The sequence below is a fragment of the Musa acuminata genome, chromosome BXJ3-10 (assembly GCF_036884655.1).
Source record: "Musa acuminata AAA Group cultivar baxijiao chromosome BXJ3-10, Cavendish_Baxijiao_AAA, whole genome shotgun sequence".
Taxonomy (NCBI): Eukaryota; Viridiplantae; Streptophyta; class Magnoliopsida; order Zingiberales; family Musaceae; genus Musa; species Musa acuminata.
The window spans coordinates 3335048-3407136 of record NC_088358.1 but is presented as its reverse complement, the minus strand read 5'-3'; the positions used below and the strand labels follow the sequence as shown (position 1 = coordinate 3407136).

General features: G+C 37.3%; 1 protein-coding gene across 1 annotated transcript; it reads left to right on the top strand.

Moving 5' to 3' along the window:
- Positions 1-27770: 27770 nt before the first annotated feature.
- On the top strand, positions 27771-51944 carry LOC103999780 (DNA-directed RNA polymerases II, IV and V subunit 9A). Its single transcript, XM_009421627.3, has 4 exons — positions 27771-27907; positions 27989-28064; positions 31550-31708; positions 51606-51944. Exons 1-4 carry the CDS (start codon positions 27879-27881, stop codon positions 51684-51686), a joined length of 345 nt encoding a protein of 114 aa, XP_009419902.1. The 5' UTR covers positions 27771-27878; the 3' UTR covers positions 51687-51944.
- The last annotated feature ends 20145 nt before the right edge of the window (positions 51945-72089 follow it).

Here is a 72089-nt window from a genome sequence, read left to right as displayed (position 1 = left end):
ACCAAGTCCTTTTAGACCATTGACGACATCCGTAAATTGGGTGTACATGTCTCAAATGGTCTCACTCAGTTTCATTCGAAATAACTCATAAGAATGAACCAAAAGATTAATTTTTGACTCCTTCACTCTACTAGTGCCTTCATGAGTCACTTCGAGTGTGTGTCAAATAACAAAAGTCGTTTCACAAATCGATACTCGATTAAACTCATTTTTATCTAATGCACAAAACAAGACATTCATAGCCTTGGCATTTAAAGTGAAAGTCTTCTTCTCCAACTCATTCCAAGAGTTCAGTGGAAGAGAAGACTTTTGAAAACCGTTTTTGACAACGTTCTAAAGCTCAAAATCCATTGAAATTAGGAAGATCCTCATTCTAGTCTTCCAATATACGTAATCTGTCCTATTAAACATGGGCAGACGTGTAATTGAATGACCCTCTTGGTTACCAACAAATACCATCTCTCTTGGGTTTTAAACCAAACGAGAGTGAACCTCGCTCTGATACCAATTGTTAGGATCAAAAGCGGCACTGAGAGGGGGGGTGAATTAGTGCAGTAGAAAACTTTCGCTATTTTAAAAAACATATTTCGATCAAAACCAATTCCAACAAGAATGGTTTCAACCCAATCCGTTTCGGAAGGAATTTGAACTTGAAACCTTTCGTGCAAGAGAAGACTAAGGTGATTTGTAGCAATGTAAATTGCACAAATGAAAAGCGTCGGTTTCGTAAAATCTTCGTACGATTAAAGCCGATATCAAAAGATGTTTACATGAAAGCGTATGTAGACGTAGTTAAAGCACAGTAAGGAGGAGAGGTAGTTTGCTATAAAAGAAAATTGCTCAAAGTAAATGCAAACTGAGTTTTAGAGTGGTTCGGTCAATGTGACCTACATATACTTTCGGCTTCCTCCTCCAACAAGGTCACCGACGTCCACTAGAGGCATTCCTTCAATAGGCGAAGGCTAACCATCTTTTATAGCTTTTCTCCTTTTGTCAGGTTTAGGAGACAGCCCTTACAAGTTTCACTCCTCTTTCTTGGATGGTAACAAGGCTTAGAGATGAAAGATGAGTCTAACTTTTACAACACTTTAAGGCTTAAGAACTCAAGATTATGCCAATAGGTTTCGTTCCCTTTTATGTAGAAAAGGGTGAGATTTTTATAGGCCCCAATGGCTTCAAAAAAGGAGCCAAAAAGTGTCTAATCTCGGATTTCCGGGGTCTTGGCGGTACCACCGCCATTACTGGGTGGTACCACCGCTTAGTCTGGGCGGTACCATCGCTTAATAGAGCTCGAAGACCGAGCTCTGGCGGTACCACCGCCTGATGAGGGTGGTACCACCTGACAGGGGCGGTACCACCGCCCAGAATTCTTGGGAGATCGAGTCTCCCTAACGGTGCCACCACCGGCCAGGAAGTCAAGATCCTGGTTGGGCCTAGAATCTGGCCCTACCCAGCCCAACTTAGGGCCTAATTGGCCCATAATTAAGTTAGTAGGATTACCTCCCAATCCTAACTTAATTTACACTCTAACTACGATAATTAAGACATGATCACAGCTCTTTTTGTTCCGGTGTGTCAATTGCTCTTCCGACGAGCTTCCGGTGTACTTCCGACGAACATCCGATGAACTCTCGGTAATGCTCCGGCGGACTCCCAACAAGCTCCTGGACTTTGCGACGATCTTCTTGGTGAGTTCCGATAAGCTTCTATAGCAAGCTCTTGGACTTCTCGGTTGGTTCCCATAGAACTTCCGACGAACGTCCGGACTTTCGTTGAACTCTCAAACTCCCAACGTGATCTCGATCTTGACTCCGGCACAACACCAGCTTTATGTCTTACTGCCATCATAGTTAATCCTGCATACTTTTCTCAACATATAGATTAGATCAAACAAATTACAATTGACTTCATCATCAAAATCCAAGATTCAACACTTCCTTTAATAGGCGAAGATCAATCTCTTTCTTACACCCCTCTTCTCCTTTTCATAGGTTTAGGAGATAACCTTTACAAGCACCCACTCCTCCTAAATAGAATTCTAAACTTAGACTAGAGGAGGGGATCTCTCAAGTGATCTCAACAATATTTTTCCACTTTTAAGTTCTCTATGCTTGTGTATGTTAACTAGGGATGAGAAGGGTATTTATTGCTAGTCATAAGTGCCCAGCAAGCCAATCACGTGAGTGATGGCACGTGTGACTTGATACAGAATCTTTTTGCTTATTATATTTTGGCGTATATCACTTTATAACTATTGCATAAATGCATATATATTGTGATGTCCTTGGATTTGTGCAATGGGAATCGGATCGTGATGAGATCACGATAATGAGATCGATTCACCTTTAAACACATATCCTAAATAATCCCGGTCATAGGTTACTCGAGAGGGACATCGTGATAACCGGATAGACTGGTGTGCTGTATACCCGTCCATATGATGGATGCAGCTGGTCTCATAGCTGCTCGTGTAGGGACACTAGGGATACAGTACAGGTGCTCATTGGAGAATGAGTTCACTGATTGATCCGCTTACGGAATGCTGGATGGTTGATGATGCCTTATTGTCAGACAACGATTCCGTAGTCCTAGTGGTGTATCTGGTTCTTAGACTTGAGACACCAAGGATGTCCTGTATGAGTGCTCCACTCTTTGATACCAGACTTATAGGTTTGGCTGTTCCCAGATCTAGTACAGCTGGTCATTGGGAGTGGTAGTCGACCTTACGAGGGCTATTGAGTGTCGATAGAGGATCATCCACTCTCGGTATCATGAGAGGAATATCCCATGTGTTCTTGCTCAGACAAATCCCTGGCCAGGGTCATTCGGGTTGAGAGAGAAAGAGTTCTCCGGGAGAATCCGATTAGAGCGAGACTCGAGTAGAAACCGTATGGGTCTGACAGCACCATGCTCGATATACGGTCTCTGGGATATTAGATGGATGAGGGACTATAGGTACATGGTAACTGAGGACAGACAGGTCCAATGGATTGGATTCCCCTGTATCGTCTGGGGACTACGGCGTAGTGGCCTAGTACTTCTGTAGTCGATGAGTCGAGTGAATTATTACAGAGATAATAATTCACTTAGTTAGAAGGAGTTCTGACAGGTATGACTCACGGCCAGCTCGATATTGGGCCTAGAGGGTCACACACATATGGTAGGCATTGCGATGAGTAGAGGTTCGGATATGAGACATCCGACGGAGCCCTTGTCTTATTGGATGCAGATCCAATACCCACTAGGGAAAGGACCCATTAGGGTTTTGACACGGGATCTCTATAAATAGGAGGGATTCACAGCCTCATAGGCTAGAGTCTTTGCTTGCCCTTCCTATTCTCCTCTCCCTCTCCACCTCAGAGTAGGCCTGGAGTTTTGAGGAGCGTCGTCGCAACCCTGCTGTGTGGATCACCGCTAGAGAGGAGGACGCTTGACCTCCTTCACCCTCTCCTAAGGATCTGCAAGGAAACAGGGATATACGATCTCCCTAGGTAACACAATCTCTATACGCAGTTTTTGTGTTTTTGCAGATTTTGCGCACCAATCTTCGCACGACGATGAACATCTTTTTGGGAATCGGGGATTTTTGTTTTCTTGTTCTTCCGCTGCGCATATGATGTCGCCCCCCCCTATGATTTCCCAACAGTGGTATCAGAGCCAGGTTGTTCGTGCGAATGATTGGTTTTTGAACTGCGTGTGTTGTGTTTAGGAAGAATATTGACGTCAAAATCGTTGACGCAAAAGCAAGGAAGGGCAGCAACAGTTGCTGCCCTCGATCTGCATGCCTGCAGCCAGCCGCAGCCGCAGCCAGGCAGCACAGCGCCGGTGCATGCGCAAGCGCTGTGCCTGCAGCAACCGGCCGGCGGTCTGCTTGCAGCAGGCTTGCGGCCGGCGGGGCTGGGAGCCCGCTCGGTAGAAGCGCCTGCGGCCACTGAGCCCGCGGGCAGAGGCGCCGCGGGGCAGCAGCGCGGGCTGAGGCACCACAGGGCAGCGGCGCCTGTGGCCGCTGCTCCCACGGGCAAAAACCCCGCAGGGGCGGCCGCCAGCGAGACAACACCACCTGCGGGCGCTGACTCGCGGGCAGAACCGCCCGCGAAGGCGGCGGCGCCCGCGGGGGCGCCCACCTGCAGCGGCAGCGACCCCAGCGGGCGTGCCACCTGCAGGCGAGGGCAGTGCCCTCGGCCTCGCCGCACAGGCCGCCGCCAGCAGGGTGGCGGCGGCGGCGGCGCAGCAGCGAAAAGGGGAAAGGGTATTAGGGTTTTCTGCGCAAAAGACAGTTTTGCCCCTCGGAATTTGAGAAATTCCAGTTTCTGTCTTTTGTCCAAATTACGAAAATACCCTTAGGAATTGAGAAATTCCTATATATCCCTGATTTCAGAAAATATTAATTAATTAAAAGGTTTAGTTGATTATTATTTTTATTATTATCTAGTAGTCTTACATGATGATGATTATTTATACATGTGATGTATGATGAGTGGACGGATGATCATGGACCGTGTGATGTGTGTACTTGTGATTATTATTATTGAGGTCTGCGAACCTCCATTATATTTCTCGTTTATTGTCGGGCCTGCGTGCCTATGATTAAGTTGTAATCACATGAGGAGGCGCAGCGGGAGCGTGGAAGCCATAGCGGGACCCACGAGACGGACGATCGTGATGCATGGAGATGCATCAAGATGTCGACGGAACCAACGAGGACGAGATGGACGATCACAAGGCATGGAGATGCACCGTTGCACACATAGATCTTGATGTGAGTGATTAGGCCTACTGGCTCGGGCCTAATCATATTAGGTTGTGGTCCATGATCATCTGGTGTGATTGCTTATACACATACTAGATATGTATATATATTTGCATGCGATGTAGATATATATTAAATATGTATATGTGTGACATGTCATATTAGGAGACCAAATCATAGAAACATCTCTCGATAATATTAAGTCGGTAAACGTGAGGCAATTAGATTGACCCACGTGGCCTTCCATCGTTATGAGTAGGAACCGAATCCCGGTGTAGGTTGAGTTGGTCGAGTCCCTCGAGACTCACCTATATCGCGATTCGCTATCTTGCTTACGACATAGAGATGTCACCGGTGACCTGAGGGCATGATATGCTTGGTCGAGTCCCTCGAGGGTATATCATCAAATCAGACTCATCTTGTAACGAAGGTGTTGACTTAACCGAGTATCATGGTTGGTCGAGTCCCTCGAGGCCATGGTGATTCGGAGGCCGAACAGGACGGGAATCACAAGGAGTTGTGATCGGCAAGAGTTGTCTACCTTTTAGGCTTAGTGTGATTGGTCGAGTCTCTCGAGGTTACACTAAGACGCTGATTGGATCCTGATCCCCACTAGAAGTCTGCCGGAGACTTCCGTTTCACGTGCTGAGGGTGTCGCGTGACTCGTTAGTAAAATAGTGGGAGCATATTAAGATAGAAGTCCATATCTTGATAGTTTATTTCTTGCAAAATTTGCATGTTATTCATTTTTGCTACATCTTTATTTTCAGAAAATGTCGCTTTCAAATCCCTTACGTGGCATACTTGATGTCAACCGCCTCACTGGTCCAAATTATACGGATTGGCTCCGTAACTTGAGAATTGTTCTCACAGTGGAGAAAATCGTGTACGTCCTTGATACAGTGATGCCTACGCCCGAAGAAGGGGCAAGCGAGGATGAGATCGCTCGCTACGTGAAGTACATTGATGACTCCACTCTTGCTCAGTGCTATATGTTGGGCTCTATGACTCCAGAGTTACAGAGACAACATGAAAAGATGGATGCCAGATCCATTCTCCTACATGTCCGCAAATTGTTTGAGGAACAGGGAAGGACTCAACGATATGAGATATCCAAGAGCCTTTTCCGCGCTAGGATGACTGAGGGGACATCGGTTCAGAACCATGTCCTAAAGATGATTGAGTGGATAGAGAAACTCACAGGTCTAGGAATGGTCCTAGAGGATAACTTGTGTGTAGACATTGTGCTTCAGTCCCTACCAGATTCCTTTTCACAGTTCATAATGAACTTTAATATGAACAAGCTTGAGGTGACTCTCCCAGAGCTCCTCAATATGTTGAGGGAGGCAGAGAGTACTATTAAGAAAGAGAAGCCAGTTCTCTACACTGGTGAGACCAGAAAGAAAAGGAAAGCAGAAAGGTCCCTTAAGAAGGGAAAGGGCAAGGGCAAACAAGGTAAAGCAAAGGTTGCTAAGAAAGACCCAACAAAGGACAAAGGCCAGTGCTTCCACTGTGGTAAAGATGGGCACTGGAAGAGAAACTGCAAAGAGTACCTTGCAGAAAGGGTGAAACAAAAGCTTGATGAAGCTTCAGGTACATTCATGATCAGTCTCCATTTGTCAGACTCTTATGATAACACATGGGTATTAGATACCGGTAGTGCTTATCATATATGTAATTCGTTGCAGGTTCTGGCAAGGCCTAGGAGACTAGAGAGAGGCGAGATGGACCTCAAGATGGGTAATGGAGCAAAAGTTGCTGTATTAGCTGTTGGCGAGGTCGCCCTACATCTGCCTAGTGGAGCTTTTATTGCATTAGATGCATGTTATTTTGTTCCTTCTATTATCAAAAACATTATCTCCATTTCATGTTTAACAGTTAGTGGATATAAATTTGTTTTTGAGAACAATGGTTGTTCGATATTATTAGATGATAAGATCATCACGAAAGGAACATTGCATAATGGTTTATTTATGTTAGACACCACTCCACATATCATGAATATAAATGTGTCCAAAAAGAAACGAGATGAGTTGAACAGTGCATACCTGTGGCATTGTAGGCTAGGTCACATCCATGAAAGAAGGATTCAAAAGTTGCTAAATGATGGATATCTAGATCCATTCGACTATGTGTCATATGCAACTTGTGAGCCTTGCATTCGTGGAAAACTGACCAACTCTCCATTTAGTGGAACTGGAGAGAGAGCCACTGAGTTGTTGGAACTCATACATAGTGATGTATGTGGACCCATGTCAACTCATGCCATTGGAGGTTACTCCTACTTCATTACATTTACTGATGATTTCTCAAGGTATGGATATGTGTACTTAATGAAGTACAAGTCCGAGGCCTTTGAGAAATTCAGAGAGTATAAGAATGAGGTGGAGAACCAGACTGGAAAGAGTATCAAAACTCTTCGATCAGATCGAGGAGGTGAGTACTTAAGTACAGAGTTTACTCACTTCCTCAAGGACCATGGGATATTATCCCAATGGACACCTCCTTATACACCTCAGCTCAATGGTGTCTTTGAAAGGAGAAATCGTACATTATTAGATATGGTACGGTCCATGATGAGTTTCGCTGACCTACCCATCTCATTCTGGGGATATGCCCTAGAAACCGCAGCTTACCTTCTGAACAGAGTTCCAACTAAGTCGGTGGTGTCTACACCATATGAGATATGGAAAGGGAAGAAGCCTGATCTTAAAGTAGTTAAGATTTGGGGCTGCTCTGCCCATGTTAAAAGACACAACCCCGATAAGTTAGAATCAAGGACAGGGCGATGTAAATTTGTGGGATACCCCAAGGAAACTTGTGGGTATTACTTCTATCATCTCGAGGACCAAAAGGTCTTTGTAGCTAAGAGAGCAGTGTTCCTTGAGAAGGAACACATTCTTGACGGAGACAGTGGGAGAATGATAGAATTGAGCGAGGTTGGAGAACCAAGCTCAAGCACCACTCTACAGCCCGAGTCTGTTCAGGTATCTAATACACAAGTTTCAACTTTACGCAGGTCTGATAGAGTATCCCATCCTCCTGAGAGATATGTGGGACATATTAGAGCAGAGGATGTAGAGGATATTGATCCTCAGACCTACGAGGAGGCTATTATGAGTATAGACTCCGGGAAGTGGAAAGAAGCCATGAATTCTGAGATGGATTCTATGTACTCCAATAAGGTTTGGAACCTAGTTGATGCACCCGAAGGTATTGTACCCATCGGTTGCAAGTGGATCTTTAAGAAAAAGATCGGAGTAGATGGAAAGGTAGAGACCTATAAAGCAAGGCTAGTGGCTAAGGGGTATCGTCAAAGGCAAGGTGTTGACTACGACGAAACTTTCTCACCCGTAGCAATGCTAAAATCCATCAGAATTCTATTGGCTATTGCAGCACACTATGATTATGAGATCTGGCAGATGGATGTGAAAACCGCATTCCTCAACGGGAACCTGGAGGAGGAGGTGTATATGATGCAACCTGAGGGATTCGTGTCCAAGAACTGCCCAGATAAGGTGTGTAGGTTGCTTAGATCCATTTATGGACTAAAGCAAGCTTCCCGAAGTTGGAACATAAGATTTGATGAGGCAATCAGATCTTATAACTTCGTTAAGAACGAAGATGAGCCTTGTGTATACAGAAAGGTAAGTGGGAGCGCTATTAGCTTTTTGGTGTTATATGTGGATGACATCCTCATCATTGGGAATGACATAGGAATGCTATCCACAATAAAGGCTTAGTTATCTAGACACTTCTCCATGAAGGACTTAGGAAAAGCATCTTATATCTTGGGGATTAGAATCTATAGAGATAGATCCAAAAGGATGCTTGGCTTGTCCCAGTCCAGGTACATAGAAACTATTGTCAAAAGGTTTGGCATGGAAAATTCCAAAAGAGGTCTCATACCGATGAGACATGGGATATCGCTTTCTACGAGTATGTCCCCAAAGACTCCAGAAGAAAGGGCGAACATGGATATGATACCTTATGCCTCAGCAATAGGGTCTATCATGTATGCCATGCTATGTACTAGGCCTGATATAGCGCATGCTCTGAGTGTCACGAGCAGGTATCAGGCGGATCCAGGCTTGGAGCACTGGAAAGCAGTAAAGTGTATCCTTAAGTACTTGAGAAGGACTAAGGATCTTTTACTAGTATATGGAGGTAATAGCCTTAAGGTTGAAGGCTACACTGACTCAAGTTTTCAGTCTGATGTCGATGATAGCAAGTCGAATTCAGGGTATGTGTACACCTTGAATGGAGGAGCAGTGTGCTGGAAGAGTTCCAAGCAAGATACCACTGCTGACTCGACCATAGAGGCGGAGTACATTGCTGCATCAGATGCAGCAAAGGAGGGAGTCTGGTTGAAGAAGTTCATCACAGATTTGGGAGTCGTGCCGGATAGTGAGGAGCCGATTTCCCTATATTGCGACAACAACGGGGCAATTGCTCAAGCGAAGGAACCTAGGTCTCATCAGAAATCTAAGCATGTTCTGAGGAGGTTCCATCTTATCAGAGAGATCGTGACCCGAGGAGATGTAGCAGTGGAAAGAGTTCCATCCGAAGATAACATTGCAGATCCACTAACAAAGCCATTGTCTCAGATTGTCTTTGAGCGTCACAGGGGTCTGATGGGGATCAGACACATAGGTGATTGGCTTTAGGTCAAGTGGGAGATTGCTAGTCATAAGTGCCCAGCAAGCCAATCACGTGAGTGATGGCACGTGTGACTTGATACAGAATCTTTTTGCTTATTATATTTTGGCGTATATCACTTTATAACTATTGCATAAATGCATATATATTGTGATGTCCTTGGATTTGTGCAATGGGAATCGGATCGTGATGAGATCACGATAATGAGATCGATTCACCTTTAAACACATATCCTAAATAATCCCGGTCATAGGTTACTCGAGAGGGACATCGTGATAACCGGATAGACTGGTGTGCTGTATACCCGTCCATATGATGGATGCAGCTGGTCTCATAGCTGCTCGTGTAGGGACACTAGGGATACAGTACAGGTGCTCATTGGAGAATGAGTTCACTGATTGATCCGCTTACGGAATGCTGGATGGTTGATGATGCCTTATTGTCAGACAACGATTCCGTAGTCCTAGTGGTGTATCTGGTTCTTAGACTTGAGACACCAAGGATGTCCTGTATGAGTGCTCCACTCTTTGATACCAGACTTATAGGTTTGGCTGTTCCCAGATCTAGTACAGCTGGTCATTGGGAGTGGTAGTCGACCTTACGAGGGCTATTGAGTGTCGATAGAGGATCATCCACTCTCGGTATCATGAGAGGAATATCCCATGTGTTCTTGCTCAGACAAATCCCTGGCCAGGGTCATTCGGGTTGAGAGAGAAAGAGTTCTCCGGGAGAATCCGATTAGAGCGAGACTCGAGTAGAAACCGTATGGGTCTGACAGCACCATGCTCGATATACGGTCTCTGGGATATTAGATGGATGAGGGACTATAGGTACATGGTAACTGAGGACAGACAGGTCCAATGGATTGGATTCCCCTGTATCGTCTGGGGACTACGGCGTAGTGGCCTAGTACTTCCGTAGTCGATGAGTCGAGTGAATTATTACAGAGATAATAATTCACTTAGTTAGAAGGAGTTCTGACAGGTATGACTCACGGCCAGCTCGATATTGGGCCTAGAGGGTCACACACATATGGTAGGCATTGCGATGAGTAGAGGTTCGGATATGAGATATCCGACGGAGCCCTTGTCTTATTGGATGCAGATCCAATACCCACTAGGGAAAGGACCCATTGGGGTTTTGACACGGGATCTCTATAAATAGGAGGGATTTACAGCCTCATAGGCTAGAGTCTTTGCTTGCCCTTCCTATTCTCCTCTCCCTCTCCACCTCAGAGTAGGCCTGGAGTTTTGAGGAGCGTCGTCGCAACCCTGCTGTGTGGATCACCGCTAGAGAGGAGGACGCTTGACCTCCTTCACCCTCTCCTAAGGATCTGCAAGGAAACAGGGATATACGATCTCCCTAGGTAACACAATCTCTATACGCAGTTTTTGTGTTTTTGCGGATTTTGCGCACCAATCTTCGCACGACGATGAACATCTTTTTGGGAATCGGGGATTTTTGTTTTCTTGTTCTTCCGCTGCGCATATGATGTCGCCCCCCCCTATGATTTCCCAACATTTATAAGCCTCAAGTTGATTCAAACTTGGAGCCTAAAAACATCTCATCTCGGGTTTCCTAGGTCCGGGCGGTACCACCGCCAGTGTTAGTCTGACACTAACACTACATTAGGCAGTACCACCACCCAATCTGGTGGTATCATTGCTTGGGAGGCTATGCTGGGTGGTACCACCCCTTGCAACGGTTGTGTCTGGGCGGTACCATCGCCCACACCGACGATACCACAACCTGACATAGTCTCGGGTCATTGTTTGGTCCTTTCATTAGGCCCAACTGGCCCCTAATTGGGTTGGCCCAAATTCAATCCCAATTACATGCTAACTACAAAATCTAAGGCATACTTAAGCTAAACAAGTCCCTAGGTCTTGGTTTCTTCCAACGAGCTTCCGGTGATCTTCCGGCAAACTTCTGACAATCTCCCGGTAATGTTCCAATGGACTTCCAGCAAGCTCTTAGACTTCACGATGATCTTCTTGGCAAGTTCCAATGAGCTTCTTCCGGCAAGCTCTTGGACTTCACGATGATCTTTTTGGCAAGTTTCGACGAGCTTCTCTGGCAAGCTCCGAGACTTCTTGACCAATTCCGATAGAACTTCCGACGAACGTCTAGACTTCCGATGAACTCTCAAACTCCCAACAAAATCGCGTCCTTGACTCCGGGACTTTATTTTACTTTATGCCTTGCTATCATAGTTAATCCTACACATGTAAAAACACACTTTGATCTAGACAATTAATACTAAGTATTAATCATGTTGTCCGGTATGTCATTGGTCCCTCGATGCTTTGTCCGATTCTTCGGCGCATCGTCCTCTCTTGGGGCCTATTGCCCAATCGGCCATTTGACTTCGTAACTCCGATATCCTTGGCTCAATATCCGCTCTTCTTGGCCCACTGCCCGAATCCATGGCTCGAAGCCTTCTGTTGATACGTTGATTGATCTTTAATTGTCTCATCTTGATTAAAGCATCCTGCGTCACTCAAAATGCAGATTAAATCATAAAAACTTATCAATTGGTTTCATCATCAAAATATGAGATTCAACAATCTCCCCCGTTTTTTATGATGATAACCAATTGATGACGGAGTTAACCTTAACTCCCAGAGTTTAAACAAACTCCCCCTATCAATATACCATATTGATAAAATCTTGAATTCAGGCCGAATTCAAGTCATTACAAATTTCATCATGAATATTTGCAACACATCATCATGCATAACACGATCATACTTCTCCCCCTTTGTTATCAACAAAAAGGAGAAGTGCAACTTTTAAGTGTTTGAGATGTAAGTTAAAATCGTTATATAATAAATATAATTTCTAGTTTTATCATTATGCAAGCTAGCAAATTTAGCAAGTGCTACATTATATTAGAACGTGCAAGCTATCAATATATAGCAAGTTCTATAACATACAAGCTAGCAAATTTGAGATATTCAAGAATACAACTCTTCCTTCTTGAAATATGCAAGTTTGTAAATTTTGCTAGATGTGTAAGTTAGCATATTTTGCTTCTTGAGATAGGCAAGATAACACTCCTTTCTTTTGAGATGAGCAAACTAATAAGTTTTGCCTCTTTTTGCGATATGTATGTTTGTAATTTTTGCTTCTCTTTAGATGTGCAAGCAAACAAGTTTTTGCATCTTCTTGAATTGTGCAAGCTAGTTATCTCCCCATTTGTCATTGTTAAAAAGAAGGGAAGAATACAATGTTGTAATTCTTTTTCCCTTTACGTCAATTTCTAAATCATGACAAAGGTAAGTAATCATTCTTATTTCAAAATACCATAATTGAGATAAACCTTGAATTCAAATCAAAGCAATCATGATTCACATTATATGCAATACATCACATTCATCATCATAATTAAAAAGTATAAGTATTGCATGCATAATACCAAATCATCATATATATTTTCAAAATATAAAATCATCATTCTAAATCATCATTCATAATTACATCAATATTAGCAACAAATCATAGTATTTCAAATCATGATAGTATTAATTTGTCAAATTGCATCCTACCATGCATGATCATAACTTTTCCCTCTTTTATCATTGTAAACAAGAAAGAATAATGGAAGAACAAAATAGTGTAAAATATTTCAATCATTTCAAAGCATACATGCCATAAATACAAAGACATCATGTCATGAAAGATAAGACCTCTTGAATTCCAAATGATATGATTCATTTCATCAAATCTCTTCTTTTTATAAATAGCAAAAATAAATATAAGAGATTAAATGATACAATATCTTGATTTATGCATAAGAAATCTCAAGTTATAAATCTCGAAAAATCGAGATAAAGCTCATTCAAATTCAAATCATCAACTCAAAATCATTTTTAAGAGATTCAAAAAAATAACAAAGATACATTCATTGATATCCCCTTTTTGAAAGATGATAAAGTAGAGATTGAGAAATTCTTTAAGAAAAATGTTTTCCTTCCCCCTTTTTTATTTGATTTATTTCACACAAGCATGCCCAAGTATTTATTCTTATGTCCAAACTATGCATCAACATTTACAACGGAAAGATAAAAAATCATCAAGATCAAAAAGAGTAACACATAATTCCAAAACATATGATTTCAAATCATTACTTTAAGTCTGCATGCATAAAAATCATCAAGTATGATGCAAACATTTATTTTCAAAACATTCATCATGATAAGATATTTTTTAATCAAAATCATTTTGTTTGTTTATCATAAAACATGTCATTTTCATGATTATTTTTAAAATCAATAGAAAGGTAAGCATGATCCAATTTTATTTTTGTATTTTCATTAAACATGCAATTCTCAAGAAAAATAATTATTCTAAACTAAATTAAAAATAACTCATTAAAAGCATCATGTAATTTCGAAATAAATTAAAGGTATTTTGATTGCCTCATCGTCAAATGTTGTTAAGGCGTAGTTTGCCACCTCGATTTTGTTGGTTTGCTCCACGTCTTCGAAGGTACTCGTTTCATCCCAAAGTGCTTTCTTCTTCTTCAATTTATTTTTATTTTTTGATTCTTGCTTTATGTACCTTTTAAGTTTTATTGTGAGAAGTTCAAGTTCATCATCACTTGAACTTTCGCTCGAGTGGTCTTCTTTTGTTCGATGTCTGAAATCCTTCTTGTTCTTTGGAAGGTGGTTCTCAAGTTCTTCACGTGCATTGCACGTCATTTCATAGGTCATCAAAGACTCTACAAGTTCTTCAATTGGTAAATGGTTTAGGTTTTTTTATTCTTGAATAGTCATTACTTTTGATTCCCAAGTTTTAGAAAGTAAGCGTAAAACTTTATTCACAAGTTAAAGATTCAAAAAACATTTGCCAAGAGCTTTTAAACTATTGACGACATCCGTAAAGCGAGTGTACATGTCAATAATAGTCTCGCTCGGCTTCATTTGAAATAGCTTAGAATCATGCATTAAAAAATTAAACTTCGAATCTTTTACTCTATTAGTGCCTTCATGTGTGATTTCGAGAGTGTGCCAAATATCGAAAGTCGTTTCGCACATAGAAACCCGATTAAACTTAGTTTTATCTAAGGTACAAAATAAGGCATTCATAGCCTTTGCATTTAGAGAAAAAGTCTTCTTCTCCAAATCATTCCAATAGTTCATTGGAAGAGAAGACCTTTGAAAACCAAATTCGGCTATGTGTCATAAATCGAGATTCAATGAGAGCAAGAAAACTCTCATTCGAGTTTTCCAATAAGTGTAGTCCGTCCCATTGAAAAAGGGAGGACAAATGAGAGAGTGACCCTCTTGAAAACCAAAAAGAACCATTTCTCTTTAGGTATTAAACCAAATGAGAAAAATGAGGCTCTGATACCAATTGTTAGGAATAGGGGTCGGTACTAAGAGGGGGGGGGTGAATTAGTACAGCGATAAAATCACATCGGTTTCAGAAAATTCTTTTGTATGTTAAAAATTAATTTCGGATACTTAAAAGCGTATGCGAGTGTAGGCGTAATAAAAGCACAGTAAAGAGGAGAGGCAGTTTGCTATAAAAGTAAAGTGCTCAAAGGAAACACAAACCAGATTTTTATAATAGTTTGGTCATCGTGACCTGCATCCACTCCACTAATTCCTCTTCCGTCGAGGCCACCGGCATCCACTATCGATCTTTCTTTAATATGCGAAGATCAACCTCCTTCTTACACCCCTCTTCTCCTTTTCACAGGTTTAGGAGACAACCTTTATAAGCACTCACTTCTCCTAAATAGAATTCTAAACTTAGACTAGAGGAGGGGATCTCTCAAGTGATCTCAACAGCATTTTTCCACTTTTAAGCTCTCTGTGCTTGTGTATGTTAATCAGGGATGAGAGGGATATTTATAGGCCTTAAGTTGATTCAAATTTGGAGCCTAAAAACATCTTATCCCAGGTTTCCAAGGTCTGGGCGGTACCACCGCCAGTGTAAGTCTGACACTGACACTGATACTGCACTGGGTGGTACCACCACTCAGATTGGTGGTACCATTGTCTGCAGCCTCTCAGAGGCTGTGTCTGGGTAGTACCACCGCCTGACACAATCTCGGAGACTGTGCTACGACGGTGCCACCTCTTGGGTCACTATTTGGGCCTTTCATTGGGCCTAACATAGTCCTTACATGGGCCCAACTGGCCCCTAATTGGGTTGGCTCAAATTCAATCTCAATTATGTGCTAACTATGAAATCTAAGGCATACTTAAACTAAACAAGTCCCTAGGTCTTGGTTTCTTCCGGCGAGCCTCCAGTGATCTTCCAGCGAACTTCTGACGATCTCCCGGCAATGTTCCAACAGACTTCCAACAAGCTCCTAGACTTCACGACGATCTTCTTGGCTAGTTCCAATGAGCTTCTTCCAACAAGCTCCTGGACTTCACGACGATCTTCTTGGTGAGTTCCGACGAGCTTCTCTAGCAAGCTCCGAGACTTCTCGGCCAATTCCGACAGAACTTCTGATGAACATTTGGACTTCTGACGAACTCTCGAACTCCCAACAAAATCGCGTCCTTGACTCTGGGACTTCATTTTGCTTTATGCCTTGCTATCATAGTTAATCCTACACATGTAAAAACACACTTCGATCTAGATAATTAATGCTAAGTATTAATCATGTTGTTCGGCATGTCATTGGTCCCTCGACACTTCGTCCGATTCTTCGGCACATCATCCTCTCTTGCAGCCTATTGCCCAATCAGTCAATTGACTCCGCAACTCTGATATCTTTAGCACAATATCCTCTCTTCTTGGCCTGATGCTCGAATCCATGGCCCGAAGCCTTCTGTCGATACGTGGACCGATCTTCCGGCTCGATGTCCAATCTTCTGATATGTTTTCCTCCGGCCCAACATGATTCTTCCTACTTTAATTGTCTCATCCTCATCGATGTATCCTACGTCACTCAAAACACAGATTAAATCATAAACACTTATCAATTAGTTTCATCATCAAAATCCAAGATTCAACATGATAGAGTTGAGCGAGGTTGAAGAACTTAGCTCAAGCATCACTCCACACCTCGAGTTTGTTCAGGCACCTAGCACACAAGTTCCAACTTTACATAGGTCTGATAGAGTATTCCATCCTTCTTAGAGATATGTGGGACGTATTAGACGAGAGGATATTAAGAATATTGATCCTCAAACCTATAAGGAGGCTATTACTATTGAATCTTAGATTTTGTTGATGAAACCAATTGATAGAGTTTATGATTTGATCTATATTTTGAGTGACGCAGAAAGCTTCGATCAGGGAGAGACAATTAAAGCAGGAAGAATCATGTTGGGTCAGAGAAAAACATGTCAGAAGATTGGACGTCGCACCGAAGGATCGGTCGATGTATCGACAGAAGGCTTCAGGCCATAAGTTCAGGCATCATGCCAAGAAGAGGGGATATTGCATCAAGGAAATCAGAGTTGCGGAGGTCAACTGACCGATTGGGCAATAGGCCACAAGAGAGGACAATGCGCCAAAGAATCGAACGAAGCATCAATGAACCAATGACATGTCAGACAACATTTGACTAGCTTAGTAATAATTGTCTAGATCAAAGTGGGTTTTAAGTGTGCAAGATTAACTACGATAGCAAGGCATAAGGCAAAATGAAGTCCTAGAGTCAAGAACGTGATTTCTTTGGGAGTTCTAGAGTTCATCGGAAGTCTGAACGTTCATCGAAAGTTCTACCGGAATTGATCGAGAAGTCTAGGAGTTTGCCAAAGAAGCTCATCAGAACTCGCCAAGAAGATCATTGTGAAGTCCAGGAGCTTACCGAGAGATCATCGGAAGTTCACCAAAAGATCGTCGGAAGCTCGTTGGAAGAAACGTAGACTTACGGACTTTTTTAGCTTAGTAAATATCTTAAATTTTGTAGTTAGCACATAATTGGGATTATAATTAGGCCAACCCAATTAAGGCCAGTTGGGCCTATGTATGGACTATGCTAGGCCAAGTGAAAGGCCCAAACAATGACCCAACAGGTGGCACCATCGTGGCACAGTCTCCGAGATTATGTCAGGAGGTGGTACTACCAGACTAGGCGGTGGTACCACCTAGTGTCAGTGTTAGGTGGTGGTACTGTCAGTCTGGGTGGTGGTACCACCTAGACATAGTCTCCCAGGCGATGGTAACACTAGACTGGGCAGTGGTACCGCCTAGTGTCAGTGCTGTAGGCGGTGGTACTGCTCAGCACAAGCGGTGGTACCTCCCAACACAAGCGGTGGTATCGCCAGGACCTAGGAAACTCAGGATAAGACCTTTTTAGGCTCCAAGTTTGAATCAACTTGAGGCCTATAGATACCCTTCTCATCCCTGGTTAACACACACACAAGCACAGAGAACTTAAAAGTGAGAAAACGTTATAGAAATTACTTGAGAGATCCCCTCCTTTAGCTTAAACTTAGAATTCTGTTTAGAGAGGAGTATGTGCTTGTAAAAGGTTGTCTCCTAAACCTGTGAAAAGGAGAAGAGGGGTGTAAAAAGATAGTTGGTCTTCGTCCATTAAAGGAAGACAGATAGTGGATGTCGGTGGCCTCAACGAAGGAAGAAACAGAAGTGGATGTAGGTCACGATGACCGAACCACTATAAACTTGGTTTACATTTCTTTTGAGCAATTTACTTTAACTGTAAACTTCCTTACTTGCTATACTCTTCCGTATGCTTTCAGTTTAAGCATCTTTACGAAACAGGTTTAATCAAAACAAATTTTTTAAACTAATATGATTTTATCGCTACACTAATTCACCCCCCTCTTAGCGTTGACTCATTTCTAACAGTTAGTATCAGAGCCACGTTATTTCTCATTTGGTTTAACACCAAAGAGAAATGACTCTTTTCAACTTTCAAGAGGGTCACTCTCTCATTTGTCCTCTTATATTCAATAGGACGGACTACACATAATAAAAAACTCGAATGAGAGTTTTCTTGCTTTCTTTAGATTTGAATTTATGGAATATTATCGAAAGCATTTTTGAAAGGTCTTCTCTTCCAATGAACCATTAGAATGATTTGGAGAAAGAAGACTTTTTCTTTAAATGCTAGAGCTATGAATGCTCTATTTTGTGCTTTAGATAAAAAGGAATTCAATCGGGTTTCTACTTGTAAAATGGCTTTTGACATTTGGCACACACTTGAAATCACACACGAAAGCACTAGTAGAGTTAAAGATTCTAAAATTAATTTTTTTATGCATGATTTCGAGTTTTTTCATATGAAACTGAGCGAAACTATTATTGACAGATACACCCGTTTTACGGATGTCATCAATAGTTTAAAAGCACTTGGTAAAAGTTTTTCAAATTTTAAACTTGTTAAAAAAGTTTTACGTTCACTTTGAGATTCTAAAATAACGATAATACAAGAATCAAAGAACTTGAACCATTTTCCCATTAAAGAACTGATTGGGTCTTTAATGACCTATGAAATGAATTATATGGAATAAAATAAACTTGAGAACAACCTTCTAAAGAACAAGAAGGATTTTGCACTTAGAACAAAAGAAGACCACTCGAGCGAAAGCTCAAGTGATAGTGAACTTAAACTTCTCACTATAAAATTTAAAAAGTTTATGAAACAAGAATTAAAGCATAAAAAAAAACTTAAAAAGAACTTAACTACTTGCTATGAATGCAATAAGAAGGAAGCACTCTAGGATGAATCAAGCTCATCCGAAGATGAGGAGAAAACCAATAAATGTGAGGTGGTAAATTACGCTTTAACGGCTTTCTACAACGAGGAAATCAACATCCCCTTAGTTTACTTTGAAATTACTTGATATTCTTTATAAGTTATTTTTAATTTAGTTTAGAAAAATTATTTTTTTAAAAAAATACATGTTTAATAATGTAATGAAAATGCTAAAAAATTAGGATCATGCTAGTAATTTTAAAAATGATAATGAAAAATATATGTTTTATAAAGGAATAAAATGTTAGATTTAAATCTAATGATAATCCTATGTATGTTTTTTAAGCAGAAATAATATGTATCTTGATGATTTCCGATTTTGATTGAAAATACTTTATGTCCAATGAAATCATGCTTGATGTCTTAATGAAAATGTTAAGAGGTTTGATATCATGCTTAATGTGAAATTGTCCAATGAAATAATATGTCTCTTGTATTGCCGTTACTTTGAAATTGTACTTAATTTAATATCATGAAATTATGAATCTCATGGATTATGAAAATGATTTGAATTTAATGGGTTTTATCGAAATCATAATCTTGATTTCTCGTGATTTATAACTTGAAATCGTTTATGAATCAAGATCTCTTATTATATGTTCGTGTATCTTCTTATTGAGATTTATCCAAATAAATCATGGTTTCTCTCTTGATTTTTCAGAATTTATAATATGAGATTACCTTTGAAGATTATTGATTATTTAATCTCCTAAGATTTTTTTTTGTTATTTGAAGGAGATTTATCAAGATGAATCATTTGCGAATTGATCTTTCATCCTTCATGACATGACTTTCATATGATTACCTTTATATTTATGTGATGCTTAGAGCATTGTTGTAAGAAAGAAATAAATTGCACCATTAAAAATTATTCTTTCTTATTTACAATTACAAAAGGGAGAAAGGAAATCACTTGCATTTAGAAAGATCGATAAATCTCTTTATTTCATTTTGAATCTCTTGAAAGTGACTTTATTGATTTGACAAATTAAATGAGTTGAAAATAATGATGAATATTTTGAAAATAAATTTTTGTATCATGTTTGATGATATTTCATTTTGATATTGTGCATGATGAGTTGTAGTGATGATTGATTTATTTTTGGTATCATACATGACATAAGAATGAAATATAAGGTTTTAAAATTGTACATGTTTTAATTTGAAACTATTATGATGCATAAACATATTGAAAAAAGATTGATACTTTAACTTTGTCATGATTTGAAAATTGATGTAAAGGGGAAAAGAATTACAATATTGTATTCTTCCCTTCTTTTTGACAATGACAAAGGGGGAGAAAATTTGCTAACTCAAGATGCAAAAGTTTTTCCAACTTTCATGTGTGAAAAACTTACTAGTTTGAACATCATAAAGAAAAGCAAACATACTAACTTACACATCTAGCAAAATTTACAAACTTGCAAAACTTAAAATTTGCTAGCTTGTATATTTTAAAATGATGCATTGCTATCTTGCATTCTTTTTCAAAAACTTGTTAACCTTCATACTTCAAAAAGAAGTAACACTTGCCAAATTGTTAGCTTCCATGTTGTAAAATGATGTAAAATTTTGTTAGCTTACGAAAATTATACTTCTCAAAAGAGAAGAAAATGCTATCTTGAACATCACCAAAGATTGCTAGCTTGCCTATCTTAAGAAGCAAAAATGTAAACTTGTAAAATTTACAATCTTGCACATCTTCAAAATTAATGATAATTTGATGATTATGCATATTGTAAGGTGATGAACAAATTTGCTAGCTATATATTATAAAACTTGTATGATAATAAAACTAGAGATTATGCAATGATTTGAACTTGTATATCTAAAACACTTGATAATTGAACTTCTCCTTTTTTTTATGACAAAGGGGGAGAAGTATGACATTATGTGTGATTTTATCATGATATGTTGCTTGGATTTTTGAATTCAAGAGTTCTATGGCATATTGATAGGGGGAGTTAACGTTAACTCCGTCATCAATTGGTTATCATCATCAAAAAGGGGGAGATTGTTGAATCTTGGATTTTGATGATGAAACCAATTGATAGAGTTTATGATTTTCTGTGTTTTGAGTGACATAGGAAGCTTCAATTAGGGAGAGACAATTAAAGCAGGAAGAATCATGTTGGGCCGGAGAAAAACATGTTAAAAGATTGGACGTCACGCCGAAGGATCGATCGACGTATCGACAGATGGCTTCAGGCTATGAGTTCGGGCATCAGGCCAAGAAGAATGGATATCAGAGTTGTGGAGGTCAACTGGCCGATTGAACAATAGGCCACAAGAGAGGATGATGCGTCGAAGAATCAGATGAAGCATCGATGAACCAATGACATGTCGCATAACATTTGATTAGCTTAGTAATAATTGTCTAGATCAAAGTGGGGTTTAAGTATGTAGGATTAACTATGATAGCAAAGCATAAAGAAAAACGAAGTCTCGGAGTCAAGAACGCAATTTCGTTGGGAGTTTGAAAGTTTATCGGAAGTCCAGACGTTCATCGAAAGTTCTACCAAAATTGATCAAGAAGTCTAAGAGCTTGCCAAAGAAGCTCGTCAAAACTCGCCAAGAAGATCGTCGTGAAGTTAGGAGCTTACTGGGAGTCCGCTAGAACATTGTCGAGAGATCATCGAAAGTTCGTCGGAAGATCATTGGAAGCTCGCCGGAAGAAACCTAAACTTGGACTTTTTTAGCTTAGTAAATATCTTAAATTTCGTAGTTAGCACATAATTGAGATTGGAATTAGGCCAACCCAATTAGGAGCCAGTTGGGCCCATGTATAGACTGTGTTGGGCCAAGTGAAAGGCCCAAACAATGACCCAACAAATGGCACCATCGTGGCACAGTCTCCGAGACTATGTTAGGCAGTGGTACCGTCCAGTGTCAGTGTTAGGCGGTGGTACCACTAGTCTGGGTGGTGGTACTACCCAGACAAAGTCTCCCAAGCGATAGTACCGCCAGACTGGGCAGTGGTACAGCCTAGTGTCAATGCTGTAAACGGTGGTACCGCCCAACACAAGTGGTGGTACCGCCAGACCCATGATAAGACCTTTTTAGGCTCCAAGTTTGAATCAACTTGAGACATATAAATACCCCTCTCATCTCTGGTTAACACACATAACCACAGAGAACTTAAAAGTAAGAAAATGCTATAGAAATTACTTGAAATATCTCCTCCTCTAGCTTAAACTTAGAATTCTATTTAGAGAGGAGTGTGTGCTTGTAAAACATTATCTCATAAACCTGTAAAAAGGAGAAGAGGGGTGTAAAAGAGTAGTTGGTCTTTGCCTATTGAAGGAAGACTGATAGTGGATGCTGGTGGTCTCAACGAAGGAGGAATCGGGAGTGGATGTAGGTCACGCGATCGAACCACTATAAACTCGGTTTGCATTTCTTTTGAGCAATTTACTTTAACTACAAACTTCCTTACTTATTATACTCTTCCGTATACTTTTAATTTAAGCATCTTTACGAAACAACGAATTTTTCGAAATGATGTGATTTTATTTCGGCCCCCTCTTAGTGCCGACTCGTTCCTAACAATTACGAGTATAGACTCCAAGAAGTGGCAAGAAACCATGATTTCTGAGATGGATTCCATGTACTCTAACAAGGTTTGGAACCTAGTTGATGCACCCGAGGGTATTGTACCCATCGGTTATAAGTGGATCTTTAAGAAGAAGATCGAAGTAGATGAAAAGGTAGAAACCTATCAAGCAAGGCTAGTGGCTAAGGGGTATCATCAAAGGCAAGGTGTTACGAAACCTTCTCACCCGTAGCCATGCTAAAATCTATCCAAATACTATTGGCTATTGTAGCATACTATGATTATGAGATTTGGCAGATGGACGTTAAAACTATATTTCTCAATGGCAACCTCGAGGATGAGGTGTATATAATACAGCTTGAGAGATTCGTGTCTAAGGATTGCCCAAATAAGATGTCCAGGTTGCTTAGGTCTATTTATGGACTAAAGTAAGCTTCCCGAAGTTGGAATAAACATCTAATGAGGCAATCACATCTTATGACTTCATTAAGAACGAAGATAAGCTTTGTGTATACAAGAAGGTAATTGGGAGCGCTATCACCTTCTTGGTATTATATGTGGATAACATCATGATTATTGGGAATGATATATGATTACTATCCATAATAAAGGCTTAGTTATCTAGACACTTTTCTATGAAAGACTTAGGGGAAGCATCCTATATCTTGGGGATTCGGATCTATAGAGATAGATCCAAGAGGATGCTTGGTTTGTCTCAATCCAGGTACATAGACATTATTGTCAAAAGGTTCGCCATGAAAAATTTCAAGAGAGGTCTCATACCGATGAGACATGAGATATCACTTTCTAGGAGTATTTCCCCAAAGACTCCTAAAAAAAGGGCGAACATGGATAGGATACCCTATGCCTCAACGATAAGGTCTATCATGTATGTCATACTATGTACCAAGTCTAATATAGCGCATGCTTTGAGTGCCATAAGCAAGTATCAAGAAAATCCAAGCTTGGTGCATTGGAAAGCAGAAGGACTAAGGATCTTTTATTGGTATATAAAGGTAGTAGCCTTAGGTTTGAAGGCTACACAGACTCGAGTTTTTAGTCCGATGTCGATGATAATAAGTCGAATTTGGGGTATGTGTGCACCATGAATGGAGGAGTAGTATGCTAGAAGAGTTCCCAACAAAATACTACTACTGACTCGACCACAAAAGCGGAGTACATTGTTGTAGTAGAGGTAGTAAAGGAGGGGGTCTGGATGAAGAAGGTCATCATATATTTGAGAGTTATGCCAGGTAGCGAGGAGCTGATTCCCTTATATTACAATAATAATGGGGCGATTGCTCAAGAAAAGGAACCTAGGTCTTATCAGAAGTCTAAGCATATTCTAAGAAGGTTCCACCTAATTAGAGAGATCGTGACCCGAGGAGATGTAGTAGTGGAAAGAGTTCCATCTGAAGATAAAATTATAGATCTATTAATAAAGCCATTGTCTCATATTGTCTTTGAGCATCATATGGGCCTGATGGGGATTAGACACAAAGTTAATTGACTTTAGGTTAAGTGGGAGATTGCTAGTCATAGGTGCCCTACAAGCTAATCACATGAGTGATAGCACATGTGATTTGACACACAGTCTTTTTGCTTATTATTATTTAATATTTTATTACTTTATATTGCTTATTGTATGAATATATTATGATATCCATGGATCTGTGCAATGAAAATTGGATCATGATGAGATCACAATAATGAGATCAATTCATCTTTAAATATAAATCCTAAATAATCTCGATCATAGGTTACTCAAGAGGGATATCAAGATAACGAGATAGACTAGTGTGTTGTATACCCATCCATATGATGGATGCAGCTGGTCTCATAGCTGCTTGTGTGGGGACACTAAGGATATAGTGCAGGTGCTCATTGGAGAATGAGTTCACTGATTGATTTGCTTACGAAATATTTAATGGTTGATGATGCCTTATTGTTAAATAGTGATTTTGTCATCCCAGTGGTGTATATGGTCCTTAGACTTGAGACACCAAGGATGTACTATATGAGGACTCCACTCTTTGATACCAGACTTATAGGTCTGGAGGTTCCAGATATAGCACAATCAGTTATCAGGAGTGGTAGCCAATCTTATGAGGGCTATTAAGTATCGATAGAGGATCATCCACTCTTGATGTTATGAAAGAAATATCTCATATGTTCTTACTAAGACAAATCCTTGGTTAGGGTCATTCGGATTGAGAGAGAAATAGTTCTCTGGGAGAATCCGATTAGAGTAAGACTCATGTAGAAACTATATGAACTTAACAACACCATGCTCGGTATACAGTCTATGGGTTATTAGATAGATGAGGGACTATAAGTATATAATAATTGAGGATAGATAGGTACAAAGGATTGGATTTCACTGTATCGATTAGGGACTGCGGCGTAGTGGCCTAGTACATCCACAATCGATGAGTTGAGTGAATTATTATGAAGATAAAAATTTACCGAGCCAGAATGAGTTCTGATAAGTATGACTCATGGCCAACTCAATATTGGGCCTAGAGGGTCACACACATATAGTAGGCGTTGCGACGAGTAGAGGTTCGGATATAAGATATCCATTGAAGCCCCTATCTTATTGGATATTCAATAAGCTCTTGAATTATTGGATCATATAGATGAGATCCAATAAGAGCTAATAAGAGATTATTAGGTAGAGACTCACTAATCTAAGAGGCTTGGGTAGTTAGATGAAGATCCAATATCCAATATGGTAGGATCCATTAGGGTTAAGTTGACAAGGGGCCTCTATAAATAGGAGATAACCAAAGACCGATAGACTAGAGGTTCTTTTTGGCTACCTCCTCCTATTCTCCTCTCTCCCTCTCCTCCTTATATTGTAGCCTCTATTTAGAGTGTATGAACAACAAGAAGGGGCAGCCCCTTCTTGATTGCATGGTGCGCGCGAGGAAGAGTTTCGGGCAACGATTTGAGGAGTATCTTCGCGGCCCCTTCCGTGAGGATCACTGCTAGAGAGGAGGATATTTGACATCTTTCATCCTCTCCCATAGATCTACAAGTTTTCAAGAATATATGATCTCCCTAGGTAATTCTCTTACATATAGTTTTTTTTATTTCGTGGGTTTTTGCGCACCAACTTTTGCACGTCGATGAAACCTTCTTTTCTACGAGAATTTAGGATTTTGTTTTTGTATTCTTCCGCTGTGCATGTAATGTCACCCCAGATTTCTCAATACCTCATCCATCTAATATCCCATAGACCGTATACCAGACATAGTTTTGTCAAATCCATACGATTTCTACTCGAGTCTCACTCTAATCGGATTCTCCCGGAGAACTTTTTATCTCTCAATCTGAATGACCCTAGCTAGGAATTTGTCTGAGCAAGAACATATGAGATATTTATCTCATGATATCGAGAGTAGATAATCCTTTATCGACACTCAATAATCCTTGTAAGGTTGGTCATCACTCCCGATGACTAACTATGCTGGATTTGGAAAATCCAAGCCTATAAGCCTGGCATCAAAGAGTTGAGTACTCATATAAGACATCCTTGGTGTCTCAAGGTCTAAGGACTAGGTATACCATTGGGACAATAAAATCGTTGTCTAACAATGATGTATCATTAACCATCCAACATTCCGTGAGTTGATTAATTAGTGAATTCATTCTCCAATGAGCACATGCACTGTAGCTCTAGTGTCCCCACATAAGCAGCTATGAGACTAGTTGTTTCCATCATATGGACAAGTATACAACATACTAGTTTATCCGGTTATCTCGATATCCCTCTCGAGTAACCTATGACTGGGATTATTTAGGATTTATGTTTAATGGTGAATCGATCTCATTATCGTGGTCTCATCATGATCTGATTTCATTGCACAGATCCATGAATATCACAATATATTCATGCAATAAGTAATATAAAGTGATAAAATATCAAATAATAATAATAAGCAAAAAGACTGCGTGTTAAGTCACACATGCCATTACTCACATGATTAGCTTGTAGGGTATATATGACTAGCAGAAACGATAATCGAGTGAATAACATAGTAGAAAAGGTGGCACATACGATGGTGGTTATCAACAAGGGTTGTGATGACGATAATTAGTGGTTGATGTTATTACTCTTTTTGGTTGTGGTAGTAGCGGTGCTACGATAGTAATGGTGCTACTATGATGATTGAAAGTGAAGGAGAAGGATGGCGGTCCCATGGACAAAGGAAATAATAAATATGGTAGAGTCTCTCACTCGTAAGGACTCTCTTATCATTTATGCACGGTTCTTGGTAGCTACATGCTTTCAATTCTTTATTTATTTATTTTTTTAAGATATAAGAGATAGCTATAAGCTCTCAATTCTTTATTAATTTAATTTTTTAAGATATAAGATTTATAAAGATAAATATCTGTGTACGAATATGATAGGTCTAATTTTACATGAGTTATGTGTAGAAAATCATAGCATGAAAATATGTATCCCCCGTTACATTATTTTATTGTCATATATTTCCTTCTACCACAAGAAGGAAGATTCATAAGATACATAATGTTTCAATGGAGGATTAGAGATTTATAAGATAATATATGTTTCCATTTTAAGATTATCTATCGTATGCATCTTAAGAATATACATGACATTCATTTTGATAATCCCATACAAACTTAAGCCCAGATTTTAATATAAGTGTATCTTATTTTTAAATTCTATTATAATTTAATAAAAAACATATAAGATGAATCGTTCATGAGTATTTATCCCCATATGACTTTGATATAATGATGTGGAAATTTTTTATTCTCTTGCATCGCGATAATAGTACGACGATGTTCTGATCCCATCGTCTAAGAACGCAAATCTGGGTTGATTCAAGAGAAATGATCGACGGGCAATAAATAAAGCATGTTTCATTCTTCTATTCTGGCGTGGACGCCACCGTGTTGGCTGGATAAGTGCTGGAGCTTGTTCGTCAGAAACAGCAGGATCTGCCGATGACAGCAGATCCGGGATCCGACACAATATAATGTGGTCGGTTGCGCCTCGTCGGTTTTTTATTCCAACTCTCCCACCCATGACGGTAAACCAAATGTAATAAATTGTTCTACAGTAGCGTGTTTTATTCAATTCCAGACTGATCTCATTTATTCACAGGAGTGGACCAGTTCGCTGCAGTCAAAGACTCCAAAAACCGGCGAAAAAAAAGTAGCTCGTAAGAACCTCTGCCGCCGCGATGAGTACCATGAAGTTTTGCCGAGAATGGTAAACCCTCGCCGAGAAGAACTCCATCATGCCTGCCTTTTTCACCCTGCTAATAGGTATTCCTCCTCTGGATTGGTACAGCAACAACATACTGTACCCTAAGGAAGACAGGGAGCAGAAGATCCTCCTCTATGCGTGCCGCAACTGCGATCACCAGGTTCCCTTCCCACCTCCCAAACTTTCTTTCCCTGTTTGGTCTCTTGTCTCGGTCTTTCTAGCGGAGAATGCGGGAGCTTGAGGTAAACAAAAGGATTAGTCCTTTTATTGAGCTCGGAACAAACTGTGAGTCATCCATTTAAGGCGGGTTTGTCTTCGTTTTCCTCGTCTCTTTTCTGCTTGGCTGGTGATGATTCACTGCTTTGTTCTCTAAGAGATTCATTTATCTATTTCTGGAGAGGTGCCTGCAGATTGATTGAATTGATTAAAGCCATGCCTAATGTGACACCAGATACTAACGGGAACCTTATAGTGATTTTTCGCTGCCAATAACAATTTTTCTGAGGTGCTTACATCTCAATTTTCAGTGACATCTGGATTATTTGTGCTAGTTGCAAATGTAAGTTCGTCCAAATTTTGCCGTAGTAACCTGTTGTAAAATGTGGGCACGATCTTGGAAGATAGATGATGGTGCTTTATTTGAGGAATGGTTTGGTACTATTACAAGACGATAAAGGTAATTGTGCAAATCTTCAAATTTAGTGTCTGTCTTGCACAAGTTATATCAACCGAGTTGGAAGCCTTGACTGTGCAGCTTGTGAGGCATCATGTGTTGATTATAGATCCATGTGGCTGCATCATTTTTGTTCTCGAGCTGTTTGAGTGTGTTCTTAACTCCTGCATAATTTAGGGTGAAGGTATAAGGGGGAGAGTACAGTTAGTTTTATTCTTCTTCATGTAATCCATATAATCTCAATAACTTTTTCCTTCTTGCTGCTGTGTTGACATGAGTTCAAACAATGATTCTAATGCAATTTCCCAACTGGTGGGTATAAAATAATTGCAAAGTAACTGAGCTATGAGGAATAGTTATTAGAATAAATTGTACATTAACCCCACCAACCATCAGTGCACTGAATTACTGGTTAGACAGATGGATCAATTGGTTTGATAATAAATTTAATAAAATATGCTACAAAAGCATGTAGTAATAGTTTTTGTTGTTTCTTTATTTTATTTTTCTTCTTTCTTTTTCTCCTCCATCCTCTCTCTGTTCTCCTCCTCTTCCTTTTGCTCTTATCTGCCCTTCTCCTCTGCCATCTTTTCCTTTCTGTCCTCTTCTCTTCCTTTTCCCTCTCTTTTTCCTACTTTCTTTCCTTCTCGCATTTCTCCTTCTTTCTTTCCATTTTTTCCTTCCTTTCCTTTCCTCCTCCTCCTCCTGCTCCTCCTCCTCCCCTCTACTTTTATTTCCCTTGATTCCCTTCTTCCTCATTTATCTTTTCCTTCTCCTCAACTCCTTGGTTACGACAATTAGGGACTGATTAAGATGGGAGGACTTATTAAATGTCACAGAAATTTTTTGAATGTGGGTACTGATATTACTCAGTTGCACCTACTAGGATTCCATTTGATTCAGACAAAAAAGGTATTGCTTACTTCTCATATTGAAAAACCCATTCAGTTTTGCTTACTTGATCAGTTCTTGTGGTTTATTGAAGAACCATGTAAGTTGGCTGGTCTATCCCAATTCCCGGAGTCCAAAAAATTCCAATCTTTTAATAGAATTAGATCATTTCTTTGAGCTAGTTCATAGTTTCCATGATCAAACCTATGAATCTCGGTCCTATTCTAATAACTGTGCTATAAGATATGATTGAAGTAACCTTTTCTTTTGGAATTGTGTCCCTTGATGGGTTTATTTAAGCTTTGGAAGCATCATTTCTATAACTAGTTAAAGAATTCTTGTTTAATTCATTTTCTTGGTTAAGTTATATGCCATTCATGATTAGGTAAATTTGATATTGCACCTCAGTAGGACATAGTCATCATTAATGATCAATTCCTATAATTTCGCTCTTCGATTCATGAATTGGTTTTACACATTTTGTAGTAAAAAATTGTTTTAAAGAATTTCATGTATGAGATAGAGATAGAGATAGATTATTGATTAGTTCCACATTGTTGAGGAATTAAGGTGTCATGCTGTATATTCTGAAATTAGCTTGCAACTTAAACAACTTATGCTATTGGATTGTAAAGTTGTACAATCACCATGCATGATAGCCTTGACCAGATTCACTCATATTTAACATAATTTAAAAAATCAAATATGCCAAGTGTTAACGCAAAAATCAAGTGATATTTTTAAGTCGAGTAAAGACGGATAGATGCACAAGTGAACTACCCCATAATGGGGAGATATGAGGAAGGCATGAGCAAACCTAGGGAGAAGATTCATACAGGTACTGGTAATAATATCAAACTACATAAGAAAAAGGAGATGTTGAAAGAAAAATTCATGATATGACTAGATTTGACGTCAAATTAGAAGTCAACACGTGACATCCAATCAAATCACGTGCAGGGCCATGGGAGACCAGCTAGCATGGTGATGATGTGGAGCCACCTCATCCTACCCAAATAGCATGGTAATGATGTCACACCACCTAAGCATGCCCTTTCAACGTGACATCTAAATGAAATATACCCCACTGATACCCTAGCTTAGGCTTATGCAAGGAGAGTCTTTCTAAGTATGCACTAACCTCTATATTCTCTGAATTAGACTCATTACTTTTAGCTCTTTATTGACTTAAGCATGAGAAGAGCCCTGTTGGACATGCCTTTGGATCATTTTTGCTATTTCCTCCTATTTGGGAGGAGTCTGCTCTTAAAGAGAAGAGACGAGACGAGAAGGAACAATCTGCCCAGACCTTCTCAAGGGGCATCTGATTTTCTGATGTGATCGCATTTGGAAAACAGGTCAGTTTGGGTCAATTCCACCACGTGGAATTCACAACCAATTCTGACACTAACAATTCATATAATATTCACGATAAAGATATAAATTGCTGGAGGTTGGTCCCACATTGCTAAGGAATTTAAAGTTGAGCCATATATATTGGAGTTGGTTCGTAACCACTATGCATGATAGCCTTGACAAACCTGACTTGGCCTCAAATTGAAAAGAAAATTCTAACAAAAATGTGTATGAGATTTGATGAAAAGTTGCTTTTTGGTAATGTGGGGTGTGGGATATTTTATTTTGCATTTTGGGTTGGATTTTGAGAATCTCATACATTAAATTAATTTTTCTTTCATAAAACTTAAGAACAAGCTAAATCTCTTTGAGCAAGCAAGTCCATGTCGGACACTGACTCCGAGATTGCATTTTACATTTTAATATTTTGTAACCAACTTCTGAATAAAGATCTTGATGTGCATCATAATAACTTCAAGAATACAATTTTGTTGCCCATATTTACAAATTATGGAGTCTATAATGGGATTCACAAGGTACCATGACTTTTATATTTGATCTATTAAATATTTTTTCTCTGTTCTTCTATAACATGTGTTCCTTGGGACACTTATGCTTATTGTCATGTTATTCTCATATAGCATATTTCTTGTTTATCCGGTCATCAGTTTTTTGAAATATATTCAATGTAACAATGTCTTGAGAGTTGTTGGGCTCTTATTCAGGAGGTTGCTGACAACAACTGTGTATATAGAAATGAGATACATCACTCGGTTGGTGAACGTACACAAGTTTTACAAGATGTTGCTGCTGATCCTACTCTTCCTCGTACAAAGTCTGTCAGGTGTGCTGTGTGCGGTCATCCAGAAGCTGTTTTCTTTCAGGTATGGACTCCTTTGTCTTGGATGGTGCTGAAAATTCATCTTCTTGGATTTCATGGCTTGTATGCTGCATACACATCTATGTTAAGGTTGCATTGACTTGTCATTTGTTCCATCCTTGGTATCATGCAAAGAAAGTTCCGATTTAAGTTTTGCTATCGAAGATGATTGGTGTTTATATCTAGAATTAACCAAGTTTTGATTTATGTTTAGTCGCTAAAGATGGAAAAATTATTTTTATAAACTATTTAATGAATATTCTACACATGACTTAGATTTAACGATAAATAATGGTGGTAGATTTAATAATTATAGATTTATTCATAAAATTAGCTACTGAAATAAAAGACACATTAATAAAGATAAAAATAATTGAGAGTGTGGGGCATCATGGTATCTCTATTGAGATTTGGAAAAGCTTAGGAGATAAGGGAGTAGTTTGGTTAACTAGTTTATTTAACAAAATCATAAGATTTGGAAGGATGCCTAATTAATGGAAGGATGCCTCGTGGGTCCCGCTATCGCTTCCATGCTCCCGCTACGCCTCCTCATGTAATTACAACATAATTACAAGCACGTATGCCCCACAATAAATAAGAAAAAAATTGGAGACTCGCAGGCCCCAATAATAATAATAATCACATCACATACATCACATCACACGTCCATGATCATCCGTCCACGTCTTACATTACATGTGCACATCATTATAGAGGACTACTAGATAAATAATAATATTTAATTAAACATTTTAATTAACTAAAATTTTTCTGAAATTCGGGACATATAGGAAATTTTTTGAATTGAGGGGTATTTAGGTAATTTGGACAGAAAGGACAAACTAAAATTTCTCAAATTCTAAAGGGGTAAAATTAATCGTTTGCCCCAAAATGCCCTAATCCCCTTCCTTCTTTGTTGCCCGAGGGGGTGGGGGCAGTGCCCGCAGGCGCCAATGTGGGCGATCGCCGCGAGCGAGCCCCGCCTCTCGCAGGCGCTGGCCGCTCGCAGGCGCTGGCCGCCCTTGCAGGCAGGTTGCCCATAGGTCGCCTGCATGCAGACGGCCAAGGCTACAAGCAGCCTTTGGCCACTTATGCGAGAGCTGTTAGGATTAAGAGCGACACTAAGAGGGGAGGTGAATTAGTGCAGCGAAAAAAATTTCCGATTTCAAAGGACTAGTTTCGATTAAAAACTGATTCCGACGAAAATGGTTTTGATTCAATCCGTTTCGGAGAGAATTTGAACTTGAAAGCTTTCGTAAAAGTGCAAGAGAAGATTAAGGAGATTTGCAGTAATGTAAATTGCACAAATGAAAAGTGTCGGTTTCGTAAAGTCTTCGTACGATTAAAGCCGATCTCGGAAGGTGTTTACTTGAAAGCGTATGTAGGCGTAGTAAAAGCACAGTAAGGAGGAGAGGCAGTTTGCTATAGAAGTAAATTGCTCAAAGTAAAAGCAAACCGAGTTTTAGAGTTGTTCGGTCAATGTGACCTACATCCACTTTCGGATTCCTCCTCTGACGAGGTCACCGATGTCCACTAAAGGCCTTCCTTCAATAGGTGAAGATCGAACACCTCTTTACAGCGCTTTCTCCTTTTCTCAGGTTTAGGAGATAACTCTTACAAATCTCACTCCTCTTTCTTGGATGGTTACAAGGCAAAGAGATGAAGGAGGAGAACTCTAATTTTTACAACACTTTTATGACTCAAGACTTCAAGATTAAACCAATACTTTCGTGCCCTTTCATGCAGAAAAGGGTGGGGTTTTTATAGGCCCTAATGGCTTCAAAATTGAAGCCAAAAAGTGTCTTATCCCAGATTTCCGGGGTACTGGCAGTACCACCACCATTATTGGGCGGTACTATCGCCTGTACTCTGATACTGGGCGGTACCACCGCCTGACAAGGGTGGTACCACCGTTGGCAGCAATAACTGCTGGCGGGACCACCGCTGGCAACAATAACTGCTGGCGGTACCACCGCCCAGAAATCCAAGGTCATTGCCTTCTAGGTAGTGCCATCGCCGGCCATGTTTTCAGGGGCTGAATTGGGTGCTCAATTCGGCCCAATTCAGCCCTATTAAGGGCCCAGTTGGCCCCTAATTAAGTTAGTGGGATTACCTCCCAATCCTAACTTAATTTACGCTCTAACTACGATAACTAAGACATGATTACAGTGCTGCTTGTTCCGGTGCGTCAATTGCTCTTCCGGCGAGCTTTCGGCGTACTTCCGGCGAACATCCGACGAACTCTCGGTAATATTCCGGTGGACTCCCGGCAAGCTCCTGGACTTTACGACGATCTTCTTGGCGAGTTCTGATGAGCTTCTTTGGCAAGCTCCTGGACTTCTCGGTTGGTTCCGGCAGAACTTCCGACGAACGTCCGGACTTCCGACGAACGTCCGGACTTCCGTCGAACTCTCGAACTCCCAATGAGATCTCGATCTTGGCTCTAGCACAACACCTGCTTGATGTATTACTGCTATTGTAGTTAATCCTGCACACTTTTCTCAATATATAGATTAGATTAAACAAATTACAATTGATTTCATCATCAAAATATGAGATTCAACAATCTTTCCCTTTTTGATGATGACAATCAATTGATGACGGAGTTAACCTTAACTCCCTTTATCTATATGTCATACCTGAGAAAAGACATTCTTGAATTCAAGGCCTTTGAATTCAAGAAATAAACAGATAAGATAAGTTCATTAAACTTATCAACATACACATCATGATTCCTATCATGATCTATCATTCTCAAAATACGATGTTAAGTATTTATCAAAATGATGTCAAGGCATGACATCAATTTTCAAGTATGATGTTTCAAATATGAAAGATGACACAGATAGCAATTCATCATTCTATGGCAAGATATCAATTACAAAATAACAAGTTAAACCCTAGATATCTTATCATAATGAAAGAAATTTATCAAGCAAACATTTCAAGTATATACGATGAAATACATTACATACATTTGTCATCAATTTATCACATTTTGGTGTTATTTCTCCTCCTTTGTCATCAACAAAAAGAAGAACAATTCAACAATGGAAGTGTGGTAAAAAAATCAAGCAAGTTTCACACTCAAAAGTTCTCATCATTAAATGCTATCAACATTAAAACAATAGATTCCAACAATTTCTCCCCTTTTGTCATTACATTTTGCATGAAGAAGAGGAAAGAAGGTAAGGAGGGAATCCATTAAGAACTAAATTTGTAAAATGATTTGAATCAAGTCAAAAATGATAAATAAGTTTTTGTTAAAACATGCTTTCATTTTGACAAAGAGAAAGGATTCATGAAACAGATCGAGATATCCATATGAAATCAAATCCCTACGAAAATTATCACACACATGCTTTCATTATCACACACGAAAATTCATCTTGCAAGGATTAATATATCCATTGGAATTCCTTCAATTATTCATGGGAGAATAATATCACATGAAGGAGAAATTCAAAAATAAAACTTCACAGTGAGAAGAGCATTACATCAAATCTATTTCTCATTAAAAATTCATAAGAGTGAAATCCGTGAGAGATGCATTTGTCAATGACTTCCATGAATCAAACATCAACACTTCATGCATTTATAAAAGGTTTCGTCATAATCTTTCATCACCATTTGCATAAGGTAATATCATTAGTGCTTGTAGCACTCAAAAATTAAGAATCCGATATTGTATCATGTATGATTAAAACTTCTTAATATTCAATAGAGATCATAATCATCATAGAAATTTCTAGCATCAAAGTAAACATGATATTGCATTATTGTATGATAACATGCTCATCATTTAAAGAGATCATAACATCTTAAGTTTATAACATCAAAGCACATAAATTTTCAACATCAAAGCAAACACAACATCAAGGTAAATAATTTTCAGCATCATAAGAGGAAAAGATTTAAGTGAGTGATCCAAATAAACAAGAAAGTCCGAAAACGAAATTTGACAAATTCATGCATTCGGACAAATTAACATTCCTAATTCTCTTCTAATAAAATCAAATTGTTCTTCACTTAAGGGCTTTGTAAAAATATCGGCTAATTGATGTTTCGTATCAATAAACTCTAAGATTACATCATGATTATTGACATTATCTTGTATAAAGTGATGCCTAATATCAATATATTTAGTTCTAGAATATTGAATGAGATTTTTTGTTAAACATATTGCACTTGTGTTATCACATTTTATGGGAATGTTTTTAAGATGAATCTTATAATCTTCTGAAGTGTTTTTCATCCACACAACTTGTGTATAACATGCACTTGCTGCAATGTACTCAGCTTCGGTTGTAGATAGTACAACTGAATTTTGTATATTGGAAGACCAATAAACAAGTGCGTGTCCTAAAAATTGACATGTTCCGGATGTGCTTTTTCTATTTAATCTACATCCAGCAAAATCCGCATTAGCATAAGCAATTAGTTCAAAGTTCTTGGATTTTGGATACCATAATCCTAGATTTGTGGTTCTTTTAAGATATCTAAGTATTCTCTTAACTGCTTTAAGATGAGATATCTTAGGATTAGATTGAAACCTAGCACAAAGTCCTACACTAAACATTATATCCGGTCTAGTTGCGGTGAGGTAAAGTAAACATCATATCATACCCCTATAAGCTTTTTGATCAAAGCTTTCTCCAGTTTTATCAATGTCTGATTTAGTGGAGGTACTCATGGGAGTGTTGATAGCCTTTGAGCTATCCATGTTAAACCTTTTTAGCAAATCTAAAGCATATTTTGTTTGACTAAGAAAAATATCATTACTTAGTTGTTTGATTTGTAAGCCTAAGAAGAAAGTTAATTCCTTCATCAAACTCATTTTAAATTCAAAACTCATACTTTTAGCAAATGATTTACACAGAGATTCATTCGTGGAATCGAAAATAATATCATCAACATAAATTTGAACAATAAGAAAATTATTTTCAAAATTTTTGATAAACAATGTAGTATCGACCTTGCTTTTAGAGAAATTATTTTCGATAAGAAATGAACTATGTCTCTCATACCAAGCCCTTGGGGCTTGTTTCAATCCATAGAGAGCTTTAGTCAATTTAAACACATGATTAGGGAGATTATCATTCTCAAATCCAGGAGGTTGTTCAACATAAACTTCTTCGGAAATAAAGCCATTAAGAAATGCACTTTTAACCCAGGTATGCAATACCGTACTGTACCGGTGTTTCAAGGTTGGCTCGGTACGGTATTGTGTACCACTAAGTACACCAGGGCGTACCGAGTGGTTTTAAATATTTCTTCCTCTTATTGTAGCACCGTAGCAGTGCTACAGTGTAACACTGTAGCACGTTCCGTCCAGTAGTGGGCGGTTCACGTATCGGTATGTCGTCGGACCGGTACGTACTGCTTGTACCGGGTGGTACTATTCGAAATTGCATACCATGCTTTTAACATCCATTTGAAACAACTTAAAATGATTACTACTAGCATAGGCAAGGAGCATCTTTATGGCTTCTAATCGTGCCATAGGAGCGAAGGTCTCTTCATAATCGATCCCTTCTTCTTGGTTGAAACCTTTGACCACTAATCTAGCCTTGTTTCTAACCACGATATCGAGTTCATCTTGCTTGTTTCTAAAGACCCATTTAGTACCAATAACTAAATGGTCATTTGGTCTCGGAACAAACTTCTACACATCATTTCTTTTAAATTGATTTAATTCATCTTGCATTGTGATGACCCATAAATCATCTTTCAAGGTTTCGTCGATGCATTTTTGTTCAATTTGAGAGAGAAAAGCAACGTTGGCATAAAAATTCTTAAGAGAAGAACGAGTTTGAATCCCTTTAGATGTGTCTCCTATGATTAGTTCCTTGGGATGAGCATCTATATACTTTCATTCCTTAGGTAAGGAAGTTTCGGAAGAAGATGCATCCAAGTTGCTAGGTGGAGAAGGGGATTCATTTAAATTCAAAGTATCAAAATTAAGATTATCATCAAAATCATTTTTCTTAACTTCGAAAATTTCATTAAAAACAACATGAATAGATTCTTCTGTAACTAAAGTTCTTTTATTGAAGATTCAAAAAGCCTTTGAAATAGAAGAGTAACCAAGAAAAATTCCCTCATTGGATTTTGCATCAAACGTTCCTAAGGTATCTTTTTCATTCAATATAAAGTATTTACACCCAAAAACTTTAAAATATGAAACATTGGGTTTTTTGTTGTTCCACAACATATAAGGAGTTTTGGAAAGTAATGGTCTTACTAGAACCCTATTCATGACATAGCATGTCATATTTACCAAGGTCTGCCATACCGAAGCGTACCGCCCGTACCGGGCAGTATGTACCGGTCTGACAGGTTACCGGTACGCGGGCCGCCCGGTACCGCTACAGTGCTACAGTACTATACTGTAGCATTGCTACAATATGAAAAAAGTATAAAATTGTTCGGTACACCAGGGTGTACCGCTTGGTATGCCCTGATGTACCGCCCGGTACACCGGTATCGTACCGTACCAAGCCCGGGTCGAAACGCCGGTACGCTACGGTACGGCGAACCTTGGTATTTACAGCTTCGGTCCAAAAATATTTGGGTAGACTATGTTCATTTAACATGGTTCTAGCCATTTCTTGTAAGTTTCTATTCTTTCTTTCTACTACTCAATTTTGTTGAGGATTTCTTGGAGTAGAGAAGTTGTGGTTGTATCTATTAGATTCACAAAATTCTTGGAAATCATGGTTTTGAAATTCACCACTGTGATCACTTCAAATTGATGAAATCATAAATCCCTTTTCATTTTGAACTAGTTTACAAAACATAGAGAAATACCTAAAGCAATCACTTTTGTGTGCCAAAAAGTAAGTCCATGTATATCAACTAAAATCATCCATAATGACGAACGCATATTTGCTACCTCCTATGCTTGATGTAGCAATTGGTCCGAACAAGTCCATATGGATCAATTGCAAAGGTCTAGAGGTGCTTATTTGGTTCTTAGGTTTGAAGCTACCTTTTATTTGTTTTCCTAGTTGACATGCATCACACACATTATCTTTGACAAACTTGATATGAGGAATTTCTCTTACAAGTTCTTTAGATGAAATTTGAGAGATTAGTTTCATGCTAGCATGACCTAATCTCCTATGCCAAAGCCAAGCATCGTTATTCAAAACCGAAAAGCACATTTCATTGCAAAGATCATTGATGTCAATAGTGTATACGTTATTTTGTATTAGTGCAATCATAGATGTGTTTTTATAGGGTTTTTTAATAATGCAAGCATTAGATTCAAATTTAACAATATATCCTTTATCACACAATTGACTAATACTCAAGAGGTTATGCTTTAAGCCATCAACTAACAACACATCTTCAATAAAGAAGTTGGATTTGTTACCTACGGTTCCTTTGCCAATGATTTTACCCTTGTTGTTGTCTCCGAAGGTAACATATCCTTCGTCTACGCTAGTGAGCTTAGAGAATTGAGATGGATCTCCGGTCATATGCCTTGAGCATCCACTATCAAGGTACCATCTCTTGCTCCTAGCTTGTGATGGTAAACGTTTCTACAAAAAAGGATGATTTTTAGGTACCCATTTGACCTTGGGTGCCTAAAAAATCGATCTACATAGCTTATCATGTTGCATTGAGTCATTTGAGGTTCTTTTAGGAACCCGAATCAATTTGTGTGGACTACATTTCTTAAATGGACAATGATAAGCTACATGCCCAAATTTGTAATAAAAGTTGCATTTCTTTTGGGGTGAAACATGCAAACTAGGGCCTTTGACAAAGGTGGTTGGATTTTGGTGAGAGCTACTCACAAATCCGATTCCGCCTTTTCTATGAACATGACCCTTGTTGGCAAGGATTATATTCAAGGATTTGCTACCAACCTCAAACTTTTCTAAGGTTTTTTTAAGTAGCAAGTTTTCTTTTTGAAGTAATTCTAGTTCATCACATTTCGTACATGAAGCTAAACTATCATTGTGCTCAACTTTTAATCTATCAAAATCCCTAATAAGAGAAGTATGTTCCTTTTTTAAAGAGTTATATTTTTTATTCAAGGTTCTACATTCATCAATAATTCATGAAATGCATTTAAAAGTTCATCGAAAGATAAATTTACGTCTAATGAACATGTTACCTCATCTCCAATAGCCATTAGTGCATATTGAACAACTTGCTCGGTGATGATAGGCTCCTCTTCTTCGGATGCACTTGAGTCGTCCCATGTTGCTTTAAGAGCCTTCTTCTTTGGTTGCCTCTTCTTGACTAGGGGACATTCGCTCTTGTAATGTCCCGGCTTCTTGCATTCGTAGCATATTACTTGATATTTCTTGGGTTCAAATTTATTTTTAGTGTCATTTTTAAATTTGTTCCTTTTAATGAATTTTTTAAATTTCCTTGTTAAGAGTGCCAAGTCTTCATTAAGGTCCTCATCACTTGAGTTTTCTTTCAAGTGGTCTTCTTGAGTTTTTAGTGTCATATTCTTCCTATTCTTTGGAAGGGTGTCCTCAAGCTCTTCATGAGCTTTACAAGTCATCTCATAGGTCATTAGTGATCCAATTGGTTCTTCGAAAGGAAAATTATTTAGGTCTTTGGCCTCTTAAATGACCGTGACTTTAGGGTCCTAACTCTTTGGAAGGGATCTTAAAATTTTATTAACAAGCTCAAAATCCAAGAAACTTTTACCATGTCTTTTTAAACCATTGTCGACAATCGTAAATCGGGTGTACATGTCTCCAATGGTCTCACTCGGTTTCATTCGAAACAATTCATAAGTATGCATTAAAAGATTGATTTTTGACTCCTTCACTCTACTAGTGCCTTCATGAGTCACTTCGAGTGTGTGCCAAATATCAAATGCCGTTTCACAAATGAACATACGATTAAACTCGTTTTTATCTAAAGCACAAAACAAGGCATTCATAGCCTTTGCGTTTAAAGCGAAAGTCTTCTCTAACTCATTCCAATCGTTCATTGGAAGAGAAGACTTTTGAAATCCATTTTCTACAATATTCTATAGTTCGAAATCCATTGAAATTAGGAAGATCCTCATTCTAGTCTTCCAATATGTATAATCCGTCCCATTGAACATGGGTGGACGTGTAATTGAATTACCCTCTAGGTTGCCGGCAAATGTCATCTCTCTTGGGTTTAAAACCAAATGAGAGTGAACCTTGCTCTGATACCAATTTTTAGGATCAAGAGCGGCACTAAAAGTGGGGGTGAATTAGTGCAGCGAAAAAATTTCCCAATTTCAAAAGACTAGTTTCGATTAAAAACTGATTCCGACGAAAATGGTTTTGATTCAATCCGTTTCAGAGAGAATTTGAACTTGAAAGCTTTCGTAAAAGTGCAAGAGAAGATTAAAGAGATTTGCAGTAATGTAAATTGCACAAATGAAAAATGTCGGTTTCGTAAAGTCTTCATACGATTAAAGCCGATCTCGGAAGGTGTTTACTTGAAAGCGTATGTAGGCGTAGTAAAAGCACAGTAAGGAGGAGAGGCAGTTTGCTATAGAAGTAAATTGCTCAAAGTAAAAGCAAACCGAGTTTTAGAGTGGTTCGGTCAATGTGACCTACATCCACTTTCGGATTCCTCCTCCGACGAGGTCACCGACGTCCACTAAAGGCCTTCCTTCAATAGGTGAAGACCGAACACCTTTTTACAACGTTTTCTCCTTTTCCCGGGTTTAGGAGATAATCCTTACAAGTCTCACTCCTCTTTCTTTGATGGTTACAAGGCAAAGAGATGAAGGAGGAGAATTCTAATTTTTACAACACTTTTATGACTCAAGACTTCAAGATTAAGCCAATACTTTCATGCCCTTTTATGCAAAAAATGGTGGGGTTTTAATAGGCCCCAATGTCTTCAAAATTGGAGCAAAAAAGTGTCTCATTTCGGATTTCCGAGGTACTGGCGGTACCATCGCCATTACTGGGCGGTACTACCGCCTGCAGTCTGACACTGGGCAGTACCACCGCCTGACAAAGTTAGGAGACCGAGCTTTGGCGGTACCACTGGTTGATAGGGGCGGTACCACCACTGGCAGAAATAACTGTCGGCGGTACGATCGCCCAGAAATCTAGGGGCACTGCCTTCCAGGCGGTGCCATCGCCGGCCATGTTTTCAGGGGCTGAATTGGGTGCTCAATTCGGCCCAATTCAGCCCTGTTAAGGGCCCAGTTGGCCCCTAATTAAGTTAGTGGAATTACCTCCCAATCCTAACTTAATTTACACTCTAACTCTGTCACGCCCCCCCCCGAATTATCACATTCAGGAGGTGTGACCCTGTCTAAAATCAATTATATTATAATTCATCATCAATTCAATCCAGGATCCAAACTAACAATTTGAGGATACTAAGAATCATTCAAAATCAATATTCACAATTCATAAACCTGAACGTTACATAAATCATTATCCACTTCACTCAAAGATTCGAGAAATCTAAAGGCAACTCAACTAAACATCAACCACAACACAAATCCATAATCATAGAAGTATATACAATCACAAAAAGATAATTATTTACCATGAGTTCTTATCCTTACATATCTTAAACTCATCATTCCATACACATGAGCGGTCCTTTAACATTTTACAACACATAAGTATCAATAGATCCTTGACATTACATCAGAGGTAAAGTTTACTATACAACAAAAACCATCATCCAACAAAGATTAGCTCAAAAATCTTCTAGCCTTTCACTGCTTTAACCCAATTCTAGCTTTCAGTGCGTGGTAAGCTACCCTGAAAATTTTATATAGCAACGGGGTGAGCATAAAGAGCTCAGCAAGTGTCTAACATATCCATGGCGATAGGAGAAGTTCAAGCAGGTTCAGTACCAAGATACAAAGTAGAAATACAAATGTTCATTTGAAGTCATCTCATTTGATATAAAATCACAAAGGTTTACCTCGTTCAAAAACAGGCATTAGACATAACAATAGGAGAAAGGAAATTGGAGCATTTCATTGGCAAAAGAAACATTTAGGCATGTATCAAATGGCACATGAGGCATTTAGGTACATATCAAAGGCATAAGAGTGTTTGAGAGCATAACAATGACATACGAAACACTTCAAGGTATAACAAGTGAACCGAGTAATAAACACAAGCTTGTATGTCATTTTTGATGTAGCATGCATTCCATTTTTATCCAAAGCATAATATGAACTCATAAACAAAGCTTTGGATATCATATCAATAAACATAGATGGCGCTGTGGGACCAATACATAATGTGATTCATCCATTTCTGGATGACCACCAAGCATAAGTCTCCCACGTCTGGGAGCTCCATCCACCCACGTCTGAGTGAAGTCAATGGGGCCGGCAGAGCAATCGCGGGCTCTAAGCATAACTCCCTTTACCATTTCTGGCAAAGGTTCACAATATCCCACAAGACACCAGAGTACAAAAAGGGTAGTATGAACAATAACATTGGCACATATCAGAAGCACATGCGGAACAACAAAATATACATATGCCTTTCGAGTCAATACGACACAAACATAATCTTTCATAAATGTATTCAGATTTGAAAGAAAACAAAAGCAAGAGCATACAAGGATTTCAAGAAATCACATATAGCTCAATTGAAATAAGAAGGTTAGGTGAATTCAATGTCCAATGAAATTAAACTGGAAGAGGCACATATCGAAAGCAAATGCGGAACAATGGGATGCATGTGCCGAATCATTACGATGCAAACATGATCTTTAGATGATAGCTGCAGATGTACAAATAAATAAAGGACAAAAGTATACAGGAATTAAAGGTAATAATGTAAAGCTTAACTGAAGTAAGAGTTTTTGCCGAAATCGATTTCCAAAGAGAAGAAACAAAGAAAGCTGAAATCGACCAAAGCTCGATTCTGGCAAAATTTGATAGGAACATTATATGAACGATTTGGATGACCAATTATGCTCCAATTTATACAAAATAGGTGTCATTAGAAAGCCGTATCAATCTATTTTCCGATGAACTCAGATTTATAATTTTTTGAGTTCTCAACAGGATGTTACAACAAATAGAGTAAAGGAAGGTCAGAAATGATCATCCCTGTTTTGCAGACTTGATAGGATCGATTTAAACAGAAGTTTCAGAAGGCAAACATACTTCAAAATTTCCAACTAGGTGTCAAAAGAAAGATATACGAATCTAGTTTTCGAAGAACTAAGTTTTGCTTAGTTCAGAATTTTCTCTAGAGAGTTATGAGCAATTTAGTAACAGAAGGTCAGAAATTTCAGTCCCTATTTTGCAGAATCTATAGGGTTAATTGAAATAGAAGTCTTAGTAGGCATTTAAACTCCAAATCATTCGATCTTAGTGTCAAAATAAAGATATTTTTGTCTACTTTCAAATGGAATAGGTTTTGTCTAAATCAGAGTTTACTACAAAATGTTATGACTGAAATATTACATAGAGGTCAGATTACCGAAAAATTACAGATTCATATCTTTATAACAAAACGAAAGAAGGTCTGGTTCTCAGTTGAAATCATTCAAATTTTGCAGAATAAAAATAGAAAGAGAGATTAAGGTTTTCTGTAGGAAGAGGTTAGATCACTTGCCTTAGATGAGTTTGATTCCCAAATATAGGGAGTTGATGCAAAACCTCAAACAAAGTTTCCTCTTCTTCTTCTTCTTCTTCTTCTTCTTCTCTTCTTCTTCTCTTCTTCTTCTCCTCAAACTAACGTTGGCTGAAAACTTTCTTTTTAATGGTGCCTTAAATTACTTAGGTTTGGCTCATGCTAAAATAGTGAGGTGGCAAGCATGCATGGGGGTTTAGGTGTCAACTTTAGAATAAATGCTAAGTGGCTCATCCTTGTTAATGACACATGTCCTCCATTTTATTTTATTTTATTTTTATTTACTCAATTCTGAATATTCTATAAATCATCTCAAACATTTAATATTTACTCTTAGGTCCTTAGCCATAAACTTTAATATAATATTATTTAATATAAAAAATTATTAAATAATCCTCATATTTACAAATAAGCATTTACTAAATTTTCAAAAATGGGGATATTACACTACGATAACTAAGACATGATTACAGTGCTGCTTGTTCCGGTGCGTCAATTGCTCTTCCGGCGAGCTTTCGGCGTACTTCCAGCGAACATCCGACGAACTCTCGACAATGTTCCGGCAGACTCCCGGCAAGCTCCTGGACTTTACGACGATCTTCTTGGTGAGTTCCGATGAGCTTCTTTGGCAAGCTCCTGGACTTCTCGGTTGGTTCCGGCAGAACTTCCAACGAACGTTCGGACTTTCGTCGAACCCTCGAACTCCCAATAAGATCTCGATCTTGACTCCGACACAACACCTGCTTGATGTCTTACTGCTATCGTAGTTAATCCTGCACACTTTTCTCAACATATAGATTAGATTAAACAAATTACAATTGACTTCATTATCAAAATCCGAGATTCAACAAGGGCAGCAAAGGCAGCAATCGTTGTTGCCCTTTCTCGCCTTTGCATCAACGATTGAATGGATACTAGTCTGTCCGGTTATCTCGATATCCCTCTCGAGTAAATGATGACCGAGATTATTTAGGGTTTGTGTTTAAGGGTGAATCGGTCTCATTATCTTGATCTCATCACGATCCAATTCCCATTGCAGAGATCTATGGATATCACAATATATATATAATAAACAATATAAAATGAGAAAATGCCATAATAATAATAAGCAAAAAGAGTGCGTGTCATGTCATACGTGCCATGACTCACGTGATTGGCTTACAGGGCACCTATGATTCGCAATCTCCCACTTGACCTAAAGCTAATCACTTATATATCTGATTCCCATCAGACCCCTACGACGTTGAAAGATAATATGAGACAACGGCTTTGTCAATGGATCTGTGATGTTTTTTTTGGATGAAACCTCCTCGGGCCATGATCTCTCTAATAAGCTGGAATCTCTTGAGAAAATACCATAATAATAATAAACAAAACGAGTGCGTGTCATGTCACATGTGTCATCACTCATGTGATTGGCTTGTAGGGCACCTATGATTAGTAGATGGGTGGGACGCTTCTAATTTCATATCCTAGACTCTCTGCTCTTGCCTATAAATATATAAGACTTCCTAGGGACTATACACACAACACACATAATTGGATACGCGGATACATTACATTAATGAGAGATTACAGATCTTCTCTCGTCTCCCCTTAGTCATGTGAACCAATCAATGAGAGATCACAGATCTTCTCTCATCTTTCCTTTATCCTTACATCCATCGCTCATAATAGTCCTATGAAGGATAAGATGAGAGGAGAAGGCGAGTCTAATTCTTCTTGGAGATCAGCATCACTATAGATTTAAAATCTAATGACGGTGCACTCGCAGATCAAAAAATGGGTTTTTTGAGAACCATCAAAGGTGTGCATCGTAAATTTAGATATATTGTTATTTGATTTCAGAAATTTAGATATATTGTTATTTGATTTCAGATTTTGATATTAAAGTTTTTCACATAATAATAGCATATCATGGTTTTTATGCTTACAATATCAGGTAGTGGATCATTGAGCTTCAAGAGTTTAACATTTGCTAGTAGACCCTTGTTGCCATAAAAGCTCAAGAATTGACTTGAAGTCAAGAATCCAATTTGAATGCAATGGAAACTATTGACATGGTTGAGATGTTTGAATTTGTGCATTGTTGAATAAAAGTAGAGCTTGGCTTATTCTAATCAGCCCTAATGGGCAACCTACAAATTTGCTCTCTACCTCGAGTTTAGAGCCATCAACAACAAAGTTGAGTAGAAATCACGGGCTAAATTTAGCCCATCAATTGTTTGGCACTAAGCTAATGGTCTACGATGACTATCAATTTGTCGTCAACCAAGTCCTTGAAGCTACGATGTAGCACATCAACTGTTATTAGGCTAATGGTCTACGATGACTATCAATTTGTCATCAACCGAGACACTATCAATTTATCATCAACCAAGTCCTTAGAAGAAGTTGAAGAAGGAACAATGTTTTAAGGCTTGAGGATGGTAGAACTTAGAAGAATTAGTTGCTAAGGTATATTACTTTGAAATTGTGCAGTATCACAGGCAGAAAATGTCTTGGTTGATGCATTGTCGAAGCTTGCCTTTGGCTGATACCCTAATATAGGAGGGCACATTATGGTCAGGATCCTTGCTGCCCGAAACACTAACCAACTATCCTAATATAGGGTTACACATTTGGGTTAAGACTCTTATCACTCGAAGCATTCACAAATCTAAAGTAGGCAATCAAGAAATGAGTTGAATGAAATCATCACTTAGAAGACCATGAGACTTTGCCATTCGAAAATGCCACAACATAGCTGCTCAAGAGAAGAGAGGCCAATTTTAGCCTTATTAAGTGATCTCTATAGGAGACCCTTCACGCAATCCTACCTGTAATATCATAGATCAGTAGGCATTGTCCAAGTACTAGAAGACATAGGAAGGTCTATGCGGAGTCCACTTTGGTGGTATGGCATTATTGGCCAACTATAAAGAAGGATACTCTTGCCTATGTACAAAGTGTGACTAATGTTAGCACTACGCCAACATTCCACATCAACCTACAAAAAGGTTCTCTTCGATTAATTGCACCTAGGCATTTGCATAGTGGGGTTGAACATTTTTGGGTCATTCTTGCCCCCCTCAATGCATCACACATTTGCTAGTTGAGTCATCCACTTCACCAAATGAGTCAAAGTCGAGCTACTTGCTAGCTTAACAAAAAGAGGTTGGTTGAGCAATTCATCTAGAAGAGCTTCGTAATTCAGATTAGTATGTTGAAGGTCCTTGTCTTTGACAGTGAAATCCAGTTCAACAATATAAATTCAAGGAATTCTATGACAAATATAGTATTACTTTATGATTTAGTTTGGTAGCAAACTTGTAATCCTATGACAAATATAATATTACCTTATGATTTAGTTTGGTAGACACTTGTAGTCTAATAAGCTAGCAGAGGATATAGACTGTTTGATCCTTAATGGCTTGGAAAAGCAAGTGACAAGTGCACAATGAATATAGGTGGAATAACTCCCATGCATTATGTCCACCTATTGTAACGCTCCGACAATATCTATGGGAGGAATTCCCATCTGCCTCACTTATGGGACAGGGGTGGTCCTACCAACGAGGAAAATGGTTAAATCACAATATATTCGGGAAATGGAGATTGCATTAATAGAAAATGAAAGTACACCTGAAATGAGGTCGACCGAATTACATTAGCAAGAAATTTGGTCAAACCGACCTCTGTATAAAAACAAATAGTGGAAAATTACAAGTCTAAATCACTAAATGGCTCTCTAGCTCGGTGTTCCTCCACCCAACCCACGGCTTCACTCTCCTTAGCTTGACGCATTGGACGATCGCCATCCATGAGCATAACTTCTTCATCTGCTGATGCTTAGAGCTTGTTGGGGCAAATTAGGATTATGTTCAAGGCATTTTAAATCATTATTATATTGCCCTCCTTCTAGCTGATAAACATGTTCATCAACCTCATGATCAGTCTATGTGCTAGCGTCCAACTTTGAGCATTTGCACATCACTTTTGCCTAAACATGGTAGAGGGCATTCCTATATAGAGATGTCAACCGGGTAAATTGAAGAAACCTATGAACACTTCTAGTCTTCAATAGCTATGTATGTTAGCTCTATCAACTCATCTACCATGCTCTATAGTTTAGCAAATGTTCATGCAGAATTCTACACCTGTTAGTGGAGACCGACATTGTCATTGTGCACTTGGACCTTCTGTTGGACATCATATAGCTCCTTTGGTTTTCATAATTAGTTCTCACCTTGACCATTTGCTTCTTCCTTCTATTGATTACAAATTAGTGCTTCTCCCACTCTTCTTTTAGTCTAGTCAGGTTGTCCTTGTTCACCATAGTATTTTGTTTGGTTAGTCTATTATATTATTCAAAGAGTCAATTAATCTCCTCCATCAGCTCTATAACCATGAACTTGCATCTTGATCTCAAGCAATAAACATGACATTTAGGTGGAAGCTCTACTTGACAATATTAATATTGAATAAGAAAGAAGAAAAAAATGTAGAAAGAGGGGATCGTTGGTGAGCCTTAGAAATATGGCATCTTGGACAAAGGTTGTATCTTCCTTCATGGTCTTCCATGCTTGGTCATGCCAATCATTCTCTAGCGAGAGTTGATTTCCTCACTCGTCAGGTTGGTCAGTCGCTCAACCACAATTACTTGGTTGAAGAAAGAGGGGATGAATCAAGCTCCTTGCTCCTCTTGCCAACTCCTTTTCAAGGGACCCTCCTCTTCTCTTGGTTGAGTCAAGTTGGTGAACAGGATGACTACCTCCAACTTCCCTCCTTTCAAAGGTCTCTTCCCAAGCTCTCTTGTTGACAAATGTAGGCCTCAATAGGACAAGGTGCAATAACAACTGGTTGGAGGGTCACCTAGGCTGACCTCTCATGGTCTCTTGGTCCTTGGGTATAACACCCCGGTTAGTCTCACATCGAATGTGAGCAGGACTAAGATAGATTTATAATGGTCTGATGGGTATTATATTATCAATTTTAGTTTAAGATATGACATTCCAACTCCTGTAAAGGTAGAGGGGAATTAGCTCTCACAAGGTTAAAGAATTGGGATCAGATGTTGGAAACCCCTTGGAAGAAGAGGGCAATCGAGGTGGAAGGGCTAGGGGAGAAGACCTACTAGTTTTTAGAAAATGATATCACATCAAAACTAGGCTCACTTACCAAATGTTGAGGATTCAAAGCCTTATTCAATATGTTTTGTACTTATCAAAGGTCGAGGGTTTGAAACCTCATCCGATATATATTTTTAAAGGTGCTAGCTAGTTTAGCCTGTAAAAGGCTCAATAGATCACCGCAAGGTCTTAGGATCAAATCCTGCCTTCACAACTTATCTTGTGCCCCCCAAAAAAGAAACCCTAAATAAGCATTCTTCAAGTGCTATTGGTGTAACATCAGCTGAAATAGTCAAGGACAAGGTTGTTGAAGACAAGGCAGGAAGACAGTTTAGAGAGCTTAAAGGTTGCATGAACAAAGAAAACGCCCTAATTCTAATTTATGAGGTTGAAGTGATGGTTCATTCCCTATTGCCAAGCGGTCAAAGAAACTCGGGGACGTGACATTTCCTAGAAGGTGGAACAAGATTTGAATCGACAAAAATTATTTGTTTGCACAGAAAAGATAGGATCTTTGCAAAAGAAAATAGCAGAACCACCTATCTCGGCAAAGCTTAAGCTTCGCCATCAAGTAAATTTGAGATTGATCATGACAGACTCAAGTAAATGTTTCCATGATCCATGTTGGTAGCCTAGATTATCCTATTCTACAACAATTGCAGATTTAAGTGTCAAGGTTGGCGATCTACACTCCACTGGAAAAAGCAATGCATTCTGATACCTAAACTGGTCTCAGAATGGGATGGGGGCAACTGATGTGTGGAAATTTTTTATGTCAATGGAACACTATCATGTGTGCAACTCCATGCTCCTCACGATCCATAAAACAACTAGATATTTCATTCAGTCTGAAGTATTGGATGCAAGGTGGCAACTTATAACAACCTCAGTCAGGACAACTAAGGTTGAGACTACCCGGATCAGCACAGCACAATTAGGAATTACCTAAAATTGAAACTATTTAGGTTGGCATGACTCGGGTGATTCGGCTTGGCCCACGTGACTCTTAGTAGGTTGGAGGCTTGGCCCACGTGATACTTAGTAGGTTGGAGACATGGACCTCGGTTCGGACTGGGGGTAGGTTGGGAAGGGCTATGGTGTCTCCATAAAGCTCAGCCCATCCCAGCTTGACCATCACTCTTGCAATTCGGCCTCCATCTTGCACTGGAGCATCAATAAGAATATTCTCAATGACCATATGGATTTGGAGGATCTTCTTCAATGATGCACCATTATTCTCTTAGCACTATAAAAGACATCTATGGGTATGGTAAGAAAGGGAGGAGAATCCCAAAAAGGGAGAAAAACAAATAGAAAAGCCATGTCTAACTCTCACTTTCTCAGAAAGAGTGCTCACAAATCCATCACTCTCTTGGGGCAGTTCTTGATCTGAGCATTAAAGGAGGTTTTCCGAAAAAATTCCCAACGGCCTCTATTTTGCAGATCTCTTTGACATCAAGGGGCATTCATGCTCCTCATGGTAGAGTAATCCTCCATGCACTTCTGATGAAGTTGAATTAGTTCTCCAAGCCTATGCTTCTGAAGCATGAGGAAAAGGGATCATGTCAACTCCATTCTCTCATTGGGTGGACAGCCACCAGTTTGACCTCATTAGGTTTTCTAGTCACAATTTCCAAAATAGCCAATATGAATAATGGGATAAAATGTTAAGATCAGAAGTGTGCTCTTTATTTAACTATCTATTAATATTATTAGAGAACTCCGAAGTTGTTTTGGAACTCTTCTTAAGCTAGAGTTTATTTCTACCAAGGAGAATCTTTTGCCAGATGGAGAAGGGTTCCCTAAATTCTTGCTCATCTTTCCAGCTAATGAAATTTAGTTGTGTACTTGCCTTCGACGGTTACCAGTGTTGAGCTAACCATGCTTTGCAATTCCTGCTGGCTGTTCGTTTTTGTTTAAGTGTGCCTATGTGTCCACAAATTGCCTAGGTGTTCCTATTTGGTTACCTATCTTGGATGCATCATTCCCTTGTGGAAGATCACTAAAAGTCACTAAATTACACCAAAATTGAGAAACTGCCAACATGTACTATACCTCAAAACTTTGAGTTCCAATAAGTGCCCAAAGCAGTAGTTGTAGGCTTCTCGCTCGAACATGGTAATCTCTGAAGTAGGACACTGTACTTGCCTCTCACATCTAGTTTAGGTTGTGATACATTGATGGTTCCCCATATGATTGATTGCAGGCTACCAGCAGGGGAGAGGAAGGTATGACCCTATTCTTCGTTTGCTGCAATCCAAGCTGTGGCTACAGATGGAGAGACTGAAGCGATACATGTCTTCTTTTTCGTGTCAGTTTTATCAGGCTTCAATTGAGTTGACACTTTGTTCGTTGTTTTATCAATAAGAGTGGACCGATTTTAACTTATTGGTTGCAAATCAGTGGACTCTTTTACATTAGCTACAAATGGTCAACAGTCAAGACAATGTTTTGCTAGGATGCTGCATGCTACATACAAATGGCCATCTGTCAAAATGTTATATTAATTTCATCACTCCATTTAATCGGATTTCTATGTGATTCATTGGTAAAATCTTGCAAGATCAGTGGGCTTAATTGATTGTTAATACCAGAAAAGATTAGTATTGTGTACTTTACGTTAGAGCTTGGGTTTGTTGAGGATGGAGGAGCAAGGAAACGATAAAACAAAACAGAATACTACGATGGGGATGGAGGAGCAAGGAAACGATAAAACAAAATAGAATACTATGATGCAAAGTAAAAGAATTCTTTCGATTCAAGAAAACTGATATAGTATTTAAAACAAGAGGATTCATAAGAACACTTACAAGATATTCCCAAGTGCACACACTCTCTATATCCCTTGCTTCATGAACTATGGTCCTATTTATAGGACCTAGTGGTAACCATCCTATAACTATTAAATCATGATTAAGGTAGTTATTGAAATCACCCTATAACTACTAGATCATGATTGAGGTAGTTATTAATATCACCCTGTAACTACTAGATTATGATGACTACCTAGATAATTATGAATCAAATCTCTTCCCCTTGATTCATAGTTGCATACACCAATTTGCGATATGAAATAAACATGCTTTTGAGCTGGAAGCGACTTGGTTAGGATATCTGCAATGTACTCATCTGTTCCACAATACTTCATTGCTATGGCTCCACTTGTTACAAGATCTCGAATGAAATGATACCGTATCTCTATATGCTTCGTTCTTTCATGAAACGTTGGATTCTTCGTCATTGCAATTGTGGCTTTATTGTCACAAAATATTCCTGCTGCTTCTTTTTATTCTTGATGAAGATCTTCAAGAAGTCTTCTAAGCCATATTGCTTGACAAGCTGTTGATGTTGTGACTACATATTCTGCTTTTTATGTCGATAACGCAGTTGTTGCTTGCTTTTTAGAACTCCAAGATATAGCTCTTGATCCGAGGTTAAAAACATTGCCTGAAGTACTCTTTTGATCATCTAAAGCTTTTGCCCAATCACTATCAATGAAATCAGATAATTTATAATTAAAATTATGAGAATACCAAATACCATAATCTGTAGTTCCAACAATATAACGCAGAATTCTTTTAACAACTCCGAGATGATGTTTGCTTGGGCTATACGTAAACCTGGATACTATACCAGAGATTGTAATATCTGGTCGAGTATAAGTTAGATAAATCAAACCTCCAACTAAACTTCTATAGTATCTTGCGTTTGTCAGATTTGTACCATCTTTAAGTTTCAATTTCTCATTTATATTCATGAGTGTTGCTGCAGCTTTGCAATTAATCATGTTAGATTTTTTGAGTAGATCCATTGCATACTTTTTTTGTGAAATAAAAATTTCATCTGATCCTTACTTCACTTCCAACCCAAGAAAATAATGCAGTAGACCTAGATCTGACATTTCAAAACTATTCATCATGCATTTTTTAAATTTTGCTACAGAAGAGTTAGATGAACCCATATATATAATATCATCAACATAGAGGTAAACCATTAGAGAATTATGTTCAGCTACACCTTTTTGCTGGTGTATATGGTGTTGTCAATTCTCTGTGAATACCATTTTCTTCACAAAAATAATTAAACTCATTAGATAAAAATTTACCATCTCTATCTGTCCGAAGTGTCTTTATATATCTGCCACTTTGCCTTTCTACAAGTACCTTGAATTTTCGAAAATTATCAAATGTTTCAGATTTCAATTTCAGAAAATATATCCAACTCATACGACTATAATCATCAGTAAATAATAAAAAATATTGACTTTCACCAAATGATTTTGTATTCATAGGTCCATATAAGTCAGCATGAATGAATTCAAGACAATTAGATGCTCTCTTTGCTTTTTCAATAGGAAATAATTTTTTACTTTGTTTGCCATAAATGCATCCTTCACATACATCAAGTGTATTAATTTTAAGCTATCCGAAAACCATTCCTTTTTGACTTAACAACTTTAAACCCTTAATGTTAAAGTGTTCATATCTTAAATGTCATAAGTTAGACTCGTTCTTTTGAGTTACGACAAGCGCATGCCTTTCATTATTTGACACATCAAGTGGAAACATCTTGTTTTGCATCATACAGACATTTACTGTAATCAAACCAGATTTTTTTATCTTTAATAGTGCATGAACTATCATCAAATATTACTGAATATCCATCATTTATCAATTGTCCGTCACTCAACAAATTATGTAATAAAGTAGAAACAAAGAAAACATTATCACCTTTTCCTTCCACTTGGGTTTGCTTGTTATCTAGTCTAACTTTCAACTTGTGAGTTTCATAATATTTCTAAATATTATATGCCTGACATATGATTAGAACATCCACTATCCAGAAATCAAATATTATTTAAGATATTATGAACTTGTGAATAAGTCATAAACAACTTACTATTTTCTTTATTTTCCTCCACATAGCTTGCTTGCTTTTTCTCTTTTCCAACAATCTGCCTTCATGTGATCAAACTTTTTACAATAGACTCCCCCTTAACCTGAAATGCTTTCTCTTCACTTTTTTCAAGTGACCTGTTCAACCTTACTTCATGTGCTTACAAGGAACCCATTAGTTCATCAAATGAATATGTAGATAAATCTTTTGACTCTTCAATTGCGACAACAACACGATCAAATTTTGATGTTAAACTTCTCAAAACTTTTACAACAATTATATGATCAGGAAGATGTTCACCGTAAGATTTAATTTAACTAATAATTTCAGTCACTCGAGAAGGAAAATCTTGTACCGATTCATTGCTTTTTATGAACAAAATTTTAAACTCACAACGAAGGATTTGAAGTTTTACCATAATCACCCTTGATGAGCCTTGAAATTCATTTTGAAGTATCAACCAAGTTTGTTTTGAGGTTGTCGCTGCTGCAATTTTCGAGAAGATTATCTCATGTATAGCTTGTTGAATGAAGAACAATGCCTTTAAGTCCTTATTTCTATTCTCCCTCAGCCTGATTTCATCATCTGGAGGAGCAAGGAAACGATAAAACAGAATACTACGATGCAAGTAAAAGAATCATTTCGATTTAAGAAAACTAATGTAGTATTTAAAACAGGAGGATTCATAAGAACACTTACAAGATATTTCCAAGTGCATACACTCTCTATATCTCTTGCTTTATGAACTATGGTCCTATTTATAGGACCTAGCGGTAACTATCCTATAACTATTAGATCATGATTGAGGTAGTTATTAAAATCACCCTATAACTATTAGATTATGATTCAGGTAGTTATTGAGATTACCCTGTAACTACTAGATCATGATAACTACCTAGATAACTATGAATCAAATCTCAATACGCCTTTCATTTATTAGATAAATCCCAGAAATGGTTAATATCTTATTGAGTTCTATTGTGGAAATTTATTATTGGAAGAGCAAGCTAGAGCTCGGACATCCATTTTATCAAATAACGTGTCTATTGACAATGTATGAACGTATGTTTATATTACATTATTAATCGATATTATTCTCGGACATACACTTCTAAAGTTGAGAAGATGTTGGAAGAGTATTGGATGAGAGCTTCCATTGGTTATTTATTTAGGTAGTGAGTCTTTGCATTGTATATATGAATAATGCATTTTAGATTTCTTGATTGTTGAGCAACCACCGGCCCTCCCATACATAACTAGAGTGAAGAATATGAGATAGGTTATGAACCATCTTCTTAGTTGATAGGTCATGTCTAAACCTCAAGTGTCATGAAGTATGTGAAAGTCTTTAAGCATTCAACCACTTCACTATTAGTCTTTGGACTGAACAATTCAGTCATCCACATCACCACTTAATTATAAGCAATCAACCACTTCGCTGTACATCTCCACTTAATTATAACAATGTTATGAGCAATTGCTTCTTTTTCATATGGATGGATATGAAAAAAATGTTATTCTTTATATCCCAAAAAAAGAAATTAAAAGAAATTTATTTTAGTTACAAAATACTTAAATTTTGTTGCTAATTCTTATTTAAATGAAAAGGACGTTGATAATTTAGTGACAGACTATCTTGCCAATAATAACTTTCTTTTGACAACCTTTCAATTTTTAATATTTCTAATAATTTCGAAACCATATTATAATTCTCAACAATTTCAAAGTAAAAAATAAAAAGAGATCAATATTTAAAACTTGGATAATTTCCATAGAAAAGTCCCTAGTTTTCACTTTTCCATCTTTGCTCCCTCTTTTCCATTTATTACAGTAGAGAACCCCTAATTTTTAAAATGACAAAATAACCCTCAACTACCTTTTGTCTTTTCCACCTTAAAAATCTGTAGCCTCTCTTGCCCTTTTCAAATTCATTACATTCAACTAAATACTCAATTGAACCAACCCAAAATTGTCTCGATTCAAACTAAATAATATCAAATAATTTATTAATATATATCAATTTATTATAATAATAATATATACATATAAATTATACAGATCATAAAAAATAAAAAAAATATTATACTTTTGTCCATATGAGATTATTTCAAAGGTTTTCATAAAGTTTGGGCTTATTTTCACCCAGTTTAGACCCAGCTATACTGTTTTTGGATTAGCTACAAAAAATAGTATAATTGGGGTCTAAATCTTGGCATTTTTGAACCAAGCTTACAAACCAATTATCAAGTACAAATGTTATAAAATAGTTTATGGATTCATCAAAATTGTAAAAATTTTATGAAATTAAAAAAATTCAGCTTATTCACAAGCTGAATTAACCACAAAATGGCCATTTAAAATCCTAAAGATAGAATATATTGTACTTTTGTCTATTTAAAATCCACAAAATGGTCATTCAAAGGTTTCTATAAAGTTTGAAGTTGTTTTTGACTAGGTTTAGATCGAGCTGTACTATTTTTAATAGAGCCTAAAAAATAATATAATTGGGTCTAAATCTTGGTGTTTTTGAACCAAACTCTCAAAATAGCTTTCAAACCAATTATCAAATAAAAATGTTTCAGAAGACTTATTGAATTTATCAAAATTTATCAAAATTAAATCAATTAGAACATTTCAACCTTTCCCAAGTTGAATTAACCACGAAATGGTCATTTAAATTCTCAAGTAACTTTTATCCATCTGATACTATTTCAAAGGTTTCTATGAAGTTTGACCTTGTTTTGACTAAGTTTAGACCTAGGTACACTAGTTTTTAAAAAGGGCTAAAAAATAGTGTAATTAAGTCTAAAGTTTTTAAAAAGAGTTCATGGATTCATAAAAAATTATCAGAATTTGGTGAAACTAAAAAAATTTGGCTTATTTGCAAGCTGAATTAACCACAAAATAGTCATTAAAAATCCTAAAAATGAAAAATATTGTACTTTTATCTCTCTGAAACCATTTTAAAGATGTTCATAAAGTGTAGGCTTGTTTGTTTTTATCCAATACATGGTTCCTAATTTCATTTGACTCACTTCATCATGATGGTATTGTTTAGGGAGAATGATGCTAGTTAGAATATGATGAAGTACTTTAGTGTTTAGTGGTAGTAGATGCTCACAGCTTTTAGGAACTATCACTAAGTTGGGATTACTGAAAATTATTCCTAAGGCTTCAATGTAGGATGTCCCAACTGTTTCATCATCCCACAATCCTCTAAAATAAAGACCTCTATCTTTTACGGGAATGTCTATCATGTCGCAAATGAATCTATCCGTAATGAAAATATGTTGCCATAAGAGATAGGTAGACACTCTTTCTTCTTCATCTACTTGTAGATTGTTGTAAAATAACCTAACAAATCTTGGGTAGATGCGTTCACTAATTTGTAGTATTGGGAGTAGATCTAAATTTACAAACCATTGAATTGTCTCTAAATTACTTAGTTCATTTAGATCAACATACTTTCTCTTATGGACATTTCTAAACTCTATGGAAGCAAATTTTTGGGCATGAAGTTTTGAATCGAAAAGGATGGAATCAAAGTCTTCTTCTAATCTCCTCTTCCCTTTGTCCCTAGAGGATCTTATAAAGTCTATAACTACTGCTATTTAAGAAGATAGTAATGAGCAAGAGTAAACAAAAATCAAAAGCTTCTTAGAGAATACCTTAAGTGAGATATTCAAGAGAATGAGAGATTGTTGATCTTTGCTTTGAAATGGGCAGTATTTGGGCAGCTAAAGGGAAGAAATGGAGGTGGAGAAGTGTTGGAGCTGCTAGAAGGAGAGGGGAGTAAGTTGGGGTTGGTTCCACCGTCGGCCCTAGCTCAGTTTAAAAGGGGGCAAAGTTACGGGCGGTGGCACTGCTGGCTGGGCGGTGCAACCGCTTGCAACCCGTGACAGCCGACGGTGATACCACCAGCTGGGCGGTGCCACCGCCTACAGGCGGTGAGCACTTGTTTGGCGGCTGTATGGGCTTATTTGGATGTTTTTGACTTGAGGAGAGTTTTCATTTGTGGAGCAATCAACTTTACTTTCATAATTATGTAAGAGTTTCCATTTCAAGATGAGAAATTTCGTACGTTCAAGATAGATCTTGTGACGCGCATACTCTACTTTAAATGTCGTACACAATTTTAGATATGTTCATGACTTATTATCCAAGTTGGTAAGCTTCACAAGTTTATGACAAACTTTGCTAGCAAGACGTAAGTTCATGATATAGTTGGATCCGAAGGTAAAGAATAAATCAATTCGATGAGTTCAGAAATCCGGAGGGTATGTGAAGGGAGAATTATGAGTTTCGAAATCTGAGGGATCAAACAGGATTGTATCAGTATCACTCTGTAATATTAATTTTCTAAGCCTCCTTTTATTATTTAGGCTAGAGAGCATTATATGTTCTTTTGGATCTCGAGTCATGAATATCGAGTACCCAAAAAGCAAGATATTATCTCTTGCTCCTAGCTTTTGATGGTGTATGTTTCTACAAGAAAGGGTGATTTTTAGGTACCCATTTAATTTTGGATGCCTCAAAAACTAATCTACATTGTTTATCATGTTGCATAAAGTTTATCATGGTTCCTTTAGGAACCCAAATCAGTTTGTTCGAACTAATTTTCTTGAATGGACAATGATACGTTTTATGTCCATATTTACAACAAAAGTTGCATTTGCTTTGATGTCGAACATGTAAGATAGGGCCTTTTATGAAGGTCGTTGGATTTTGGTGAGGACTTCTCACAAATCTAATTCCACTTCTTTTGGGAATGTGACCCTTATTTGTGAGGATCATGTTCAAAGACTTGCTACCAACCTCGAATTTCTTCAAGGCATCCTTAAGTAGCAAATTCTCCATTTGGAGAGTTTCTAGATCATGGCATTTTTCACATTGAGCTAAACTAACATGATATTCAGTTTTTAATTTATCAAAATTACTAACAAGACTATCATACTTATTTTTTAGCAATTTATATTTTCTACTGATTATTATACATTCATCAAATAAGTCATGGAAGGCATTTAATAATTCATTAAATAATAAATCTGCATCAATAAAATTTGTTATCTCCTCTCCGATGGCCATTAAGGCGTAATGAGCAACTTGCTCGGTGTTGGACTCCTCTTCTTCGGACGCACTTGAGTCATCCCACGTTGCTTTGAGCGCCTTCTTCTTTGATGTTCTCTTCTTGGCTTGGGGACAATCACTTTTGTGATGTCCTAGCTTTTTGTACTCGTAGCAAATAACTTGATCCTTTTTGGGTTCAAATTTATTTTTTGTGTCATTTTTAAACTTGTTTCTCTTAATGAATTTTTTGAATTTCCTTGTTCAAAGTGTCAAGTCATCATCACAGTCCTCATCACTTAAGTTTTCTCTCAAGTGGTCATCTAAAGTTCTAAGTGTCATATCCTTCCTGTTCTTTCGAAGGATGTCTTCTTGCTCTTCATGAGCCTTGCAAGTCATTTCATAGGTCATTAATGACCCGATTAGTTCTTCAAGAGGGAAGTTATTTAAATCTTTAGCCTCTTGAATAGCAGTGACTTTAGGGTCCCAACTCTTAGGAAGGGATCTTAGAATCTTATTTACGAGCTCAAAATCCGAAAAACTTTTGCCGAGTCCTTTTAGACCATTGACGACATCCGTGAAACGGGTGTAATGTCGCCAATAGTCTCGTTCGGTGTCATTTGGAAAAGTTCAAAAGAATGTATCAAAAGATTGATTTTTGACTCTTTTACTCTACTTGTGCCTTCGTGAGTCACTTCGAGTATATGCCAAATATCAAACGCAGTTTCATAATCTGAAACACGATTGAACTCATTTTTATCAAGCGCACAAAATAAGGCATTTATAGCCTTTGCATTAAGAGTGAAAGTCTTCTTCTCCAATTTATTCCAATCGATCATTGGAAGAGAAGACTTCGAAAATCCATTTTCGACAAGATTCCAAAGTTCAAAATCCATTGAAATAAGGAAGATCCTCATTCGGGTCTTCCAATATGTGTAGTCCGTCCCATTGAACATGGGTGGACGTGTAATAGAGTGGCCCTCTTGGTTTCCAGCGTATGCCATCTCTCTTGGGTTTTAATCCATTTGAGAGTTAACCCCGCTCTGATACCAATTGTTAGGATCAAGAGCACTAAGAGAGGGGGGGTGAATTAGTGCAGCGGAAAACTTTCGATGATTTAAAACGACGTTCATACGATGAAATCGTTTCTGATGTAAAACCGTTTTCAGAAGCTTAACTTGAAGGTGAGTTCGTAAAGTAATGAGAAAGTAAAGCACATATGGAGGTTTACAGTAAGGTAAGCAGCAAGAATAAATGCAAACCAGAGAGCACCGCAATTTTAGAGTGGTTCGGTCAATCTTGACCTACATCCACTTTTGGCTTCTTCCTCCGACGAGGTCACTGATGTCTACAAGAGGCCTTCCTTCAATAGGCGAAGGCCAACCACCCTTTTACAATTTCACTCCTTTTGACGGGCTTAGGAGACAACCCTTATAAAATTTTCACTCCTCTCTTGAATGATTGAAACTTGGAAGAAAAGAGGGAGGAGAACTTTCAACACTTTTGAGCTCTAAAAATCACAGAGTAAGATTGGATTTTTAGTGCCCTTTCATACAGGAAAGGATGGGGTTTATATAGGCCCCAAAGTGGTTTTAATTTAGAGCTAAAAAATGTCATCTCCTAGATTTTTAGGGTCCTGGCGGTACTATCACCATAACTGGGCGATACTACCTCTCGGAGACCGAGCTCAAGCGATACCACTGCGTGACAAAGGCGGTACCACCACCCAGTCTCACTCGGAGATTGAGCCTAAGCGGTACCACCACCTAATAGGGGCGGTACCATCGCCCAGTCTCGCTCGGAGATTAAGCTCGGGCGGTACCATAGCATGACCTAGGTGGTTGCACCGCCCAGCTTTCTTAAGCTCCTCTGTGATTTTTAGAGCTCAAAAGTGTTGTATAAGCTAAAAGTTCTCCTCCCTCTTTTCTTCCAAGTTTCAATCATTCAAGAGAGGAGTGAAAATTTTATAAGGGTTGTCTCCTAAGCCCGTCAAAAGGAGTGAAATTTTAATTTAAAATTTTAACTTAAAATCACAGGGAATTTTAACTTAAAATCACAGGGAATGGGAGGTTGCATCAATCGCTTCTTCCGGCGAACTTCCGGCGAACATCCGACGAACCCTCGGCAATGCTCCGGCGAACTTCCGGCAAACTCCTGGACTTGCGACGATCCACTTGACGAGTTCCGACGAGCTTCTTTGGCAAGCTCCTGGACTTCTCGGATTTATTCCCACAGAACCTCCGACGATCGTCCGGACTTCCGTCGAACTCTCGAACCCCCAATGTGATCATGGTCTTAACTCCGGTGCAACTCCTACTACATGTCTTACTTCCATTGTAGTTAATCCTACATACTTATCTCAACATATGGATTAGATAACAAATGACAATTGACTTCATCATCAAAATCCGAGATTCAACAACTACTAGCATAGGCAAGGAGCATCCTTATGGCTTCTAATCGTGCCACAAGAGTGAAAGTTTCTTCATAATCGATATCTTCTTCCTGGTTAAAATCCTTGGCCACTAATCTAACCTTGTTTCGAACCATGATACCAAATTCATCTTGCTTGTTTCTAATGACCCATTTAGTATCGATAACTAAATGGTCATTTGGCCTAGGAACAAGCTTTCACATCTCATTTCTCTCAAATTGATTCAACTTTTCTTGCATTGCGATAACCCATGAATCATCTTTCAAGGCCTCGTCAATGCATTTTAGTTCAATTTGGGAGAGAAAAGCGATGTGGCACAAAAATTCTTAAGAGAAGAACGAGTTTGAACCTCTTTTAATGTGTCTCCTATGATTAGCTCCTTAGGATGATCATCTATATTCTTCCATTCCTTGGGTAAGGATGTTTCGAAAGAAGATGCATCCAAGTCGCTAGATGAAGAAGGGGTTTTATTTAAATTCAAAGCATCAAAATTGACAACATCATCAAAATTATTTTTCTTGACTTCGAAAACTTTATTGAAAACAACATGAATAAACTCTTCTATAATTAAAGTTCTTTTGTTAAAGATATGAAATGCTTTAGAAATAGAAGAATAGCTAAGAAAAATTACTTCATCGGATTTAGGTAATTGGGTAAGGTAACCAAACATTCAGAATAACTTTCAAGCAAATTGCCAAGTGCAAAAGTTACAAAAGAGGTTTTAGCCTATTCACAAGCAGAATTAAACACAAAATGGTCATTTAAATTCCTAAAAATAAAATTATTATATATATTTTTTCATTTGGGACTCTTTCTAAGGTTTGACCATGTTTACACCTAGGTATAATGTTGTATGAATAGAGTTAAAAAAAAAATCAAACTAGGTCTATATCTTGGTATGTTTGAACCAAGCTTTCAAAACAGCTTTTTACATCAATTATCAATGACAAATGTTATAAAAGAGTTCATGGATTCATCAAAATTTATGAATTTTGGGTGAAATTAAAAAAAGAATCAGCTTATTCACAAGTTTAATTAACCAGAAAATGATCATTTAAAATCCTAAAAATAAAAAATATTATTATTTTACCATCTAGGATCATTTCAAAGTTTTTCATGAAGTTTAAGCTTATTTTTACCAAGTTTAGACTCAATTTGCTTAGAATTAGGCCCAAACAAAAGTATAACTAGGGTTTAAATTTTTGATTTTTTGAACCAAACTTTTAGAATAGTTTTCAAACCAATTATCAAGCACGGATGTTATAAAAGAGTTTCTGGATTTATCAAAATTAGGTGAAATTGAAAAAAATTCAGCTTGTTCACAAGCTGAATTAACCACAAAATGACCATATAAAATCTTAAAGATAGAATATATTGTACTTATATCCATTTGAGATCATTTCAAAGGTCTGTAAAGTTTGGACTTGTTTTGATCCGGCTTAGACTTAGTTACACTATTTTGAACAGGGACAAAAAATAGTTTGGATTTATTAATATTTCTCATAAAATTAGAAAATTTCTATAGTTCTTGAGTCTCATACTGTTTGACATATATATATATATATATATATATATATATATATATATATAATTAATGATGTTTATGCTTCATAAATATGATAAATGACATACTTATATTTTCATCTTCTAAAGTTAAAGTATATGCTTTCCAAAAAAAATATTATTCTCGATATTATATGAAATATTGGTTGAGTATGTATAAGTATTAATATTTACTTTAAGCATAACACAATATACTAAGGTATGCTAGTAGACTTGAATATGAGATTAAGTTATAATAATAAGCATGCATATAGTAACTAGAAGTTACGATTGAAGTTTAATCGGCCTTAAGTGAATCTCAACGCTTGAATGAGTTTGACCATGATTAACGCGAGGAAGTTTAATTTTAAATATTATGTATGTGGAGAATCATAGGCTATTTTGGCATACATGGAGTAATAAAAAATTAAATAAAGATACAAATCAAAGAGGTTATAATAAATATTGAGATACATAAGTAAGATTGAAAGATGAGTTTAAACCAAAAATATCATCTTTGTCAAATCAAATTAAACTCAATTGAAGTTGCTATAATATTAGAATTATATTAATAAAAAAAGAAAAAATAGAAAAAGAAAATTTTGAAATGAGGCCTAGTAGGATTGAACCATGATCTTAAAGTAACCTCTTAAGTACCTTTGTCAAATCAAATGAATGCTTTATTTTGTACTTTGGATAAAACTGAATTCAATTGAGTTTCTATCTGTGAAACGGCTTTTGACATTTGACATACACTTGAAATCACACACGAAGGCACTAGTAAAGTTAAATATTCAAAAATCAATTTTTTGATGTATGATTTTGAATTGTTTTGGATGGAACTAAGTGAGACCATTGGAGACATGTATACTCGGTTTACGGATGTTGTCAATGGTCTAAAAGCAGTTGGTAAAAGTTTTTCTAACTTTGAACTCATTAACAAAATATTGAGATCCCTTTTAAAGAGTTGGGGCCCTAAAGTAACGGTAATTCAAGAGGCCAAGGATTTGAACTATTTTTCACTTAAAGAATTTATTAGGACTTTAATGACCTATGAAATAAGTTGTATGACACAAAACGAACATGAGAACAATATTCCAAAAAACAGGAAGGATTTGGCACTTCGAACAATAGAATACCACTTGAGTGATAACTTAAATGATGATGATGACGACTTTGAACTTCTCACTATAAAATTTTAAAAGTTCATTAAACAAGAATTAAAGAATAAAAATGAACTTAAAAAAAAGTTGCTAAATAATAAGAAAGTATTCAAGGCGGCTTGGGACGAATCGAGCTTATCTGATGAGGAGAAGCAAACCAACAAAGACAAGGGGGTGAACTATGCCTTAATAGTTTTTGACGCCCCTTTACTTTATTTTGAAATTACTTAATACCTTTTCATATGTTATTTTTAAATTAGTTAGTAAAAAAATAAAAATAAAAAATTATAAAAAAATAAATAAAAGGGGATCATGCTTTTCTTTCTAGTGGTTTTGAAAAATTAAAAAATTGATCATGACAATTACATCTCTTTATGATAAAGGAACAAAATATTAGATTTAAATTTAATGCTTATACACCTATTAAGATTCAACTGATGTATGTTATAAGAAATAATTATATGTATCTTAATGATTTTGTATTACTTTTTGATTTTAAATATGATGGATGATTTTTATACGAAAAACTTGAGCATGCTTATAAAAAATCAATCACATAAAATGAAACACATAAAAAGGAAAATGTATTATCATTGGAATCAAATTGATAAATCAAATCACTTGTTTAAAGAAGCTTTATATTTAATGTGTTATATTTTTGGTCATGATGATTTTGATGATGAAATTTATTTTTCGATTTTAATCAATGATGCATGAAATTGGCATAAAAGAAAAGGGCATGTATGTATGGAATCAATCACATAAGTTGAAACAAAAAAAGAGGAAATCATTTTTCTTTAAAATTTTTCAATCCCTACCTTATCGAGTTTTCAAAAAAAGGAGATTGATGAATCTATTTGTATCATTTTTATAAATCTCTTGGACTATGAAAATGATTTTGATGATTTAAATTTAAATGACTTTTATCCAAATCTTTCATATATTCTTGAGATTTATGAATCAAAATCTTATATCTCCTATGCTTCTTCTTGTCATTTACTAAAGAGGTGAATTTTCTAGATGAGTCATTATTTTTTGGAATTATTACTATTTTTTTTTGAATTGAGACATTATGCTTGAATTAAGTTCTCTTATGAATCTATCTATGTTGCCTTCATTGAATTTTTCAAAAAGTGATTTTGATGATGATTTTGGATCTATTTTCATATGACAAATGAGATAATATATCCAACTAAATCATCTATCATATTTACGACTTCTGATATATTCAACATGAAACATCTTTCTTGATGCACATATGATTCACTCTTTTAAGAGAATGTATATCAAATTGTGATAAGTTGAGACTTTCTTTATATGAATCAAGATTTTTCATTATTCTCCTATGATTCTACTTGCTATATATTAAAGAGAAGCTTTATTGATGTTATGATCTTGATTTCTCGTAATTATAATTTGAATTTTCTATTAAATGAATCAAGATTGTTTTCTATTTAAAAGAAGATTTGTCAAAATAATTCATGGTCTTTTGGTATTATCTTTTATTTTTGATGATTAAAACATTGATGTAAATCTATCCTTGTTATTTATCTTTGTTATAATTTAAAAATTGATGTAAAGGGAAAAGAATTATAATATTATATTCTTCCCTTCTTTATGATAATGACAAAGAGGGAGAAAGAATTGCTAGCTCAAGATGCAAAATTTGGAAACTTGCACATTGCAAAAAGAAGAAAAACTTGCTAGCTTGCTCATCTCAAAAGATGTAAAAATTTTACCAACTTTCATATGTGAAAAAACTTGCTAGCTTGCATGTTCTAAACTTGCTATTTACTATCTCATATTCTTTTTAAAAAACTTGCTAGTTTGAACATCATCAAGAAAAGCAAACATGCTAACTTGCATATCTAGCAAAATTTATAAACTTACAAAACTCAAAATTATTGTTAGCTTGCATGTTGCAAAATGATGTAAAATTTTGCTAACTTGTTCTTTGCAAAGGAAGCAAAAATTACTAACTTGAACATTGCAAAGGAAGCAAAAACTTGCTAGCTTGCACTTCTCAAAAGAGAAGAAAAAACTCACTAGCTTACATCTTCTAAAGTGATGGGAAAGTTGCTAAATTCGTAAGCTTATACCTCTAAAATATTGATAGTTGCAATTCTCCTTTTTGTTGATGACAAAGGGGGAGAAAGTATAATGATGATTATGCGTGATATGATATATTTTTATATTTTAAAATATTACATGATTTTCTAAATTTAAAAGTTCTATCAATATGGCATATTGATAGGGGGAGTTAAGGTTAACTCCGTCATCAATTGGTTGTCATAATCAAAAAAGAGAAGATTGTTGAATCTCATATTTTGATGATGAAACCAATTGATGTGTTTATGATCTAATCTGTGTTTTGAGTGACGTAGGAAGCTTTGATCTAGGAGAGACAATTAAATTAAGAAGAATCATATTGGGCCGGAGTGGAATATGTCAAAAGATTGGACGTCGAGCCGGAGAATCGATCGATGTATCGGTAGAAAGCTTCGAGCCATAGGTTCGGGCATCAGGCCAAGAAGAGTGAAAATTACACCAAGGAAATCGGAGTTGTGGAGGTCAATTAGCCGATTGGGTAATAGGATACAAGAGAGGATGATGCGTCAAAGAATCGAACGAGGCATCGATGAACCAATGACATGCCGGATAATATTTGATTTAGCTTTGTAATAATTATTTAGATCGAAGTAGGTTTTAGGAGTAATTGGATTGGAATTGGGCCAACTCGATTAGGGTCCAATTGGCCCAAGTTTGGGCTATGTTGTGACCCAAACTAGTGGAACCGTTGGTGGCACAATCTCCAAGACTATGTTAGGCGATGGTACCGCCAGTCTAGGTAGTGGTACTGCTTAGACTCAGTCTTCGAGACTGTCAGGTGGTGGTACCGCCCAGACATAGTCTCCCAAGCAGTAGAATCCTTAGACTGGGCGATAGTATCGCCTAATGTCAATGCTACAAGTGATGGTACCGCCCAGCATAGGCAGTGGTACCACCCAACATAGGCGATGGTATCGCTAGACTCGATGATGGTATCACCAGACTCGACGATGGTACCGCCTAATGTCAATGCTGCAAGCGGTGGTACCACCCAGCATAAGCGGTGATACTGCTAGTACTCGGAAAACCCAAGATGAAATCTTTTTTGGCTCCATTTTTGAAGCCAATTAGGGTCTATATAAACCCTAGCTATTTTTGCATGATGCAGCAAGAATTAAGCACAAAATTAAGTTGAAAAAAGGGGGAAAGAATACTTGAAAAATAAGAAACTCTATTAGGATTTAGGATCACTTCTTCCAAATATTTAGAAGTTCGTCTAAAGGGAGAAGGGAGATCTAAAAAGAGAGGCTTGTAAGGATTGTCTCTTAAACTCATGAAAAGGATGTTAGGATCGAGTCGACACTAAGAGGGGGGTGGGGGTGAATTAGTGCAGCGGATAAATCACGTCAGCTAAAAAATCTCATTCGATAAAAAATGATTCTGACGAAAACTATTTCATTTTTCTTGAATGAGTAGAGAAGAGGGGATTAGATAGTTTGTAATGAAGTGAAGTTGAATGCAATAAGGAAAAAACACACCAGAAGGTTCGGTCATCGTGACTTACATCCACTCCCGATTCCTCTTTTGTTCTATTGAAGTGTAGGCTTGTTAGGTTTAGCATAATAAATAAAAATCTACTTCATCGATTGAGATGTCTTTATAGAAATGGTAATTGGGTTAGAATGCCTAGAAGAACCGATCCCCCTTAACCCGACCCTGAACCAGAAACACTAATTTTTAGGGGTACTTCCGTCGAGCTCTCGAACTCCCAACGTGACCATTGTCATGACTCCGGCGCAACTCCTGCTGCATGTCTTACTTTCATCGTAGTTAATCCTGCACACTCAAAACAAAAACTTCGATCGAGACAATTAATCCTAAGCAATTAACCAAGTTGTCCGGCATGTCATTGGTCCCTCGACGCTTCATTCGATTCTTCGGTGCATCGTCCTTTCCTGCAGCCTATTGCCCAATCGGTCAGTTGACTCTGCAACTCTGATATCCTTGGCACAATACCTGCTCTTCTTAGCCCGATGCTCGAGTCCACGGCCCGAAGCCTTCTGTTGATACGTCGACTGATCCACCGGCCCGACGTCCAATCTTCTGACATGTTCCTCCGGCACAACATGATGTTCCTGCTTTAATTGTCTCATCCTGATCGAAGCATCCTGCGTCACTCAAAACGCAGATTAAATCATAAACATATATCAAGTAGTTTCATCATCAAAATATGAGATTCAACAATCTCCCCCTTTTTGATGATGACAACTACTTGATGACGGAGTTAAACTTAACTCCCGGAGTTTAAACAAACTCCCCCTATCAATATGCCATATTGATAGAAACTCTTAGATTCAAAAATCTAAGCAACATGTCATCATAAACAGAGTTAACCGTAACTCTCAGAGTTTAAACAAACTCCCCCTATCAATATGCCATATTGATAGAACCTTGAATTCAAGCTGAATTCAAGTCATTGCAATATTCATCATGAATACTTGCAATACGTTATCATGAACTTATGCATAAACTTATGCATAACATGTCATGTCATCAAATACTTCTCCCCCTTTGTCATCAACAAAAAGGAGAAGTACCACAATCAAGTGTTTGTGATATAAGTTTAACTCATTGCATGAAAAACATAATATCAAGTTTTATCATTATGCAGTTTGAAGCCAGAAAATTTAGCAAATGTTACATCATGCTTAGAACATTCAAGCTATCAAGTTTTAGATATGCAAGTTTTATGGCATACAAGATAGCACATGCAAGCTAGCAATGTTACAACATTTTAGAACTTGCAAGCTAGCAGTTTAGAGATGTTCAAGAAGGCAACTCTTGCTTCTTGAAATATGCAAGTTGCAAGCTAGCAAATTTTTGCTTCCTTTGCAGTGTTAGCTTTTGATATCGTAACGCAACCATTTCAAGTGTTTATCAATTGTAGCATTTCATCATATGGCATGATATCGACATGTAAAGCTGTGAAGCAAGATTTTGATATCATTTCATGATGTACACATTTCGAATATTTTAGCAAGATATCAGCTCGTACGATGCAAATTTTTGTTTGATATCTTGATATAGGGCATATAGCAATGATAGCAATCATATACTACTTGGTGATGCAAGTATGGCCTAATCATAGCATCAGTGATAGCAACCATATCAACATCAGTGATAGCAAACATATCAACATCAGTAATAGCAACCATATCATCATTAGTGATAGCAAACATATCAATTCATATATTTCTCCCCCTTTGTCATCAACAACAAGGAGAACGATATAAGCAAATTTTAAATATAAGTGCGATGCCATAAGTTGGTTCATGTCATTTTTCAACACTGAGTGATAGGATACCAATTATGCAAACATCTCGAGGAAAACATGACATGGAGATAGCTTTTATTGCTTCTTCCTTTTTATTTGTTATCTTTTTACATGAAGGAGGAAAGCCATATGTGAAGTTCAAATCGATACGATATTAAAGCACACTTCATTTTTGCAAGGATTAAGATAAGTAAGTGAGTCAAATCCTTGTATGTAAAAATATCTTCCTTTTATAAGAGGGAATCATTAAATATGTTTCTCGAAAAATATTTTTCACATGATAAGTGCATTTGCTAGATGATTCCATATGTCAAAAATTAATGATGTGAATTAAACTTGATATGACATATGCTTATTAAATTCGAAAGAGGATAATGTATCAAGAAAATCCAATTGTTAGGATCAAGAAAATCCGAAAATGAAATTTGACACTTTCATACATTCGGACAGGGTTTTACTAGAGATATTCAATTACAATCATGAAGGTAAAACATGCTTATTATCATGGAAATTTTTGTATTCAAGCACATAATTTTCAACATGTAATCATGGCAAGTAATTGTGTAAAATTATTATGGCAATCAAGTGATTTGATCATTTAATAAAAAAAGTCCGAAAAATAATTTTAACACGTTTAATCATTCGGACATATTTTTGCCATAGTTTTTCAAATATAATCATGAAGATAAGGCATGCTCATCATCATGGTAGTATGATAGCAAGTTTACCATATACAAGCTAGCAAAAAATTTCTACATTTTAAGGCCCACAAGCTAGCAATTTTGAGATGTTCAAGAAAGCAACTCTTGCTTCTTGAAATATAAGTTTTGCAAGATGTGTAAGTTAACTTTTTACTTCTTGAGATAGGCAAGATAGCATTCCTTGGTGATGTTCAATATAGCTAAGTTCTACATCATGCAAGCTAGTGAATTTTATAACATTTTAGAACCTGCATAATCACCAAAGCATCATAAATTTTAATGAAGTGCAAAATTACAAATTTTGCATGATTGCATTTGTGTGTCTTGAGATTTGCAAGATAGCACTTCTTGGTGATGTTCAAGATAGCAATTTCTTCTCTTTTGAGAAGTGTAATTTTTGGTTTCTTCTTGAATTGTGCAAGTTAGCTATCTCCCCTTTTGTCATTGTCAAAAAGAAGGGAAAAACCCTTTACATCAATTTTTAAATCATGACAAAGATTAGTATCAATCTCATTTGTGCATCATTATATTTTCAAATTAAAACATGCACATTTTCAAAACATATAAACTCATTATTATATGCATGATTCCAAATCATCATTCATATTATTTCAATCATTGTTTCACTCATCACTATAGCTTATCATGCATAATATGTAAAACCATCTAACATGATATAAACATTTATTTATTTAATTTTTTTTAAGCATTCATGATACACATCATACATTATCATAATAAAAAGCATATGCATCATTCCAAATCATAAATATTTCAAATCATCATGGTATTAATTTGTCACATTGCATCCTACCATGCATGATCGAAACTTCTCATTTGCATACATCAAAATAAATTCATGAATATCTCATGCATTCATATCATCACTTGAGGAATATTGAAAAGAAATAATTGGGTGATGAGATAAATATTTCATGAATACAAAGAATTGCATAAAAATCATATCATGAATACAAGGAATACAAGTCACAATCATTCAAGAGAAAAATCATTATTCATTTTCAATTCATTCAATTTGATAAATCAAGATCATGATTTTGATAAAACTCATTTCAATTTTAAATCATCAAAATCATTTTTATGGCTCACAAAATTTATAACATAAATAGATTCATGATTTCATTGATAATATATTTTCCCCCTTTTTAAGTGTTTCATTTTAAGTGATCGATTTCATGTTAGCATGCCTTTTCATTTATGAAAACATGCATCAATTTTTTTAAAGCTACTGTTATTATCATGAAAATCGATAATCCATAAATATCAAGAATCATCATAATTTCAAAAATATATACTCATTAATCATAACTTCAAATTGAACATGATTTCATATACTCAAAATCGAGAAATAACAATGGAAATCAACATGATACACATTATTACTTCTCAACCACATATAGCATGATTTCATAAGGTATTTTTAATCAAAATCATTTTGTTTATCGTAAACATGCAATTTTCATGATTATTTTCAAAATTACTAGAA

What these genes read in the sequence shown, in the direction of transcription:
- LOC103999780 (XM_009421627.3), top strand. Translation starts at nt 27,879, where the DNA reads ATGAGTACCATGAAGTTTTGCCGAGAATG. An exon ending in ATGAAGTTTTGCCGAGAATG is followed by an intron (nt 27,908 to 27,988) that starts GTAAACCCTCGC and finishes GGATTGGTACAG; the next exon opens with CAACAACATACTGTACCCTA. An exon ending in CAGAAGCTGTTTTCTTTCAG is followed by an intron (nt 31,709 to 51,605) that starts GTATGGACTCCT and finishes GATTGATTGCAG; the next exon opens with GCTACCAGCAGGGGAGAGGA.